Below are 55658 nucleotides of genomic sequence, written 5' to 3' on the forward strand. Positions count from 1 at the left end.
AGTAGCATATTGTGCATTGAGTAAGACCCTGTACCTAAGCAATGTCACTTATATGGCAAATTACCCAGCTAAGAATTTGCTGCATGCTATGTTGGTGAGACCAGTCACCAGTTAAGAATGACAGCAGAAAATCATATACAATTAAATGGAAAATTAAACATTGGCAAATATTAAATTAACTAGTTAAAAACCACCATACATACCCGCTTCAAAAAACTGTTCAAACTTCTTTTATGGAACATTGTGATTGCTTTGGCCTTTCGTTGGGATTGTTTCTGTAACAAATATAAAGTACACATGTATATGGGCTATGTTTTTTGTGCAATAAACACAAATACATGTACATGTACATGTATATAAAAATAATGCGGTTAACTCATGCACATCTTCATGTACAGGTACATGAAGATTACACTGTTAACCAAAACAAGTAAAGGGAAATTATATGCGCTCATTCGTGCTGTTACCTAACGTAAATGAAGTAGTGACCCGTTTTACATAGACATTTCGTGAAGCGCTCTTCATATTGAATGTTTCAACTAAAAACATACAGATATCGTATTATTAGGTTTTGAAGCCTGTACTAGTACCCCAATCCTACACAGTATAGCCATACCATATGCAAGGGTTAGAGGTTTGTACAGGCACCAGATATGAGCCAAGCCCTGCACAGCATAGCCATATTATGTATCGCAAGCATAGCATACCAGCATAGCCATACTACAGATGCAAGAATCAGAGGTTTCTACAGGTAACAGATATGACCCTAATCCTGCACAATATAGCCATACCATAGGCAAGGATTAGAGGTTTGTACATGTAACAGAAGTGACCCTAATCCTGCACAGTATAGCCATACCATATGCAAATATTAAAGGTTTGTATAGGCACCAGATATGATGCTAATCCTACACGGTATAGCCATACCCTATGCAAGGATTAGAAGTTTCCACAGGCACCAGATACGAGCCCAACCCTGCACAGTATAGCCATACTATATGCAAGAATTAGAAGTTTCTACAGGTACTAAATATGACCCTATTCTTGCACAGTATAGCCATGCCATAGGCAAGGATTAGACTAGAGGTTTGTCCAGGTACCAGATATGACCCTAATCCTGCACAGTATAGCCGTGCAATATACTAGGGTTACAGGTTTGTACAGGTACTATATAAAAAGCAATATATTTATCCTTTTTTATAAAACTACTAGTGCTACTAGTAGTAGACTACCACTACTATTAGTTTTATTAATAGTAGTAGTAGTAGTAGTAATAGAAGAATCCAGGGACAGGGTGAACAAAGTACTCTAATGTGGTAAACTCGTGTCCAACTCGTTTAGGTGGGGCAAGCCGATAAACCGACTCAGAGGTGAGCCAATATACAGACTCAAAGTTGAGCCGATAAACGAACTCAGAGTTGAGCTGATAAACGGACTCAGAGGTGAGCCGATAAACAGACTCAGGGGTGAGCCGATAAACAGACTCTGGGTGAGACGATAAACAGACTCAGAGGTGAGCCGATAAACAGACTCAGGAGTGAGCCAATTAACAGACTCAGAGGTAAGCCAATAAACAAGCTCAAAGGTGAGCCGATAAACAGACTCAGAGGTGAGTCGATAAACAGACTCAGAACAAACTATTTATTTATATCTAAGCTGCTTGTTTGCATTTATAATTTCTGCACTTTAAAGGTGAATGTCTTGAGTTACTCCTTACACAGCCTGTCTAAAACTACTCTTGGCATAAATAAATCTTGTCTTCTTGAAATAAACTTTATTATACAATGTAACTGTATACACAAATCCGTAGCGATAACAGTATCCAGACTGCCCTACAACACTTCGCCTTGCTCTTTTTATACAGAGCTACCAAAAACACAACTTGCTATTGGTTAAAAATTATATAGCTCAACCACATCAGCAGAATAACATTTCGAGCACAATAAAGAAGAATTACTTCTGTTTCGAGGTGCTTGTACATAAAAAGAATAATTTTCTACAACTAATTGAACTATGTACGACTTGGTATAATATGCTCCGAAATAAAAGATGAGAATTGATCTTCTAGAACAATCAGTAATTATCTAATTGGTTAATTCAACTATTTACATAAGCTAGCGCTATAGTGATAGTATTAGTGTCTATAATACCGCCGCTTGTCTACAGCCTACCTCACAGAGGCAAATTACTTACTGTTGCTAATAATTTAATTATTTTAACTAGTGAGCGCATTGGTGCCGCCTTCTCCTACCCGGTATGACACAGATCCGGTGGGGCTGCCGGACTTCCCAGCCTCAACAAGACACTAGCACCAGCGATCACCTCGATGACGGCCAAGGTCACCCTCACTCATTTGCAGTCACACAGATTCGCTGGACCTTCCAGTAAAAGCCGAGTTCTGCTGAACTCCATCACAGACCTAACGGCCTCTTTAAGGGCCACCACTTTGTTTAAAAGAGTTGTTCTTGTGCATTAATGACGGGAAGTCTTCCTCGGATGCTATGTAGCCATTTGTTAATAGGGAATTATTAATTTTTATAACACCACTCTCTCCTAAGTCTTGATTCTGTCCCAGAATCGGTCTATCTGTTGGCGAAACACGCTTCATCCTATTTAGCCAATAACCAGAGAGATGTGCAGGCTGTTTGACATTCTAGCCAGAACGAAATGTGGCCAAAGTTGCCCCCTCTTTTACCGTTACTGGAGGGTCATTCTCCTCTGGGAGATGATCCTGGTTGTCTTGCACTGATCCAGACACTGGCTCATTCAAGTCTCCTCAATAAAGCTTAATCCTGCCCTCATGATGAACTTTCAGTTTGCCTCTTTGCTCCATCTGGTAGGGCTGGAATGGGAGTACCTTAGTTATGGAATATGGCCCGACATATTTAGGCTGTAACTTAGCTCCTCGACCCTTTCCTTTAAAATATGACTTGAGCAAGACTCTATCACCAATCACAAACTTAGACTCTTCCTCACTGTCATCAGTTCTAGGGACACGGAATTGTTGCTTTCGTAGTCTCTCATGCACTGTCTGTAGATCATACTGCAGACGAACTGCGTACTCATTTTCAGAGCAGTCTACACCGGTTAGATAGTTGAGGAGTAGATCATGGGGCAGGCGTGTCTCTCTACCAAGCATGAGGTAGTTTGGAGTCTCACCAGTACTCGAATGGGAGATGGCACGCACTGCACGCATAATCTGGGGAACCTGTTGATCCCATTCCAAGTGTTCGATTCAACGAGCATGGCTCTCAGAGAGTTTCCCATTGTTCAGCTTAACCTCTCGACCACAGAGTTTCCTTGAGGGTGGTATGGAGCGGACTGCGTCTTGTCACAATTCCACAGCTTACAAAATTCAGCAAGCAACTCTGATTGAAATTGTGACCCCTGGTCTGTGTGGATGATTTCTGGTATGCCAAAATAGCTAAAGATCCGCTCATCCAACACATGAGCTACTGTGTTGGCCTGTTCATCTGGAATGGGGATGGCATCATAACATCTCGTAAATTGATCAGTCAACACCAAAAATTTCTGTATTCTCTCGTGTAGTCTCCGGTAGTGGACCACACGGGTCTACAGCGATAATCTGCCAGGGTTTTCCTGCCCAGATCCCTAATCTGCCCTTTGCTGGCTTCAGCTTCAGCCCAGCTTCTTGTAGCCTTACAAACACCTCTTTTAGACGCTCCAAATGGCTATCTAAATCCCTGGAAAACACAAAAATGTCATCAAGGTAAATTAATAGTGTCTTCCAATGCAATCCTTTTAACACAGTCTCCATCAGTCTTTCAAAGGTAGACGGAGCTGAGGTCAAACCAAAAGGGAGGACTTGCCACTCCCATAATCCTGATCGTGTGGCGAAGGCAGCCTTTTCCTTTGCATCATCTTCCATTTCGACTTGCCAGTAGCAGCTAGTGAGGTACAGAGTGCTGAAAAGAAAGCAACAAGGGTGTCATCTATTTGGGATAGCAGATAAGCATCCTTGTGAGTGACCTCATTAAGCTTACAGTAGTCAACGCAGAATTGCCAGCTACCGTCCTTTTTTGCACTAACACCACTGTGGAGCTCCAGGCACCATGTCCTTTCCGGATCAGGCACTGCCCTTGCAATTCCTTGATTTGTTTTTCTATCTCGGCTTCCTGAGCTGTCCCATGTCGATAAGGTCTCTGTTTTAAGGGTTTTGCTCCCTTCACTAGTGGAATAGCATGTTTAATCACATTAGTCTTGCCTAAGTCACATTGGGAGCTCTGATGCTCTGTTATCAGTGCCTGAACTTTCTGCTTCTCCTCGGGGCTAAACCCTTGACAACTCTCTTCAGCTAGCATCGTGAGGTGTTCAGGCAGCTGGCCACGGCTGGCTGACTCTGTAGGTGCCGGTCTAGTTAGATTAGCAGCCATACACGTAACCACTATTTTTTCTACTGGAATTCGTATTTCCTGATCTGTGTAGTTAATCAGTCTCAGGTGAACTTGTTGCTCATCAGGATCTTGAACAGTGGTGGCGACAAGCACCCCTGGCACCCTATCGGCTGATTCAATGCAAGCAGGCTCTTGAACCCACTTAGTGCTAAGCCATACCATGCTAAACTTCTCTCTCTGTACAGGGAGGCAACACTGTTTCCTGGCGGACCTGATTATTCACCTTCAATAGGTTTTCCTGGCTGTCACAGCACCTGACCGCTAAATCTCTGATCTTTAACTGAGCATTTTGAAAATCTAAAAGGCACTGATGGTTCTCGAAAAAGTCCAATTCAAGCAGAATAGCATTGTCGATATCCGCTATGACAAACTGGTGACTTATCTTCTGAGTTCCCAACTGAAACTGTTTATAGCTTAAGCCCTGTAGTTGAATATCAGTACCATCTGCCAAAATACCTTGCCCGAGTACCGGTTGGAGTTTGGTGCAGCTCCGAGCCGAAGGTTTCTGGAACTCTTCAAGTGGAAAGGCAGACTGAGTGCACCCGCTGTCCAACAGCATAACGTTCTTTCCCTGATCTATAGTGACAGGCACATAATAAGCGGTTGTCATATGGTCACCATGTAATTGGCATTTTCCCAGGTTTAAAGGTATCTGTCCAGAAAGCCCTGGGCCTATGACCCCTGGACCTTAGAGTTTCCCTCCATTGAAGCCTTGTTGGAGCCTTTAGTAGGACAATTCCGAGCAATATTACCAATCTTCTGACAAGCGTAGCACTTCCTATTATCAGGCTCTGAACGGTTATTAGGGGGCCCACGTTGCTGCTTTTGTTGTACCAACATTTCCAGCATCTGCTTTTGTCCTTCAGCAATTTGCTTCTGTCCTTCTGCAAGTTGCTGCACTAGGGTTTGCATGCTGGCCTGTGTGCCCTGCATCATGGCCATCATTTTGTCAGAAAGGTTTGATGATGACTCAGTCTCATCCAGTTGATTCATCTTTCGCTCAACGCTTGGATTAGCTTCATGAATTCTACGGACAGCCTCTTCCAAACTATGAGGTGGTTGTGCTTTAAACAGCCAAGCTGCTTGAGAGCTTGGAGGTAGCATAGCAATTAACTCCCTCATGGCATGTCGGTCCACCGACTCACGTTCCATTTTGGGGAATGCCTTACGAGCTTACAAAGTTGGTCTGAGAAAAAGAATACATTATCCCCGAACCTTAGCCGCAGCCTTTTAAGCACAGTCATTGCATTTTCCATGCTAATAGAGTGGTTGGCCACTAGTTGTCTCTCAACTCTAGGTAGCTACCACTATGTAAATTTATACCGGCTGAGCCCATGACTGACAGTCGGAGACGGATAGCCATTTCTCCAACAGACCACCCATTATGCATGGCTATGTTCTCAAATAGCTACAGAAAATCTTCCACATCAGTAGAGCCATCAAAAACAGGTGGAGCAATTGCAGGTGCGTGCCTGGTACGCACTAATTTAGTCATGTTTCATGATCTGATCAGGGAAATGGAATCAATGGCTTTCTTAGCTAGAGCTGGAATAAGACCAAGGAATGCAGGGTCGGACCAGACTCAGGGTCAGTAATGAGGGCCAAGATCGGGTCGAACCGGGTCAGCACGTGCGATTTTTTATTCATTTAAGGTTAAGAGATAGTTCTATTACAGCCTAATGTTGTGACACCAATAAACTAAGATAAAACAAATCATTATCACACCAATCATTATATTTTGTGTCTTGGTTTATAGATGCAATTTACAATTTATGGCTAGGCATTGGTGGATCAATGCTATTCAATGGGTGATAGATTAATGGCATGATTTGGCTAGTGTTTTTATTACAGATTTTATTTTCAGCTGCTATTATAATCAACAAGAGATTAGTTGAGAAATACTTTACAAATACAGAAATAGATAACCCAGCATAGTGGAAAGCAAAAATCCATCACTTCTCGAAAACTTCTGGTATTAGTGAAAGAAACTAAAAATAAAATAAGTTTGCTAGATTGAAGGTTCTTAGACACGCTTTTAAGTTCCTCAAAATGCCCTCGTTGTAAATGCCTTAATAGTATTGAGGTGGACCCTTCTTTGTAGCTTAAAGGTTGACTTGCAACAAAATTCACATTACAATTATTTGGTATCAAAAGATTCACCATGTCTTACTCTGTTGTGTTGTAGGTGCCAAATACGTGGAAATGTGATTACAAGCTCTTAAAAGCTCAAAAATGAAAAGCCGCCATAGATTGGAATCTGTTTATTTCTCTGATGTTGTCATTACAGTTTGGTTATCGTTTTGTCACGTGATGTTTTTACGTGAATTGAAAAGCACTAGTTTATGACAAACACTTCGGGTTTTACCGAATACCCCGTATCAAATATAGATGCTCGCTACTTTACAGTTTTGTTTCGGCATTATTCAATTGTCAAGTCGTAATTTTATCATGTGACCCAATACTTCGAAAATAATTTTTGCGGCACTTTTCAATTATCACAGGTGACCAACAAGCTCGTCAAGATTATCAGACAATGATATGTACTCCTTCGAACTAAGATTAAAAAGTTTGACAATTTTTTACGGTAAGTTATAAGATATCAGTGCTAAAAGTGACAGCATTACAATGACGATAAAACAGACGCGTAAAAACAATAGACATAGTTTTATTGAATGCGTGAAGTATATTTGTGAAAATATTTCGACGAATGAGGTTGCATGAAAGTATAAACAGAAACCATTCTGTAACAACTACGTCCCATTTGAGCCGTTTTGGAAAGCGAACCCAAACTACAGCTGTCTCGTGTGGCTGCGATTAACTGTTCGTTATTTAACTTTTAAGAGCTTGTAATCACATTCCCATATCTTTCACACCTACAACGCAACAGAGTAAGACATGGTGAATCTTATGATACCAAATAACTGTAATGTGAATTTTGTTGCAAGTCAACCTTTAACTTGCTTTTGCATATTGTACAAATAACTTGGTATTTTCCTTTCGTGACTGGCTTCTTCATGAACTCTCAGACCACCGACATGTTGATTATTTCTTGCCAAAAAACGTTGTGAAACCTATAGTCCAAAGACTATTGTCGCAGACGTAAAAATATAGTCTGAACTCACCTTGTTTTATTTTGCCTAGTCCTTCCGCGCTAAGACTATATGCGACTCCATTTCAATCGCACTTAAAAAGCGATATACAACCGCTGTTGTTTAGCCATTAACCTACCCTTGTCTTTGTATAGGAAGACCCGAAAGTCGGGTGGCTCGACCCGGACACTTCTGACTCGGTGGGTCAAAACCGGACGAGCTACCCGTGCCAGCTCTATTCTTAGCTTCATAATACGCCCTAATCGAAATATATCTCTTTGCTATCTTACGAGCTAGGCTACTAGCTTGATTACACTTAAACGATGATTATACTTAAACAATAGCATGATGTTGAACCTCAGCAACTTTTCCTTGGAGGCAATTAGTGCTAGCCTGGGAAAATTTTTCACCAATCCAGCACTACTAAGCAACACTCTCGTCGTTTTCTCACTGTGGTTGCAAACCTCAATCACCACAGGCGAAGACAAAGTCAAGCCACCACGATTCTTAACTGTGATTAGGGAGTTCGTTGCTTGGTTTACATCATAGTTGGTAACATCCACGATGCTAGTGATATAATCATTACACTTCAGCTTTAGTGACCTAGCTACCTACACAGCCAGCTGTAAAATAATCATTCTGTCTCATTTTTGACTTAAGACATACTTGCATACTCATCATATTTAGTCATGTTTAGTTCAGCATGATATTAGTCTATTTACCTAACCAGGGTCTGGCTCTTTGAGTGGGTGGGCTATTTGCCCCCCTCTCCTTTTCATCTTCTCTCTTTTCTCCTTCTCACTTCTTCTTTGGAGAAGGGGAAAAGAGAGAATGGGGATAGGAGAGTGTAGCAAATAAAGCCCTGATGGCTCATGATTTGTGTGCAACAAGTCATAGCTTTTATAGTTTTAATCTATGGTGGTTATCAGATATTATCACATAATTACTTTAGTTTACTGGATTATCTATCCAAGAAGGTTTTTATGTGAAAATAAATGTGATTTTGTCACCTTCTCCTCATTAGCTCCATTGTTAACAACAGTGCAGTCAAGCATGAGGTACAATACAATGACGTTACGTCATGCTATTTAAGTCTGACAAGGCAACCGATGGGAATAGCTATTATTGGCCAATCTAGGTTTATATATCTATGAGGCGCACTGAGGCGCACGAATCTGTTCCTGTAGGCGGGTAATGCAGCTAGTAGATATATATATATCTACTATATCAACGGCAATCGTTGTCTGTCTGTCTATCTGTCTGTCCGCCTTATAGAGTACCGTACTTTTCGGACTATTCGCCGCTACTAGGTATCTAGGGCGCATTAACGAGAATCTCCGGTATATATATAGATATATGTATGTATATATATATATATGAAATTTATTAAAAACTACAGGTTAAAATCATTACTACTAATAGTTTCATGCAATCGCTCTGCAATCTTCAGGTAGAATATATATATAAATTAGAAAATTAAATAGTTTACTTTTTTTTCAGATACTGGCAGTTTCTTGCTAGTGCAATCCTCAGACTGTAGACCTCAATTGGAACAAGATGGTGACTTTTCAAACATCCCACTCTTTCAGGTGATTGGTGGATTTTGTCGCGTTCGGATTGACTTGTTACCAAAATTGCAGAGCAGATAACTCTTAGAGTGAGGACAGGATGAGGCAATTTCTGTTTTTTTATCAAGTGTTGACATGTCAGGTTTTTTTAATAATGTAATATTTTCCAGAAATACATAAACTGCACATTTTACTTAAGTTACTGTAGAATTTAGCATGTTTTAGTATAGTCCAGTCAAGTTTGAAGTTAATGTTTTGGTCTTTTAGTGCCCATATATGTTTACTCAGTTCTGTAGCATTTTCTTTCGAGCTATTACTTATACTGCGTTTATGGTTACGATATCTAGTTTTAAAGTTGGTTTCACAAAGTTCGACGTAGGAGATTCTAATCTACGGCAGTTTTGTGATGGCTGCAATTAACTGTTCTTTTTGAGCTTTTAAGAGCTTGTAATCACATTTCCACATGTTTTGCACCTACAATACAGCAGAGTAAGAGATGGTGAACCTTTTGATACCAAATAACTGTAATGTGAATTTTGTTGCAAGTCAACCTTTAAAGGTTTTTAATATTTGAAGGAGAACCTAGCATAAGCAAGTTCACCAGCATAATAGATAGGAGAGAACACACTAAGGCAAACTGGTCCTAGAGCACTAGTTGAGTAAGATGTATATACATTACTGTATATGGTTGGGTGATATGTATATATTACTGTATATTATGGTTGGGTAATAGGTACCCGTATATAATACTGTATGTGTGTGTGTGGTATATATTACTGTAGTACCGGTATATATTACTGTATGTGTGTGTGTGTGGTATATATTACTGTAGTACCGGTATATATTACTGTACGTGTGTGTGTGGTATATATTACTGTAGTACCGGTATATATTACTGTACGTGTGTGTGTGGTATATATTACTGCAGTACCGGTATATATTACTGTATGTGTGTGTGGTATATATTACTGTAGTACCGGCATATATTACTGTATGTGTGTGTGTGTGGTATATATTACTGTAGTACCGATATATATTACTGTACGTGTGTGTGTGTGGTCACTGTGGTGTGTGTTTTATTCCATCAATTAGTAGGAATATAACATTAAGCCAAAATAAAGATATAGTAATAAGATTGATAAGGTTGAACAAAAAATGAAGCTTAGTTCCTATTGTTAAGGTGTGATGAGGCCCACATGCGCAGTAGCACTGCAGCTAGTCGAGGCGCTGGGCTCACAGGAATTGGCAAACTTAAACGGCAGGTCTTCCCTCTAGAAATCTAGGTTTAATAAATGGCTTTTCATATCAACTCTAAAACTAGTACATAAAAGCAAAGGTTTTGCGTAAGTCTATTGGAAGGCTGTTCCATTGTGATGGTACTCTGTATGCGATTGCTTTTTGACCTGGAGCAGTATAAAATAATGGTAAAGGTAGATTAGTTTCTAAAAATCTGGTGTTATAGTGTGAATCTTTCTTGGTTTCGTCATCACTTGAATAAAATTTTGAATGAGCTAACAAGAGAATTTTATCATGATAAAGTATGTCAACAGGCAACACAGACAGTTGAACAAGCAGGGACCGAGATGATGTTAGTGGTGGTTTATTAAATATTATGCGCATTAGACGTTTTGTGATATTAGTATTTTTGTAAATACCACAAAATGGAGCATTTCTCATGACTCAAGACAGTAACTAATTTTTGAGTTAATAAACGCCTTTTATATTAGTTTCATAATACTTCTGGGTAAAAATTTAGAACATCTACTAATCAGGCCTGACATAGATCCTATATGCTTATTTAGTTTATTGATGCGTGTATCCCATATCAGGTGACTGTCCAAACGAATTCCTAAGAGTTTGATTGAAGTTGTCTCTTTCAACTCTGAATCAAATTATTTTATTGATTTTTTTAATTGAATTTTCTTTTGATGATTTTTCATTACAATGTACATTGTTTTGTCCATGTTTACAGTTAATTTATTTGTATTACACCATTGTTCAATTTTTGAAGTTCATTATTGACCATATCAATGTCATTATTCAAATTGTTAGACTCAAAAAATAAATTTGTGTCGTCAGCATATAGTATAGGCTTTAGATGATTAGTACATAACACAAGATCGTTAATATATGTTAGGAATAAGGTTGGACACAGGATAGAACCTTGAGGAACGCCACAATTTAAACTTGAAAAGCTAGATTTATAGTTTTTTATAAAGGTTACTTGTTTTCTATATTCTAAGTAGTTTTTTATCCAGTGTATAGAAGACGATGAAGAGTGAATATATTTTTATTTGTGAATCAGTATATTGTGGTCAATAGTGTCAAAAGCTTTACTAACATCTAGAAATATCCCTAATACGGCTCTGCCATGGTTCATTGCCGATAAAACTTTATTTGTAAGCTCAAATAATGCTTGGCTAGTGTTTCGGTTTTTTTTAAAACCAAATTGTTGTGTCGAAAAAATGCTGTTATTTTCTAAATATTGGCATATTTGCGTATTAGCAACTTTCTCAAAAATTTTACTAAAAACTGGCAATATAGATATTGGTCGATAATTTGATAAAAGCTTTGTTGAACCCTTCTTAAACAAAGGTTTAACTTTTGTTATTTTAAGGCTATCAGGGAATATACCCAGTTGCAAGCTGATATTTATAATATGAGCTAGAGGATAAGCGAAAGCAGGTGCTGCAATTTTCACAAACTATGCTGGAATTGAATCTTATCCTGTAGCTTTATTTGCATTTAGCCCACGCAACAAATCCTCAACATAATCCCCGCCAACACTGCCAAACTGAAACTGCAGGTCTGTTGGTAACAGTTGGCTATCTCTTGTGAGTTCTTAATTTCTGCATCGCTGTGAATAATTGATTTTGGAGCACCGCTACATGTTGTTGATTTCCCTAATTGCTGATTTAAAATTCGCCAGTATGTTTTGGCATTCCCAGCTGACTCAAGTAAATTTTTAAAATACAAGGATTTTGCACTACGTAGTCTTTTGTTTACCAAGTTTTGAAAAATTTTTGAATTTTTGTTTTAATTTTATATTTAAAAGGGAATTTAAAGATTGTTTAAATATGTAGTCTCTCTTTCTCATCATTATTCAAATTTCATCAGTTATCCAAAGTTTTTTATATTTGTGGTGTCTAGAAGACGTTGGATAGTTTTTAAAAGGGGCATATCACAAATTGATTGAAATTTGCTCGAAAATTCAGCATACATAGTATTTACATCAGTATAAGAGCAGACAAGCTCGTAACAATCTGTGTTAAGACATTCTGCTAAAAACTTGTTCTCTTTAAAGTGTTTGAGGTCTCTTAAATATCGAAAATTTTGGAAAAATTGTTCATATATAATATATATTTATATATACGTATATGATGTTATACGTATATGATAGTTGTTCCAGTTTTGCCATTGTGACCAACATTTGCATATAGTCTGGTGGCCACAGCATTTTTGTGTCGTTTTTTGCCAAGGAAGCACGACAATGGGGTATAACGATTTTTAGGTGTAATAGATAGAATAAAGCATCCCATAATTTATTTACTATACCTACCGGAGATATCGTTGTCAAGCAGTGATTATTTGCCATTAAAAGGTGAGTAGAAATACATAAATAAGATCTTCTTTGCGCCGTGCGCAATTAACCAAATCAGCCAATCAGCTCCGTAAACATAAATCTATGCCTTTTTTGATACGAAGCGTATTTGCTGTCCCCGATAACACATAGGTCCTTAGTCTGTTTCCACTATAGCCTTGTCAGAAACTGCCATCAACGTTAGTAGCAGCAGCGAAAATTTAAAATCTCTATTTAAATTGATTACCACAGCTAGCTATTAAGGATTACATAATTCATTATAAACAAGTTCTACATTCTAAGAAGCCAACAAGCCTTACTAACTGAAAAAGCCGATAATCTAAAGTTTTATGAGATGTAGAGCACCATCTAATGAAGTAAATCAGGGCAACCCCCGAACCAGGCCTAGCAGGAGCTGAGGCTTGAATATGGTAGCTTAGGCCCCGTCACTTTACTATATTACCGGCACTACTAGCGTAAAAGCTGTCAATACCGACTCGCTATCACACAGCCGAGAGTAGACTGTGGATATTACAACGCCACCCCTAACAAGAGCCGGTCAATCTGACTCTATATATTACAGCCGATAGCAGACTGTTTATATATCAGCGCAATTCCAACAAGAGCCGATAATACAGACTCTATATAATACAGCCGATAACAGACTGTATATATACCAGCGTAACTCCAACAAGAGCCGATAATACAGACTCTATATACTATAGCCGATAACAGACTATGTATATACCAGCGCACATCCAGAAAAGAGCTGATAATACAGACTCTATACACTATAGCCGATAGCAGACTATGTATATATACCAGCGCAACTCCAACAAGAGCCGATAATACAGACTCTATATACTATAGCCGATAACAGACTATGTGTATACCAGCGCACATCCAGAAAAGAGCCGATAACACAGACTCAATATACTATAGCCGATAGCAGACTATGTATATACCAGCGCCACTATTAAGCTAAACTGTCTAAGATACAAAAGAAGATGTGTTGTACTTGAATAATTTTATTATAATGATGTAGTATGCCACACCAAGCTAGCCAAATCTACACTACTCTTCAAATGCACAAGCAACTGCTTATATAAGCTAGCAGATCCAAACACAGCATATCATTGGTGGATACAGACAGTTGAAATTTCTAGGTTAAAAAGGCAGCAAATTTTTACAAGAACAAATGCTATCTACAAGTAAATATAAGACATAAAAATTTGGCAACATTTTTGTGATGACTTAGTTAATATAGAAAAAGAGTTAGTAATACAACAAACGATCAACAAATTTTCTTTCTCTACTTTTAGGCAATTTCCGGCTTGAGAGTCAAGGAAAGCGGTTGCCTTATAATTCATCTAGCGGGCGTAGTCTAGCCCGTTCTCATCCTAGCGAGCGCCTTGGGTGCTTGGTAACCATTGGCTTACGCCACAATCTAAATTATTCAATTATATATATAAGCCCAGGTTAATCACTGTTAGGCACCATCCAACATGGCACTCAATTGCAAGCACTGCAACTTCTCCACTGACAAGCCACCCGCACTCCTCTGGCCCTTTTCAGGGCCACCACTATCTGATAACGAGTTGTTCTTTCGCTTTAGTGGCGAAAAGTCTTTTTCGTAATTTTCATGCCAATTTATTACATCACCCCCTCCTATTTTTGTATTCTGTCCCAGAATGAACTGGTTCGGTGTCTCTGCCTGTAATTGGTTGAGCCAGTAGCTTCCGAGGTGCGAAGGTTTTTGAGTTCGCCTCTTAGGCCGTCTGGTATGACCTTGAGAGCAAACTCCGTCAACAAAGATTGGCGCTGGGTTCCCCTCATGTGCCAATGGGGAATGGCAGCTGGGGTAATCCTTTTCTATTGAGTTCACATCTAAATCTAACTTTTCAGATTCTTCCAAATACAGTTTGATCCGCCCTTCATGTTGTACTGTCAACTTCCCATTTCGCAGCATTTCATAAGTTTGATAAGGGAGAGATTTTGTGATATGGTACGGACCGACATATTTCGGCTTGAGCTTTGTTCCTTTGCCTCCCGAGTAAAATGATTTGATCCAAACTCGATCCCCCTCCTTAAAGGTTGAAGGTTCATCGCTGATGGTTGTGCGCATCATCCACTGCTGTTGCCGTAGTCGCTGGCCTGCCTCTTGTAGGTTAGTTTGCAGCTGAGTGGCATATTCCGCTTCAGTAAGCATTTCTGATGTTATACCTCCTTGTACCAGTGTTTCAGGCAATGTAGTTTCCCTTCGGAACATCATGTAATTTGCCGTTTCTTTAGTGATGCGATGTGGGGATGCCCGGACTGCCCTCATGATTTGTGGCAGTAACTCGTCCCATTCTCGGTGTTCCGTACCACAGAAGAGCGCTCGTAACAAATTCCCCAACGTACGTTTCAGCCTTTCGACCACAGAATTTCCTTGTGGATGGTATGGGGTGGTTCGAGTTTTTTTGTTTCCCCACAGCTTGCAACATTCGGCAAACACATGCGACTCGAATTGACTTCCTTGATCGCTATGTATGACTTTCGGTACGCTGAAGTAGGAAAACACTCTCTCGTCCAGTGTTTTGGCAACGGTTTCTGCCTTGCCATCTGGAATGGGAATGGCGTCATACCACCTTGTAAAATGATCTGCTAAAACCAATATTTGAGTGTTTCCTCGGGTTGTTTCTGGGAATGGTCCGCACAGGTCGACAGCCACCACCTGCCAAGGTCTTCCTGCATAGAGATGATTTCTCTTTGAGCTGTTTTTATGTGTAATTTGCTTTGCTTGTTGACATTCTTGGCAATGGGCAACAGATCGCCACACATCTCCTGTCATTCCTGGCCAGTACCAAAGTAGTTTCAACTGTTCCAAAGTTTTATTAAAGCCGAAGTGAGCCTGTCGGTGAACAGCTTGAATGGCACTCTTACGCTGCTCATACGGACAAATAGCTAAACGTCTGCGCTGTCCTTTTGTTGGAAGCATGATACACAGTACCCCATTTGAATTCAACTGCAATAGCTTTTGCATATCAGCCAGACGCTTGGTGACCCAGCTGGCTTGTTGTGTTTCTGGTTCGATTCCCTTAACAATCGCATGGTAAACAGGCCCAATGTCTGCATCGGCCTGCTGCTGACTGGCTAAATCAGCTAGTTGGAGCGAGTGGATGTGTTGCTCGACCACATGGGAACTCATGCGGCTGCACTGCTGACAATCTGTGCAGGACTGCCGGCTGAGCCCATCTGCATTATTATGTTTCAAACCTTTCCAGTGATTCAGCTCAAAATCATATTTTGATAAGGCCTTAATCCAACGTGCGAGCTGTCTGACAGGTGTGGGGTTGCGCAGCAGCCAGGTTAAGGAGGCATGATCGGTACGTATCAAGAACTTTTGCCCATACAACTGGGGGCGAAAATGTTTGACAACCTTCACAATGGCTAGCAACTCCTTTCGGGTGACACAGTAGTTCGCCTCCTCAGGCTGGAACATCTTTGAGTAGTACGCAATTACTTGTTCCTTGCCATCTTTTATTTGCGACAAAACCGCACCAGTACCCACTTGACTGGCATCGGTATCTAAGATGAAGGTTTTAGAGTAGTCGGGATATGCCAGTATGGGTGACTGTGTCAAGCGTTCTTTCAATGCATCAAAAGAAGTCTGACAGGCTTCTGTCCAGACAAAGGGTGTGTGCTTCGAGCTTAATTGGCTGAGCGGTCGGGATAACTCTGAATAATTGGCGATAAACTTTCGGTAATACCCGCAGGTCCCTAAGAAAGCTCACACATCTCTCTTGTGTCTGGGGAAAGACCAATCCCTTACACATTGAATTTTGTCATCATCGGTTTCCACCCCTTGATCACTCACTATATGTCCTAGATACTTTACCCTCTGTGCAAAGAGGGTGCACTTGCTTGGCTTAAGCTTTAGTCCTGCTTCTCTCAGACGCGTAAAAACTTCTTCTAAGCGGCTCAAATGAGTCTATGTCTTTTGAGAACACAATGATGTCATCTAGATAGATGAGGAGGGTTGTCCAATGTAACCCCTTTAGGACAGTCTCCATAAGCCGCTCAAAGATAGAAGGAGCTGAAGTCAACCCGAAGGGCAGCACTTCCCACTCCCATAGGCCCGTTCGAGTCACAAAAGCTGACTTTTCTTTAGCTTTTTCATCTAATTCGACTTGCCAGTAGCCACTGGTTAGGTCTAACGTGCTAAAGAGTTTGCTTCCGCCTAGTGCATCCAGACTGTCATCAATGCGGGGTAGAGGGTAAGCATCTTTTATTGTTACGTCGTTTAGTTGGCGATAGTCTATGCAAAATCGCCAGGTGTCATCTTTCTTTTTAACCAGGACTACAGGGGAACTCTAGGCACTATGCCCTTCTCTAATGAGCCCCTGTTCCTTTAGCTCCTGAACTTGTTGTTCGATTTCATCCTCTCGTGCCGGACCATGTTGGTAAGGTCGTAGTTTGATTGGATGTGCATCTTTGATCGTGAGAATCTGATGTCTGGAAACGCTGGTTCGGCCCACGTCAAACTTTCCATCACTAAATACACTTTGATGCTTGATCAACAGAGTTTGTAGTTGTTCCTTTTCGGGGGTGCTTAAATGTTGTCCCCATTTCTCTATGTGCTCTTCTAGATGCTTTGGAAAGTTTTTCTGTATCAAAGAGTGTGGGGTGGCGAGCATGACATCAACTGCTGAGCACTTTCCCAATACTTGACCCGATTTGACGACGATGGGCTTATTAGTTGTATTCATTAGGCGAATCGGAATGTCTTGGCTTTGGGGTGTGTGCAGTGAAGTTGCTACCATTAAGCCTGGTATCTGATTGCATCTTCAACACAAGCAGTCCCTTGCGTCCAAAGCTGATTCAATCTTGCCGTAATAATTTGTTCCGATTTTGGCTGTATAATGTTTTCCCGTTTAGCTTGTACCTTGGCCAAAAGGGGATGTCCATCGGCGGTGCAACACAATATAACTTCCTTGCCACACCGTAATTTCGCATTATGGAAATCTAGGTGACACTGATTAGCTTCCAAGAAATCCAGTCTGAGTAAAACATGGTTATCAAGATCAGCGATCAAAAATTTGTGTTGATACTGACCCTCTCCGAGTTTGAAAGTCAATACTACCGAACCATGCAACTCAATTTTATTTCCATCGGCCAAAATACCCATACCAGCTACCCGGCCCATTGAACTGTGGCAAGTACTTGGTAGTCTGTCATAAATTGCTTTGGGAAGGACTGATTGGGTGCACCCACTATCCAATAGCATCACATATCTTCCCCCACTGATGTGACTACGAACGTAATAGGCATTAGTCAATCGACATATGTTGATATATCGTTGGCCCAATTTGTCAGTTGATCCAGAATGGTTAGGCATTAACCCTCCTGGACAGTCTCGTTTCCCGACTTTTTGGGTTTTTTAAAAAATCGAGAGATGTGTCCAATCCCATTGCAGTTGTAACACCGCACTGTGTTTCGGGACATTTGGACATCTCTACGAGCATCCAGCAACCCAGCCAGAAATTCTTTCTGTGAGGCAGCGAGCCTTTCATGTGTATCAGCCAGCTGTTGACTAAGGCTGGTTTGAAGAGCAGCAAATTGCTGCATCATTTCATTTTGTCTAGTCTGAAATGTTTCACTCTGCTTACTTAGTTGTTGACGCAATTCACTGGCTTCATCGAGCTCTAAACGGCGTATACCCACATCTGTATCCGCTAGAGTATAATATTTGTGTATGATATCCACCGCTTCAGCCAAGGTGCTGGGTGGGTTCAATCGCAATGTCCAAGTTAACTGGGGAGAGGAAGCAACTGCACACACTACTTCCTGTCTAGCTTGCTGGTCCTGCTGCCCAGGAGTCAGATCGGGGTACGCCTTCTGTACTAGTTTCAATACTTTTTTTCCAAATGGGTGTATTTTATCTTTAGTTCGTAGTTTGAGGGTTTTCAATAATGCACTGGCTGTTTCAGCTGTTATGTCATATTGAGAGCGAAGTTTTCTGTAGACATCCGCGCAGGAATCTCCTTGAACCCCACAACTGGCAGCTCCTCAGAGTGAAGTTTGAAAGCGAAGCTTTTTTTCTTCCTCTGGCCACCCATTGTGTTTGGCAATTGCTTCGTAACTCTCTATGAACTGATCCACTTCTCCTGTACCATCAAACACTGGTGCAGGAATGGGCTGATGAGTTACAGTCTTGTTAATCTTTACTACTTGCACTATCCCTTTCGGGTCAGTGCCACTGTCCTCTGAGTCAGAATTGACAAGCAGTTGTGCCTTTGTCAATCTTTTCTTCCACTTAGTCATATTTGTACTGAGTGGCGTTTCGATCTCTTGTGCTTGAAGGCCTTTTTGGCGCCTAGTGTTAGGTTTGCCCATAAGGGTTCGTCAAGATTGCTCTATGAAAAATCCCACCGCTGCCACCACTGAAGTAAATCAGGGCAACCCCCGAACCAGGCCTAGCAGGAGCTGAGGCTTGAATATGGTAGCTTAGGCCCCGTCACTTTACTATATTACCGGCACTACTAGCGTAAAAGCTGTCAATACCGACTCGCTATCACACAGCCGAGAGTAGACTGTGGATATTACAACGCCATCCCTAACAAGAGCCGGTCAATCTGACTCTATATATTACAGCTGATAGCACACTGTTTATATATCAGCGCAATTCCAACAAGAGCCGATAATACAGACTCTATATAGTACAGCCGATAGCAGACTGTATATATACCAGCGTAACTCCAACAAGAGCCAATAATACAGGCTCTATATACTATAGCCGATAACAGACTATGTATATACCAGCGCACATCCAGAAAAGAGCTGATAATACAGACTCTATACACTATAGCCGATAGCAGACTATGTATATATACCAGCGCAACTCCAACAAGAGCCGATAATACAGACTCTATATACTATAGCCGATAACAGACTATGTATATATACCAGCGCACATCCAGAAAAGAGCCGATAATACAGACTCTATATACTATAGCCGATAACAGACTATGTATATACCAGCGCACATCAAGAAAAGAGCCGATAATACAGACTCTATATACTATAGCCGATAACAGACTATGTATATGCCAGCGCACATCCAGAAAAGAGCCGAAAACACAGACTCAATATACTATAGCCGATAGCAGACTATGTATATACCAGCGCCACTATTAAGCTAAACTGTCTAAGATACAAAAGAAGATGTGTTGTACTTGAATAATTTTATTATAACGATGTAGTATGCCACATCAAGCTAGTCAAATCTACACTGCTCTTCAAATGCACAAGCAACTGCTTATATAAGCTAGCAGATCCAAACACAGCATATCATTGGTGGATACAGACAGTTGAAATTTCTAGGTCAAAAAGGCAGCAAATTTTTACAAGAACAAATGCTGTTTACAAGTAAATATAAGACATAAAAATTTGGCAACATTTTTGTGATGACTTAGTTAATATAGAAAAAGAGTTAGTAATACAACAAACGATCAACAAATTTTCTTTCTTTACTTTTAGGCAATTTCCAGCTTGAGAGTCAAGGAAAGCGGTTGCCTTATAATTCATCTAGCGGGCATAGTCTAGCCCGTTCTCATCCTAGCGAGCGCCTTGGGTGCTTGGTAACCATTGGCTTACGCCACAATCTAAATTATTCGATTATATATATAAGCCCAGGTTAATCACTGTTAGGCACCATCCAACATGGCACTCAATTGCAAGCAATGCAACTTCTTTACTAACAAGCCACGCGCACTCCTCTGGTCCTTTTCAGGGCCACCATTATCTGATAACGAGTTGTTCTTTCGCTTTAGTGGCGGAAAGTCTTTTTCGTAATTTTCATGCCAATTTACTACACTACAAACAGTCAAATACGTCCGTAGCAAACCAATTAAAGTCATCGTAGCAATTCGCAGTGTTTGTCTTATGCAAATGCCACACCGAATGCTTTATGAGAATTGCTAGTGAGTCGAAAGAACAAAGAGCTTCTCAAGTTGCAAAAAATCTTAAACCTCTGTAGAAATTAAGGTGAGATGGTAGGAAACTCATTTACTTAATACTTCAATAAATAATCAAACGATTCACCAATCAAAGATTAGGTGCATTGCTTCATTAAAAGAATATATATGATAATTTAGGAGTATATGATAATTTTGTATTTTTGACTTATTGTCTGTAATGGATGTCATTCTTTACTTTGTAGTCAGCCGACAGGGACTCAATATGACAGACATTTCTTGCCATCATCTTAGCCACTGGTCTGCCAGCCAGGCACCCTCTTCATACTTTTACAATGGGATTTGTACAACCACTGATTGACATGCTATACTGTATAGCTCATTAATTACACTGGTTGTGACGCAGACTAACTAAATAATCTGATGTTTAATCTTTTAAGTGAAATTATTATATTGCTGGGCAACACGTGACAAGCATAAAGTATTTATTATGCTTTTTTCAGTACTTTTTGTCAGTACATGTTATTTCTTTTTATTTAACTGGCGGTTATATGCAAAATTTCTTGCTTCGTTTTAGATTTATTGTACTGGTAACGTGTTAAAACAATAATGGTGCAGTATGTTTGATGACAACTAACTTTCTGGATGATTATTGAATATCATAGCACTTTGTATGTGTATCTTGGTATATTGTATGATGATTATATTATATAGCATGTTTACCAAGGTAAACAGTCATGAAACATCGAAAATTTGCAATCGATTCTAAAAAGCATATTGCAAAGTATTTACTAAAACTATTGCATATAATCTTGAAGCTCATCATCACTGTCTGTGTGATTACCATCCTCAATCTCGTCGTTCATTTCATTGCTGCAGTCTACACAATCACACAGACTTGTGCAAACTAAAGATGCAGTTTTGCAAGAGCATCGGCTTTCGCATCTACTTTTTTTGCATGAGCAACTAGTCCATTGGACCAACTGCCTGGGAATAGCTCTGTGTCCATCAGGAAACCAATGCACTGAAATGCCATCATCTTTTTTACTCCGATATGTGGGATCAGGTGGCATGATTAATGGTTGAATTGCCTCCTACCATATTGATGCTTGATAGTTGACCCTCATCAAATGCTGACGGAGAGAAGCCTCTGTTGCTGGAAGCGTTTTTCTCATAAGACACTCTTGATGAGAACAACCTGTATCTCGCATCAGCTATATTTGTGGAATCAGGTTGGCCATAAAGATGCAGTGTTGAGCGTGTCTGTGCGTTGAACAACTCTTCATCCAAGTCCCAAGATTTGCCTAGACCAGGGAATGGCGACCTATATGTTTCATTTGTAAGGAGGAGCTTGAAATGAGTGATCTTGCCTTTGCAAAGGTGTGTGATGGCTCAAAGGAGTCATCAAGTGAAAATGTGTTGTCGGCATCATCATTCTGTTTGTTAAAGCATGCAAGCTGCAAGTTACTTTCATCAACAAGATCTGTTATCTCAGCATCAACAGCACAAACCAAATCGCTGACGTTTGGGATTGATGACGGTAAAAATTTGATAGTATCCTTGAAGTATTTCTGAAGGCAATGCCTCACCATCTGACGCCTAATAAAAACCAAGTCATTATAAAGTATGCTTTGTTTTTTAAATTATCTGCAAAGGTAGCAAATGAGAAGTCTAAAGAGTTTTTAATCTTATAGTAAAACATACGTGTACTTGCTGTCAGGATCACAAAATGAGTTCAATCACTGTACAAGGTCACTGAGTCTATAGGCATCGTGTTGCTCCAGAACCTCCTTAGTCAAAATTTCATGGAAAAACTTCTCCCAAGCATAAGTTTCAGGACCATGTCTAAAACACATCCATCAATGAACTGTTCAAAAAATTTGGAGCATACTTCAGAACAATACATCTAGTGCATTCATCATATGAATATGCTGCACCAATCAAACCTTCACAAATATATGGTAATAGTGTAATAGAGAAAACACATAGAAAAACTATTTGTGACTTAGTAAATCTCTGTGATTGAAGGCTCAAGAGCAAACCACCAGCTGTTAGTAAATAGCAGTTAAGAGTAAACACAAATTGATGGTTAAGCAATTAGGTTAGCGATGTGATATTCTAACCATTGTATCTTCATGCAGCTACAGCTATTCACTACATTTGCAACTTACCCATGAACAGTGATCACAGTGATCTGAATAAAACATGAGCAAAGTAAGCAATGCATTCTATTCTTTGATTGAGGACAAGATCACTGTACTTGCCATACTAAAAAATTTTTTGGAACATTCAATTGGGCTCTATGCAGTTCATCGAATATTGTGAGCTAAACTTACTGATTTTCACTTGTGTTGGAAACTGTTTACGCATACACTATGCGACAATATTCCCTTCTGCTGGAACGATGGTAGCGGACCACTAGCTATACAACTCCCTTGCAGTAGCGTTAGCATGGCTGCATCATTTCTTAGCTTGGCCGCTTCTAGCAACCTACCTGTAGAGATTACATTCCGAAAAGATGCACTTGAACTTTCATATTTGCAATAACCAGTCAAAACAAAAGACAACAAATCATACTATCATGCATAAGAGAACTTTTGAGGCCAAGCAAATTATTAAGCGATGCTCCTGTACAAAGTGATCTATGACACAGGCTCTGATAACTGTTTCAACTTACCTGCATCATCTTTCCGATCAGTCATACATAGAATGTCATAACTCGTTTGTGTGTGACAGTATCTTCTACTAGCTTTGCTTCTGATTTGCATACAACACACATTTTGGGAAGAACAGCCGTGCGTTGTGGGATCAGGCTGGAAGACCGAAGGAACTTGGTAGGTGTTGAGCCTGCGAGCGGAGGTATGCCAGACTCAACAGACATCTGTAGTTGCAAAAATATAGACCATATGGCAATGATATTTAATGAAAAAGAAACAGTAGCATGTTGTGGCTACTTAGATGTAAGATGATCAGTCAGGTGTTTGACAATCACTTATTGTAATCTAATATTCAGAGTTATCACTCATTGTTACAGGTGACACCAACAGATGATAGTCTAACAATGAGCTGCATTGTTTTGAAAAATAAATGATTAAGAAAATGCAGAATGCTTCAATAGAAGAATACATCTACTCCTTGATTGATAATCATTTGATTATTTATTGAAGAACAAAGTAAAATTAGTTTGCTATTTTTGCACCTTAATTTCCTCAGGAGGTTTGAGATTCTTAGCAACTTTAAAAGCTCTCTGATACTTTGATTCGCTGGCAAACCTCATTCAACATCCAGCGTGGTATTTGCATGAGTTAAGCTGTGTGAGCTGTTGGGATGACTTTAGTCTTTTTGCTACGGATCGCTCAGGCTCTTTGTAGATGGTGCTCCACAGCTCGCAAAAACGCTCGATTATTGTTTTTTTTTGTTATTACTAAGACTTATTAGCTCACTCGAATGTGGTATTTGATTATAGTGAATTACGCAATCCATGATAGCTATCTTTGGAAATTAGTATAAATAGGAAATAAGTTTTCGACTGCTACTACCAACGCTGACAAGCCCGGAAACAGACTACAAACCTAATTGCTATCGGCGTCATTTAATACCCCCGTACTACAACATGACGTAAATGTAGGTCTACGGCTCTGATTAGCTGATTCGACTGATTGCACACAGCGTAAGAAAAATTTCATTTTTGTATTACTACTCGCCATTAAATGGCCAATTACTTCTAGCTTATTAACTAAAATAGCGGTAGGAGACTGGGTTAATAATGACTAGATTAGAAATATTCTGAAAGTATTAAGCATCTTTACTCCACTTGGTCAAACATGGTCAAAAACAAAAAAACTTTAGTCATTATTTTTCTTGACTCCCAAAAAGCTTTTGACATGGTTAATCATAATATACTTATTTCAAAATTAGCAAACATAGGAATAGCTGGTAAATTTCTTGACACCATCAGGTCATATTTGAGTGGACGGCTCCAATGCGTGAAAATAAAAAATATCTGCTCAGATGCTCTTTCTATAGCTACTGGCGTTCCACAAGGTTCAAATCTTGCACCCACACTGTTTCAAATTTTTATAAATGATCTACTTAAATTACCACTCCACAGCACACCTCATGCTTATGCTGACGATACCTCATTCTCTATATCCGAAACTGACCCTTCATGCCTGCAATCTAAAATAAATTCAGACCTAAGACTTATCCAACAATGGTGTGTGGCAAATCAGATGCCTCTTAACATTTCAAAATCTCACTATATCTTAGTAAATGCATCATTGAATTTCCCTCTGACAATTTCTATATTCGACAGTACCCTAACAAGACAATCTACTTCTAAACTACTTGGCTTCATCATCAATGACTCTTTATCATGGCTAGACCACATCTCATTCATTTCAAATAAAATATCATCTAACCTACGTTTATTCTATAACATTCGTCATCTTATGAACTTTGATACTGCCAGACTATATTACTATAATTTTATCCATTCCTATCTTAAATATGGCCTGCATGTGTTTTACCCTACGACACCTGTAAAATATACCAACACACTATTTATTTTACAAAAAAAGCTTTACGACTTATATGCAAAGACCTAAACATACCCCATAAAAACCATCACTTACCACCTACCAACTTAATAACAAGCACTACCGGTGTTCTTCCCTTACCTAAGCTATCACATTACTTCACCTGCCTCATTGCTCATTCAATACTCCACGATAACTGCCCTAAATATCTCAGCTATAGCTTTCAAACCGTAAACCATAGTCACAAAACCAGAAACAGATTCAAATTACCTAGTGCCATAAACCACAACAAACTCAACAGTAACGTGCTAAATTCATTTAATAATCTCTGCACTCATTTAAGAACTCTTCCTTTGCAATCTTTTAAAACCAAACTCAAACTACACCTACTATCATCTGACCAATAATACCATTCACCATATAGCCTTACCTATTTTAACCATTTTATATTACACTTTGTTTTCATAACTAGAAAACTGTTGTCATAGATATGTATACTATTTTCACTGAGCTATTATTTGTCCACTTTTTTGTTTAAACAATACTCATATCAATCCTCAAGCTTGCGTTCTACATATTTTATGCATTCAGTTCTAATATTATTATATTAGTTAGACTATTCACTAGTTTTTAGTTAGATGATAGTTTCTTTGCGGTCCTTTTTATTTTTTTGTTGTACACCGCTCTTTAGTTAGTTTACTTGCCGTGGTACCTTGTGGAAAACATATTGTAAAATATGACTATTGACTACCACAATAAAGATTGCTCATATAAGCTACCATAGACCCCATATTCTGCCACCTGTTGACACGAAAACACCCTGTGGCCACCAGACTAATAAGCTATCTTGTCAGCTGACCCATTCTGCGGCACAGAATGAGACCGGGTGATGCAAGACCATGTGATGCCACACCCCTGCTAGCCTAGTAACAATGACTGCAGCAGTCAGATGGGTAACATATTGCGTAATGCTTGAAAAAGTTCTTCACTGTTTCAACTACAGAGGTCACTGACAGCTCCATACAATTGTATAAGCCATGAGACAGTAGGCGCTATTATTGTATACATACTGACAACGAAAAATTTAGAATGCTCTAAAAACCAGTCAAGCAGTAAGTTATTCCATCTACACTAGAATATGTATTTAACAGAATACAATTCACATAGCAAAGAGCAAGTGTGACTATTACAACCTCACAGTAACACCATGTAATAGTTTGCTATATAAAAGCAACAAGTAATCTCAATGAGAAGTTTGGTATCAAGTCCGCATCTTCATGTTTTGAGATGGAAATATTAAAAAAAATGACAATGTTCTCTAACACCAACTGTTACCAACATTTGTTGGTAACAGAGTACACTGTTACCAACAGTGTACTCTGTCACCAACAGTGTACTCGGTTACCAACAAATGTACTATGTCACCAACAATGTACTCTGTCACCAGTCGAGTACTACCTCACCAACAATATGCAACACAATAAAGTTGTTAGTTTAAAAAACCATTTCAAAGATACAATAGTAGGTGAGAAGGCTGAAATGCCCAGAAATGTAAGCGAGTAACTGTAAGAGCACTGAATGATGGCTGGTGAATTATGATCTATGACAAACAGCCAATCTTTTATTTTAAAATGAATACAAAATCATCATATTTCAATTACAGCTCAAGGTTTTTAAATATTTCTAAAGCGGTATCAAGCTACTGACTGCTTGACTTTTTGCAACATCTCATCTAAAGCCGCTATAAAACTCTGCCGATCTGTATCTGACTCTTGGGTTCTAGAGAGTGGCAGATGAGTAGCGACTGGCTGACGGTCTACAACAGATAACAACCGTCAAAACATCTTTCATCGCCTGCCGCATAAGGTAATAGCCCTCCTGAATTGAACACCATTAGCCTTATCAAAGTGGAGTTGAAAGGTAACAAACGATGAGAGTCAAGACTAGACATAGCAATAGCATAGCAAGACTAGAATAGCATTATATAATAACTTTGGTTCAGCTTTTCGATTTAGTCTAACTGCGTCTGATGGGTGCATCGCACGAAACAAATTTGTAGCGCTATTACTAAAAGTTTACTTCATTCTTAATATTTTTTTTCTATTATATATATACATGTATATTATATGTATAACCATTTAGTTACCAAGTATTCTATGTTGTGTTCAAAATAATCATGCGACTAAACATATAATATATAAGATTAAAGTAAACATATATAAGATTAAGGTAAACATATACAAGATTAAAGTAAACATATATAAGATTAAGGTAAACATATATAAGGTTAAGGTAAACATATATAAGATTAAGGTAAACATATATAAGATTAAGGTAAACATATATAAGATTAAAGTAAACATATATAAGATTAAGGTAAACATATATAAGATTAAGGTAAACATATATAAGTTTAAGGTGAAATTCAAAACTAGAAAAGAACTTTACACTAATAGTAACAAGTGGAGTAATTGTTTAGAGCAAAACCTATATGAAACGTTGAATTTTTCTTTTTACACATCTGTTTCGTGGGGTCACTTGTCGAGTGTCTTTGTACGAAAGAAATCACTAAATATTACCGAAATGTTCGGAAATGATTTTTTGAACAAGTAAACCTGACGAGCAACATCAGGAAACAGAGTTGTAGGGAAAAAAATCTAACTTTTCAGATCAGTTTTAGTCTCCTGTCTAATATACATGGCTACCAAGCAAGACATGACCAATAAAAATACACAGTCAAACATTTGCAAGTTTAACCGCCCAAAAACACTTCTTTTTATGTAACCACAGAACCTGCATTGTCTGCAGGTTCCGTTTCTGCGTTGTCTTATTATATTAGGAAATAGAAAGTTTTTTTGTTCAATGAACCCTTTAATTTTTAGCTGAGACCTTTTGAATGAATGTTACAAACACTCAACATTCAAACTTCTCTGAATCTCACAACAAACACACCTAGGAAAAACTTTCCACTCTCAATAGATCTAACTGCGGGAGAAAGAGCCAACCAGATGACCGTATCAGCACCTTCCTCAGGACTCCTCAGCTTGTTCTTCATCTTCTCATAAAATGAAGGCATGGCATCGCGTACAGCTGCAAGTATGATAGCTAGATGTGTCATATACCATACATGGCATCACGTACAGCTGCAAGTATGATAGCTAGATGTGTCATATACCATATATGGTGTCACGTACAGCTGCAAGTATGATAGCTAGATGTGTCATATACCATACATGGTGGCATGTACAGCTGCAAGTATGATAGCTAGATGTGTCATATACCATACATGGCATCACGTACAGCTGCAAGTATGATAGCTAGATGTGTCATATACTATACATGGCATCACATACAGCTGCAAGTATGATAACTAGATGTGTCATAAACCATACATGGCATCACGTACAGCTGCAAGTATGATAGCTAGATGTGTCATATACCATACATGGCATCACGTACAGCTTCAGGTATGATAGCTAGATGTGTCATATACCATACATGGCATCACGTACAGCTTCAGGTATGATAGCTAGATGTGTCATATACCATACATGGCATCACGTACAGCTGCAAGTATGATAGCTAGATGTGTCATATACCATACATGGTGTCACGCACAGCTGCAAGTATGATAGCTAGATGTGTCATATACCATATATGGTGTCACGTACAGCTGCAAGTATGATAGCTAGATGTGTCATATACCATACATGGTATCACGTACAGCTGCAAGTATGATAGCTAGATGTGTCATATACCATACGTGGCATCAAGTACAGCTGCAAGTATGATAGCTAGATGTGTCATATACCATGCATGGCATCACGTACAGTTGCAAGTATGATAGCTAGATGTGTCATATACTGTACATGGTGTCATGCACAGCTGCAAGTATGAAGGCTAGATGTGTTATATACTATACATGGTGTCATGCACAGCAGCAAGTATGATGTCTAAATGTGTCATATACCACACATGGTGTCACGTACAGCTGTAAGTATGATAGCCAGATGTGTCATATACCATACATGTAAAACTCCAAGAGTAAAATTTGAAGAGAGCCAGTGGTGGGTTAGTTGAGTGTTGAACTTATCATATAGGAGTGAATGTGACAGGACTGACAACATCTGCAAAAGTTTAGGCCATGAATCTTTTGACTCGAGCTTGTAATCTTATGACTAAGATAAAGGTAATCTTATGACTAGGATAAAGGTAATCTTATGACTAGGATAAAGGTAATCTTATGACTAGGATAAAGGTAATCTTATGACTAGGATAAAGGTAATCTTATGACTAGGATAAAGGTAATCTTATGACTAGGATAAAGGTAATGTGTATGAAATCACCTAAAGACAACATGTTTAAAGCCTCCTCCAGACATATTCAAATCTAAATACAACCTGCCTTTTTAAGATCTTATATTGTAACGGTGTACAGTGTGAACAAGCAGCGGATAAAATGAAGGTGTGTCACCAGTAGCGGTGCTCGTATACCAAGCAAAGCGTTTTCTACTCAACAATGACTGGTTTTATAAAAAAGTTTGAAAAGATATATTCTATACTTTCCTAAGGTATTTTTAACGTATACGGTGTAATATTCTATCCTAAGGTATATGTTAATGTATATGGTGTAATATTCTATCCTAAGGCATATGTTAACATATATATGGTGTAATATTCTATCCTAAGGTATATGTTAAAGTGTATGTTCTATCATTCAAATGAATCAAACAGCAGATGATGATCAAAGACCTGTTAAGGCAATGATGATATGTACAGAGTAAAATTTACAATTGATTTCTAGAACGTATTCATGAATGACTCTGTTCCCTTCCTCAACATATAGCAAAATAAATATTTAAACTATTTGTAACGAATAAGATGATGAAAAAATGGTAAAGATATTTTACCTTTCACTTAAAACATTTTTTGTTTGATCATACGGTAGCCATATCTTAAATTACCGATTAAATACACTGCAATGCAAAGAAAGCCCTTTTCAAGGCAATTGGCACACACAGCGTGATTAAAGATTTTTGTTTTTTTCTTTCCTTCTGTAAATATTAAATACCGTAAAATCTCTAATCGAACACCATAGTGCTCTATTTTTCAACCCTTCCTCTCTAGTGGCGATCAATTGGAGGCGGCGTTCAACTAGAGGCTGGCGTTGTATTTTTTAAATGGCTCATCAGAACTTTGGGAAAATAAATTTAACCCTTTTTCGGGCGAGGCGAATGTCGCCTATATTTTGCACTCTTTTTTCGGTAGAGCGATATTAAATCTTTTGGATGCAATAAATTTGCTAACTTACCTCCAACTTGTCAAAGATCTTCAAATAAAATATGCATTGGGAAGCCGAGAAATATTTCTACCAGTTATCTATTGCCTGCAATTAATCTGCGATGATATTATAGCCTGTGCATTGCTTTGCAATTTAATAAAGCTTTCAATTTTTTATTTTATTCTAAATTTGAAAGCATATCTTTATTTGATATCTATACATAATTAACAATGCTGAATAAAAGCTCATTGCACTCATTAAAATGTTTGCTACAGTTTGCAGCCACAACTAGCATTTTATGTGCAATAGAAGAGGAGTTATGAGCGTCGATCCATTGTAAGCCGTGTTAAGATAACCGCAAAGATGCTATTAAATAATATGCTATAAATCTGCAAATTTATAAGTTATACAATGACTAGATAAATGTCCAGCGTTGCTTGGGTATTAAAAATCAGCTTTTAAACAATGAGAGGTAATAAGAGTTGCCTGCCACTTGCTATTAGCATGGCACATTGCCAATGGATAATTTGAGTAAGCTTACTAGCAAGAGCTACCACTTCTCATGACGTTACGCCATCACTTTGCGTTGTGACTGAAAGCGATAGCGTATTTGCTCTCATATAGTGACACATATTGCCTAGCGAATCTATCAAGCTCGTTTGGCTTAATTTGTACGGTGTCGGACTGGTGAATGGAAGGTTCCGAAATCAAATCTTCAGTGATACGGATTCTTTATTCTAAGATTTTAATAGTTATAGCTGGACAATCAGAATGACGAACGAATACACACGCGATCAACTTTGAGAAACATATATATAGATAATCGATCAAATGCTACAAATGTATATATTCATGAACAAGTGACTTAAACGAACCATACTTATATTGCATGTAGAAACCAAAATTAACATTTTAACACAAATATATTTGCATTGTTTGCTTGGATAGCTGCGTTTTGATTGTTGCTTTCGGTGGAACGAAATTCTTTTGGTTGTCCAATACTTTTCTCAACGTCTTCTGACCTCAACTCTTTTTCTGCGCTGCTGAACTAGTCGATATTAGCGTCCAAACAATTTTGTAACAGAGCGAACTTTTATGCTTTGCATTTAGCACAAATGCAATGCGTAAAAGTTTTGCTTGCTAAGTGCAACCTTGACCCTAAAACTAGTCATTCATTTACCATCGCAAATGTAAACCATTTTTATATACCTGTATATTGACATGTTAAGACCGCATTAAACAAGGAACTAGTATTAGCCTGAGACAGATATTAATTATTTATATGGCGTTGTTTTTAAAGGTTTAACGAAAAAACAAAAAGCTTTGGAACTGGACAGCGAGAGAATTAATTGTTATTGATGTAAACGAGTCATTATTAATATGATTTTATGGTCACTTTTCTACTGATCAATTGATATTATGGGTTCATAAAGATCAAAGAATGTCTAAGTGGCGGTCAAATGGAGTTGGTGTTCAAATAGAGAGTGGCACTCTATCTTCCAATCCTTCTCTCAGGGTGGCGGTCAAATAGAGGTGGTGTTCAAATAGAGGTTTTACGGTAGTTAATTATTTGGAACACTCTTTCGATGAACCGATTTAACCTTATGTAACAACTATAACTACAGTACTCTGGCAGTCTCGTGCCCCCTTGCAAAGATTTGCAGACTACCTACCTGGTGTGTCAGCCCACCCAGGATGCATGGTACTGAAGTGAACGCCAGGATGTCTAACAGCGTACAATTCTGACAAGACAACCTGCTGTCTTTTCTGTTGGGCATAAGACGATGTTCCATCATGGCTCCCTTTCAAACTTTGAATATCGACAGCATTCAATTTCTGAGTCAGCATTCCACCGGATGAAACAGTAATCTTACAAAAGATCAAGAATCGTAAGGAAGCAAGCAGAGGCTGTAAAGCTTTTAATAAACGAACCAAATGAATGAGTTTGTTTCACAAGACATGTTACCAAGACATGTTACTAGAACATGCTACTAAGACATGTTACCAAGACATGTTACCAAGACATGGTAACATCAGATGAAGAATAACTAAGTTCTACTTTAAAAATCTTGGCATTTTACAAATGATTCTTATCAGCTTTTTACATTTTATTGGTCAGTTATATAAATTCCTAACATTTCATTGGCCAGCTTTTTTCTGCAGGTTTAACATACACCCAAATCGCTCTCTATCTGCTTCTACATAAAATATGTTATGCACCCACCACCCTTGGATCACTGGACTTTCTGATCAATGGCAGCAATGTTTCTGTGAGCAGGTGGACTGCTAAAGTGTTTGTAGCAAAGTTGGTTTCAAAGCCGAGGTCATCTAGATTTCTCTGGTGAACCATACAGCCAGCATTATTTACCTGTGAGTTTAAGATATTACGCTGAACAAGCTCTACATAGTGTATAATTACATTAAAGATGACATATACATCAGCCTATGACATCAGCAGTGACTAGGAAGGCATTGAAAGTTGCTATACCTACTGTTCACCTACCAATACATCCAGCCCTTCTCCCTTCTCTGCAAAGTCATGAGCAAACTTGTAGACGTCTCGTGGTTTAGCGAGATCTACCACGTGAAGGAACACAGACTACAAACAAGGAAACCTTCAATAAAGTATTTACATGTATCACATGCTGGATGACCAGAGTAATACTATTGACTGGCATTAGTAGCACTCAGCTATTTAATGTGACAAACTACACATGTATGGTTGTAGACCATGCTGCAAAGACGGGCAGTAGAATATACTGGAAAAAAAGGAGACTCGGTCAAGTCTAAAAAAGAGAGTCCAGTAGAACATTTTGGAAAAAAGAAGGCTCAGTAAAATTCTAGGACAGAGTACTAAGTTTAACATTCTAGAAGGAAAGAAAAATTAGAAGGAAATTCTGGAAAAAGGTGACTCACATTATTCTTAGACTCTTCTTTAATCTCATTGAGAGCGGCTTCACCTCTTTCTGGATTTCTGCAGACAAGATGTACTGTACCACCAGCCTTAGCTAGCTCTGTAGCCACTACCTTGCCTATACCTTCATTTAAGTAAAACATATACAAAGATAGACGACTACACACCTTGCCTACACCTTATACATAGGTGGCTAAAATCATTACCTATACACACTTCAATACAGCGTAACATCAGCACAAAAATTCAAATGACTTACCGCTGTTTGAACCAGTGATCATGTAACTTCTGCCATTAATGCTAATATTTTCCAAATCAGCGGCATTGAAGTTTTTCGAAGCTTTCTCAAAGCCATTCCTGAAATTTCAAATACAAATTGTAAATTACAAACAAACCTCTACATATTATCACTTCTGAATATAAATTTTACAGTTTTATAAATTTTAAATTACTGGCAATCAGGTTTGGTGATAAAAAACGGATATGCTACCACACCAGTTCAGAAGCAGGCATATCAGATTGTCCTGGTTGTTTAGAACATATGAGCATGATATAGGCAGCAATCAAAGCTGTGGAGAAGTTAAAGGTAGTCTAGCTAGATCTTGCAAAGGCTCAGTGCCTTGAGGCATGATTGACCTTGCTATGGCCAAATTTCTGGATTCCAGAGGGTGGGTTCTAGATGGTTAGAAAGTATTAAAGCTAAAATTGCTATAACAATACTCTGATACCGGTACCGACACGGAGGACAAGTATCTGAACCGGCATCGACCTATCTCTCCTTAAACAAGTCTGTAGCTTTCTACAGAAGAACTATTGAGCATAGAACAATATTCCAACTTGACACTTTAACAAATATCTCAAACTGGAAGCTTCTATCACTCACCTAATGAACTCTGGGCCTACCACATTATTTATTTCATGCCCATTGCCTGACCAACATCCATATAGCTGAGGAATTATTATTTTTAGTCAGGATGTAAATAATATGAGTAGCATTTAACAGTTACAGTGATGAAATTTATTAGAGATTCAAGCATAAAGGATGTAAGAATGCAGTGTAATACGTACTTATATTTACTAGCATTATGAAACTAACATGAGCACACAATCCATAAAATTAGCTCCTCTCCTGAGGATAGCTTGTTCCCTTTAATCGTGATGTGAAGCTAATTGGTCTCCTATTTTGTTTCTTTCCTGATATATTTACAAATTAAATTTTAAAAAATATATATGTAAACTAGAAATTCCCCTGTCATACAGCCCACGACCTGATAATCAAATAAGTGATAATGGAAAAAAGAAATAGCAGTGCTGGTTGTTGAAAAAGTAGTTGTCAGCAGGAATTGGCAGAGTATAGTGTAAATGAGAGTTGTTCGAGATGACATAAAATAAATTTGAGGGAGCACGACTTCAAAAAGGTGCAACTAACAATTTCAACAAATATAGATAAGTTCAGCGTTCTGTTAAAGGTCGCGCAATCTAGTCTCCTCTCTTTTACGTTGTAGGATTTGGTCATTGATAGCTAATCGAGTGATGCGCTTCCTAGCGAAGTTGTTAACAAGTAAGTCATTAATGTTTCGAACTAGAGAGAGAGAGCAACAAACGATATTCCAGCGGTCATTCCGTGGTGGCCTATATCAATGACAGCCTTAGCCATGGCAAGACCTTGACCCTTGTGTATTGTCAAACCCCATGTTAGAGCGAGAGGAATGCCTGTGCGATTAAGAGTGGCATGGCTAGCAGTCCAAGTACTTTTGACAGGTATAACTGGAAAACTGTTAGGGTGTTCGGGAAAAAACGTTGGACCAGTATAATCTGGCAATATACAGACAACGAAAGCAGGTAATGCAGGTGGACCTTGATTTGCACGGTATATAATACGCAAGGCAGTACCAATTGAACCATTGACTAATCCCTTCTCAATCCAAAGATTTGCTCTAAGCATAACTCGCGAACCGACTGATAGAAATCCAGTGTGTTGAAGACCGCATGCAATATTAGAAGATCACATCTAATCTACTACTATCTCAAACCTATGTTTTACAACAATAAAATAAATATTAATTAAAGCTGTAGTAGGCCTAACCTACTGTAATGTATGTAATCTAACAACAGCAATAAGGAAATATGTTAATTATAACTCTGAAATGCAATATTAGAAGTAAAATGGCAAGCTGCTGTGTACTATACACAGTTTGAAAGTTGGTTGTGTTGAATGTAGAATGGTTTTGATAGCGATCTTTAACAGAAAGCAAGTACGAGCGTTCACACGTCTGGAAGTTGTCTGCAAACTGGAGCAAAATAAAAAAATGATCTCATCATAAAGGGCATTGTAGTTCGGCCCTAGCTTGTACATAAGATGTAAAGAATTTCGGCTAACGTTTTAAATAGTTTAATGAAACCTTTGGTAAGTGGACAAAAAACAAGGCTGATAAACTGTGAACTACAATTTCATACCTGTAAATCGGTCTACGCCTCAAACAGTCTACGTTTATTACAGAAACCTTCGGATAAATTCGATTAATTATTCTTATAATTAAATCTAACAATAATTTTATAAAATCAAATAATTATTCTTATAATTAATTATTTTCGCAAGCTATTAAAAACAGAAAAATATTAGAAACCTTAGCAATTAAACAATGCCATAGACTGGTGAAATGAGCACATTTTCTCTTGAAATGCGCACTGCTAAATAGTTCTACTATCTGTCGCACGGCTTTATTGGCGTATCGTAGGCTGGTCTTAATTATGATTAGAACAAGCTTTGCAAGTGTTTTGTGGCGATTTTTGGCTGAATTAATCTGTCTATTTATCTATAATCCGATCAGATGGGTAAGGTTTAGGATATAGTCTACACTTTTCAAAGACTTGGTAACATATTTAAATAGGTTTATATGTGTTTTGTATCGTTATTATACTTAAACGACTCCATTGAAAAATGGCTAAATTTGTTGATGAGATTTCGGTATACAAGGGTTTGCGATGGCCGTTGATGAATAACTTTCGTGAGTTGTGTGCACATATGCATTTATCATAAATCTCCTGAACAATTGCTCCGCTCGTGTTTGGTCGTGGGACAATCATGATCTTTTCAAGTTTCTTTAGAAGGGCTATCCATGGTGTTAAGGGAATTTAAAGATCTAATTATTTAGAATTGTCCACCTGTAAATGGGAGGTCGGAGATGCCCTTTTAGAGTATGTAGATATCAGAGAAATAGCTGAGGCAATGTTTGGAACGGCCAAAGCATATGTGATTTTCACAAGGTACCCAAGGACAAAGAAAGCATTGTTGATACGTGGATGAGGTTTGATGTGGTGAAGAAAACGGACAACAGGTGCAGGCTGCCTCGCATCTAAATTGTCGCTGGACAGCATAGGAAGGGGTAGAAAAGTGAGCTATCAAGTGGTCGGTCAATTGGAGTATTGAATTTATCGGGTTAAGTTTTTTGTTAAATGGAGTGTATGACCAGCTTCTAAGCCTTGCAAACCTTGTTAGAAAAATAGTTGCTTTAAATGATAGAAGCCATTAGTACAGTAAAACCATGTGCTCGTTAAAGAATATTTTCACATGTGCGAGAAGCCTATCGATATTGACACGGCATCACAATCAAGTGCATCATGGACTGTCAAGTCTTCGCTCAGAGTAGGTCCTTGATGTGGAAGAACGCAAGTTCTATGAACTAAAAATGTTTGATCAAAAAGAGATTAGTCAAAAGCTGGGAAAAAAGTAGATTGTGCAAGCCAAATTTGACAGAGCAGCTATCAGACCAACAGTGTGTGGCTATAACTGGACAACGACCACTGCTAGTCTTTTATGCAGAGACATACAATAAAGCTATTAAGGTAACTAACCATTCCATATAAAACAAGCAGTGGGACATGAGAGTAAAATAGAAAGAATTGAAGATTTGCGGTCTGATTATGAAATAAAAAGGTCGCATTGTGAGGTTTTTGCAGTAGTGGATAGTTGCGGAAATTTTCTTGGCCAATCCGCTGTGAAGCTTTAAGAAAGGATTGGTACAACCAGGGAAAAGTTGTGAAAGGCTTGTAGAAGTTTGGGCAGCACCAGTGTAGATTTGGCAACAACATTGTGTTAGAATTGAAAATGAGCTTGGTGAATGAGTGTAGTGTCGCTGTTGGTGAGTCATCTGCCAGCTTAATGATTAACTGGTCGTACCTCCATATTGACTGATCAAGAAGTGACTAGGGAGTTGATCAGGATGTGGTATGCAGTACATTTGAAATTATACATGAGTTTTAAAAGCCAATTTTGGTCCTGGTCCACTTAGATCATGACGATCTGCCTGCTCGTCATGTGCTGGCTAGGTTTATATGATGGAGCGATGCAGTATAATGAACATCTAGCAAGTAGACTCTGAATGCTGTTGCATGAGGTGGATTCTCCCGCTGAGGCCGGTCATAGGGAGGCTGCACTAGAGCAGACCCAAAAACTACACTTGACCCATGGTTTTGAGCAGTAGACCACTGGAATGAGCAGTGGTCTTTGATTGCTATGTTGTATCTATACTTGCTGCACGAATGCCTAGAATAGTTTACATATCGTAAAACCTCTATAATTGAACGCCATGGCGCTCATTTTTCAACCGTTCTTCTATAGTGGTTGTCAAATAGAAGTGGCGTTCAAATGGTGGCTAGCATGGTATTTTTTAAATGGCTCATCAGAATTTTGGGATGATAAATTTAGCCCTTTTATGGACAAAGCGAATTTCGCCTAAATATTACCCTCTAATTCCTCTGGCGCGACATTAACCCTTTAGGATGCTATAAATCTGCTAACTTACCTTCAACTTACCTCACACTTGTCAGAGATAGCTTAATAAATATGCTAACTTACCTCGCACTTGTCAGAGATAGCTTAATAAATATGCTAACTTACCTCGCACTTGTCAGAGATAGCTTAATAAATCTGCTAACTTACCTCGCACTTGTCAGAGATAGCTTAATAAATATGCTAACTTACCTCGCACTTGTCAGAGATAGCTTAATAAATATGCTAACTTACCTCGCACTTGTCAGAGATAGCTTAATAAATATGCTAACTTACCTCGCACTTGTCAGAGATAGCTTAATAAATATGCTAACTTACCTCGCACTTGTCAGAGATAGCTTAATAAATATGCTAACTTACCTCGCACTTGTCAGAGATAGCTTAATAAATCTGCTAACTTACCTCGCACTTGTCAGAGATAGCTTAATAAATATGCTAACTTACCTTGCACTTGTCAGAGATAGCTTAATAAATATGCTAACTTACCTCGCACTTGTCAGAGATAGCTTAATAAATCTGCTAACTTACCTCGCACTTGTCAGAGATAGCTTAATAAATATGCTAACTTACCTTGCACTTGTCAGAGATAGCTTAATAAATCTGCTAACTTACCTCGCACTTGTCAGAGATAGCTTAATAAATCTGCTAACTTACCTTGCACTTGTCAGAAATAGCTTAATAAATCTGCTAACTTACCTCGCACTTGTCAGAGATAGCTTAGTAAATCTGCTAACTTACCTCGCACTTGTCAGAGATAGCTTAATAAATATGCATTAAAAGCCAAGAAATATCTCTAGCAGTTGATATATATTGCTTGCAATTAACCTGTGATGATATTATAGCCTGTGTCCTGCTCTGCAATTTGTTTGAGCTTTCAATTTTTATTTCGTTCTAAACTTGTAAACATATTTTCATTTTATATTTATATTTACCATTGTTGCATAAAAACTCATTGTACTCATTGATATGCTTGCTACAGTTTGCAGCCAAAACTAGCTTTACGTGACTAATAGAAAGAGTTATGAGCGTCGATCCATTGTAAGATCAGATTACCACAATGATGCTCTCAAATAATATGCTATAAGTCGGCAAATTTAGAAGTTATGTTCCACTAATCTATCAAATGCTACAATTATGTACATATTAAATGCTACAAATATATATTCATGAACAAGTGACATAAACAAATCATACTTACATGTATAATGCATGTAGAAACACAAATTAACATTTTTAAAACAAAAATACTTGCATCATTTGCTCGACCAGTTGTGTTCTGATTGTTGCTTTCGATGTAACTAACATCTTCTGGTTGTTCAATACCTTCCAAAATGTTTTCTGACCTCAACTCTTCTTCTGAGCTGCTGAACTAGTCGAGATTAGCAACAAAACAACTTTTTAGCAGAGCAAAATTTTTACATGTTGCATTTCACACAAATATATGTAATTATAAACTTTTAGCTGCAAGCCCGTTAAGCACAATTTGTACCATAGTCTAAAACTAGTCATTCGTGTACCACCATATATGTAAAACGTTTTTCTATATATTTCGAAGTATGAACACCGCGTTAAACAAAGAGCTACTATTAGCTTCACCCAGGTATTAATTATTTGTATTAATGAATATCTGGGTTTTCAAAGTTATACAGAAAAAAAAACAAAAAACTGGAGTAGGATAATGAGAGAATTGTTTTTGATGTAAATGATTCACTGTTAAGACAATTTTGTGGACACCTTTCTACTGACCACTTGCTATTATGCATTCGTAAAGATCAAAGAATGTCAAAGTGGTGGTCAAATAGAGGCGACGCTCAATTAGAGGATGGTATCCTTTTTTCAACCCTTCTTCCATAGTGGTGGTCAAATAGAGGTGACGTTCAATTAAAAGTTTTACGGCATGTACCTATTCAAACTACCCTATAACCAAACCCACAAAAACCAAACATTGCTATAATCTACATACAGGTTAACATATTTATAGAACTCCTTTAGATATTATATGTACACTGACCTCAACTTACACATGCACCTATATTAACTTAAACATATGTATATTTCACCTATATGCACCGCAACCGATCTACATAACTATTCGACATAAGCATGTAACTATCGAGCATATATACAATGCATGTAAGTACATTTACTCCAATGAGTATTAAACAGCATATGTTACCTAATGACTACTCCCAGAATTAACTCTAAGGTTTGTTCATCCATAATTGGGACAGCTTACACTTCCTATTAAATCATTTTGCTGACACAACCTATTGTGAACTAAAGAGGCTTTAGTTCAGTGGGTGCTTCACAAGTCTTTACTTAGCAAGAGACAAAATATGTACGTCTTTACTGACCCAGCTTCAAGCCGTATGAGAGAGAATTGAAGATCTCATTTCACGGTGTCACATTTCCCCCCCTCCTTTCCGATAAAGGGTAAAGTTATGGTGAGCTGATAATATTACAGCTATGAGAGACTCGACCCCACACACGCGTATCCCAAAAATATGGTTGGTCGTTAAAAAAACTTTCAAACTTTTTCTTTTTCTATATGCGCATCCTGTCTGCCATTCTGCCGACAGTGCCCGTGGTTTAGGAGGTTGGTGTGCTGTGATAATATGTGACAGATCATCATATCATTTTCAACACAGATGAGGTCGGATCACAAAATGGTTTTTTAGCTTTGTTGTATGGAACTACTGCGAAAACAACATACCAATAGGGAATGCAGCCAAACCACAGGGTAAGCATATAATACGTAAAAGCAGCAAGACGCCCCAAGTCATCAAAAGATCCAATAATTAGAAAATGTAAAAAGTAAATTAGAAACTTCAAAAATTGGCGGAATCAATCATAGAAAGTGGGTTAACACCTGAAGTAGAACATGCCAAAGGGAAGTCTAAGCAATTAAACCAGTGGTTCTTAACCAAGGGGAACCAGATCTAAAACTGTGGAAAAGGTAAGGATTGCTACACTACACGCATATACATACCTGCAATATTAATTGTTCAGTTACCGATTTGGTTTGCATAAATGTATGACATTTTGACAATTTGCTCTGTAGCCTAACATATGTATGATGTTTTGCTCATGCGGATATTGAACGTATTCAAATATTTTGATTGCATATCCCATATTGTAGATGTTTTTGAAATGTCAAAGACAAAAAGACGAACATATGATGATTCTTACCTTAACTATGGATTCACTTGTATGATTAAAAGCGGCATTGAAGTACCCCAATGTGTTTTATGCATGAAAGTGCTCGCTAACGACTCTATGAAACCACATCAACTTAAGCAATACTTAAGAAATAAACATGCAGAACACATGGATAAATCAAAGCCGTTCTTTGAAGCTAAAGAGAGAGAACTCAAGCGGGCAAAACTGGATTTCACTGGCAGCTTTCATATCCAGGCACAGGCCATTACCGAGGCATCCTATGCTCTGTCTTACCATATCGCCAGAGATAAGAAGCCACACACCATTGGTGAAACATTAGTTAAACCTTGTCTGCTGGAATGTACTAAGATTATTCTCAGAGACACAGCCGCTCAAAAGATAGCTGATTTATCTCTCTCAGACAGCACAGTGAAATCGAGGATCGATGATATGTCTGCAGACATAAAGAGACAAGTAATTGAAAAGATCAAGTCATCTCCCATGTTCGCCATTTAACTCGATGAGTTTACTGATGTTGCTAGCATTTCACAGCTGATGGTGTTTGCACGCTATGTACACAAAGAGACAATTGAGGAAGAATTTTTGTTCTGCAGTCCTCTAACAGAGACCACCACAGCTGCTGATGTTATGAACCTGGTTTCCGACTTCTTCAGCAAAGAACATCTGGACTGGGGTAAACTAATTGGAGTCTGCACTGATGGTGCTCCAGCCATGCTTGGATGCCGTGCTGGATTTGCACAGTTGATGAAAGAAAAGAATCCTTTAGTGGTGAGTACCCATTGCTTCGTTCACAGACAATCGCTAGCAGCAAAAACTCTTCCCAAAGGATTGCAGGATCACCTTTCTTCAGTGATTAAAGTAGTAAACTTTATCAAAGGCTCTGCCTTGCAAACACGTCTCTTCCACAAGTTATGCGAAGATATGAATGCTGTGCACTCATCACTATTGTTCCACACCGAAGTTCGATGGTTATCAAAGGGTAACATGCTTCTGCGTTTCCTCAATCTACGAGCAGAGGCCAATGAGTTCTTGAAAACTCATAAAAAACCCAAACTACTGGCTTCAATGCAGGTGGAAGGCTTCCATCAGTGTCTTGCTTATCTGGTTGACATATTTGGTTCAATCAATGAAGTGAACACAAAGATGCAAGGTAGAGACAGAAATGTGTTGAATGTAACTGATAGTATCAATGCATTCAAGGACAAGCTCAAACTCTGGGTGGAAAGACTGGCTACTGGGAATGTAAGAGTTTCATTTCCAATTCTGCATTCATTAGTTGACAAGAAAGCTCCTTCCGCTTCTTTGCTAACCGACATAAAGCATCACTTGAACAGTTTGATAGCAGAGTTTGAGAGATATTTTCTAAAGTTAGATCCTAGGACAGAGCAATTGATGAGCCTGACCCGAGACCCTTTCAAGCGCAATGTCTACGCGATTCCGGAACAGCTTCAGGAGGAGTTTTTGGAGCTGACAAACAACTCTGTATTAAGAGATGACTTCAAGGAGCTATCAATAAAGCACTTTTGGGTTTAGGCCCAAAGATTGTATCCCAACATAAGCCTGGCCACTTTCAAGATGCTCATACCATTTGCTTCCACATATCTTTGCGAGTCAGAATTTTCAGCAATGCTAACCATAAAGAGCAAATCTAGAAACCGTCTGGAAGTAGAAGCTGACCTACGGTGTGCCCCATCTACAACAACTCCTAACATCAAAACTCTGGTCAGCTCCAAACAAACACAGAAATCGCACTAGTCTGCTGAATGTCTTACAATGATAGATATATTGAGTTTCATTATACATTCATTTTTAATATTCCATGTAAATATGACTAATAAATGCATATATACATGTATATATATATGTATATAAGTTATATATGTAAATCAAGTTCTCTATTTAGTTGCAGTGCATTATTTGAAGGAGTTGGGAAGGGGGGAATTTCTGTCTTTAGGTTTGGAAAAAGAGCAAAAAAGGTTAAGAACCACTGAATTAAACCTACTAAGCACCGTCACCAGAAAAACATTAGAGACTAATCAAATGAGTACACATATATGGGTCTGCCAGCCCTGTCAAACAATACCTAGATACCAGGAGTAAGTCACGAGCTCCACCCTACATGTCTACAACACGTACACCAGCTGAAGACTAACGCAAACAAGATATCTTTACACGCCTGACGTAAAGCATTGACCCTTAACACTCAACCTACTGCCACAGGCAAACCATCCCACATGCCAGACATCTATAAAAGAGAACAGCTCTCTCTCTCTCTTCCCGAGGGCCTCCTTGGATGCTCCCCTTCTGTCTGCTGAGGAGCCTTTTTCCCCATTTGTGGAGCCTCATTCTCCTTCATCAGCTGAGCCTCTTCAACGCCACTATTTCAACTGCCGCAACTATCTACCTATGGACTGTCACGAATCACATTTGACTGTCGAGACTCACTGCTGTACGGGACTGATCAAACAAGCATGGACAACCGTTCGAGTAAGGATGTAACTATCATTAGCTATTCTAATTTTTTGTCATTAATATTATAGTTTTAGAAATTTATTAGTTATGTAGCCTATTTCTTTGTTTGACATAGAATAAAGAAGTAACTTTTACTGGTAAATATCAGTATTGCTTACAATAGCTTAACACCTTCACTAATATCTGAACCAGTAATAATAAAATTAGTTTCCTTAAGCTAAGCAAAAGTGCACAAACTAAACATAGTCAAAATATAATAAAATGACAAAGCAATTTCAACACTGATGTTGTGTGTGGATTCGGATTAGTTATGCATTACATACTTACTCCACATCCACCTACAACATTTCTGGTGAAGATGCCTTTTCGATCTCAAACTTTCGCATTCCAATCTTAAATCTACCTTCACTAGTGAATTCCCTTTTCATTCCAGCTCTTAATAGCATCTACTAGTAGATCTAACATCTATATCTGTATTCATATCTAGTTGCTTAGCTATCTAAAATATTGATTTAGTCACTATATTCTACTGGGCAAGTAGATAATTAATGTATCTATTGTAAAACCCATCAGTCTATGTTAGCTGAGATGTTACTGAATAATCTATATCAATTAGCCAAAGCATGTTCATTTAGCTGAGTGGGTATTCTCCATCGCTTTATCTTTCGTAACATTTCTGCAACGCCTACCTTTGGATTGATCACCCACCACATAACTGTAGGCTTACGGATCCTGATTTATTTAAAGGAAAATTGAGGTCACATTTACACTTGCATAGAAGAAAGCTTGAGTTCATTCACCTTTTCTGACTGCTCCACTTGCAGGGAAAGCATAAATCCATTTATATAGTTGAGCTCCAATACATTAAATTTGCAAAACCGGTCTACCAACCTCTGACTATTTCGCTTGCAGAGAAAGTATTGATCCACATTTCACATTGATTTACCAACCTTTCCAACTGTTTCGCTTGCAGGGAAAGTATAAATCCATTGACATGTTGGCAACATTCCATGTGTGCACAACTCTGCAGATTTACTCAGCCACATGCTCACACTACATATCTTTCTGACTGTTTTGTTCACAAGGAAAAACCCACGTGATAAGTTTTGGAATTCCAACCAACTACACAAAGAAAACTAATTCATGGTGATTATAGATATATTGAGGTCAAGGTTTTAACATCTAACCTAAACATGTAGCCTAAGACCATAAAAACCAATCTACTTTATGTTGAAGCATATCATAGCAACATGTATGATCAAAAACTACGAAATAGAAGTAATTTACCCTAGGCGTAATAGCTAAGAGTCAGTTATTCGTTTACTGGATGGATAGGAATATGTGCACAATGTTCTTATTATGAGATAGCTATATTGTATATATAGCAATTAGCTGAAGTGAAATACAGAATCACCATTTTATTAAAACAATAAAACCAAGTTAATTCTGAGGTAAACGTAATTAACTTTGCTCAATATAATAAGTTTTGGCAGCGTTCTTATTTCTGCAGCTTGCATTTCTTAAAGAAAATAATTATGTTTCATCTGCTGAGAGCTTGCGGCTATAAAAGAGAGCTTAATCACGAATAAATGACAGATTAATGCATGAAGAACTACTACTTCTTATTGTCTTGACTACGTGTTGTGCTATGTGAGGATAGATTAACTGTGCAGGTGCTAGGCAATTTTAACGACTTGAAAAACCTTTTTCCTTCCATTACAGCGCTTATGCTTATGCTTAAAGCTCTCATAATTGAAATGATTTTAATACTCGCTTTCCATGCTTTACTCTCCTACATAGCGTACACAGCGTTAGACAAATTAAACTTTTATTTTTGGTAACTAAAACTTAAAGTTAAATGTATTAACTTGCATGTTAGCTGAGAAACAACCTTTTGATTGCCTTGATTGATTTGATTGCATACTTATAGAAGCTTGAAATAACTATGCTACTAGCAAATATTAATGCTATCCATTGATAGCATTATTATATGATAGTCATTACTTAAACTGAACAAAGCGTAAGTAATATTAAGACTTGTCTTCGCAATTTGTTTAAACAAGAATGAGTGAAAACTCCGAAAAAAAGATGAAACTTCTGAATAGTGTACATGTAGCTTATTTGAGAAGCAGTGACTCCAACTTATGACATTTTTCAGGTCTTGAAAAAAGAACAGATTAATTGTATTTGATGTACTTATGACTTTCGCTTAATAACTAACTGGTGGCTATGGCTTACAACTAACATACTTCAACAAGACATGAAAGAACACCATAGAATTTCTGCATGTGCTTCTCTAACCAGTTACCAACCTAACATTACCTATGACCGGTGACAACTAACTTTATCACTGATGTGACTTCACATGCTTGACATTTATTTGCTAGACTTTCTAATTTAACACTGGTTATGATCAGCTCTGACTCGAATTCCCATACATATCTATGTTAATTAAATGGTTCCACACACTCACCTGACCCTGAAAATACCTCGCTATTGAGCTGAATCTTTGTTAGTCACTTTTCACTTCCAATTAACTCAAGTCATTTGCACAGATTATTATTCAAAGCCGCAACTGATGTATGTTTCGGGTTATTATTTTGGAAGTGTCTAATTGATTGTAACTGAAAATTTCACTCTTGATAAATGGCCTCTGAAAAAATATACTTTGCCACACTAAATTTAGCGGCACGCCTCACAACAATGTTATAAAAATTCAGTTTCCAAGTTTTTAGAATAGATTTTGTTGTAAGTAGATCAGCACATAGCAAAATAATATGATCACTCTATTATAATCTTTCCGCTTTGAATTTTTAGCAACTTTCCATTTTTTTAGGATAAAACAGGCAAGCCAAAAACATGCATGTGTGTGTTTTAAATAAACCTTCAAGTAGCACAAAAAAAAACAAACTTGCGGAATAAATCTTTCATTTAATGACTACTGTTATGTTTTTTTCATTTTTTTTGAGGTACACCGATTTGTCTTTGGATTGCATGAAGTTTCCGTTTTATGTATCATCTTCATTTCCTCTACAACTGTTACCCGAACGACCACTGCAATGCTTTCAGCCCCCCGCACATACCGATATACGGAGGGACCCGTTTTCTTTACTAAGTGTGGTACAACACAAATGGCAGGATAGTAACACTCGACTCTGAAATGAAAATAGACCAAATCGCTTGACAAACTACCAACCATATTCATACATGAAATTTCTCCTCGGCCTTAATGTTTGAAAATTATTCACTATTACGATTTTGGTTTTTATCAATCATGTTTAATTTTATTATTGATGGTGCAAGGTTTTACAAAATTTGCTATCATTTTAGTCTTACTTTCATTCAATAGCTAGATGATTTTTTCATTTTGCTATGTATATTCTTTCACCTTTATATCCCTACACCAGTGTCAACCCCACCATGGAACGCCGACACCGACATGAGGACATATCGTTCTTTCATAACAGGAGAAATGTTGTATGGAAATACTGCGAAAACAAAATACCAACAGGGAATGCAGCCAGACCACAGAATAAGCAGATAATACGTAAAAGCAGCAAGATGCTCAAGGTCATCAAAAGATCCAATAATTAGAAAATTTCAAAAGCAAATTACAAACTTCAAAATTGGAGGAATCAATCATAGAAATTGCGTCAGCACCAGATGGAGAGCATTTCAAAGGAAGCTTGAAGCAATTAAACCTACCAACCAGCATCATCAGAAAACCACCAGAGAAACATTAGAGACGAATCAAATGAGTACAAAATGGATCTACTACTCCTGACAAATATGACCTAGATACCATGAGTAAGTCACACGCTCCACGCTGCATGTCTACATCACACGCACCAGCTGAAGACTTATGCAAACAAGATATCTTCACACTCCTGACATAAAGCATTGACCCTTAATACTCAGCCTACTGCCACAGGCTAGCCATCCCACATGCCAAACATCTATAAAAGAACAGCTCCAATGAACCAGTCATCTATCTCTCTCTCTTTTCCTGAGGGCCTCATTGGACGCTCTCTCCCCTCCGCCTGCTGAGAAGCCTCTCTCTCCCCGCCTATGGAGCCTCATTCTCCTTCATCAGCTGAGCCTCTTTTACGCCACTATCTCAACTGCCGAAACTATCTACCTATGGACTGTCACAACTCTTGTTTGCCTGTCAAGACTTACTGCCGTACGGGACTGATCAAACAGGCGTGGACGACCGTTCGAGTAAGGATGTAACTTTCATTAGCTATTGTAATTGCTTTTATTAATATTATTGTTTAGAATTTTGTCCGTTGTGTATTTCATTGTTTGACTTATGTAATAAAGAAGTAACTTTTACTGGTAAATATCAGTATTGCTTACAATAGCTTAAGACTTTCACTAATACTTGAACCCTTGATAATCAAATTAGTTCCCACAAGCAAAGCAAAAGTGCGAAAACTAAACATAGTCAAAATAGAATAAAATAATAATAGAGAATAATAATTTCTCCACATCCACCTATAACAGCCTTATGTAATAGAAAAAATTCTCATTTTATGAAAGCTGTTTTCAGAATTCAAATCAAAGCAATTTAACCTGAGATACAGTTTTTATTGACGGTGGTGTTACTCAATATGATCAACATAACAAGCTGAAAAATTTGTCTTTTATGATGGTGGATTGGATTTTAAACAGTATTATTTGCTGTCGTTTAGGAAGGTCATAGCAGCTCAACGCTACAAACATTACATTTTCATGCATGTTGGAAATGACTTGGCTTCACAAAAGTACAAGTCACATCGACAAGTTTCAACTTGGGATCCCATTGTGAACCATAGAAAATGCCTTATTTGTGTTGAAAATGATACGAACTGTTACATATGATTAAAAGTAGTCGTGAAATGAACTTTACATTCCACCCTACTCCAGTAATTATTATGTCTCTTGTAGACTTATTAATTTGCTTTAAAACTAGAGAAAAACATGACATTAATTTCTAACCAAGGTCATAACGGCTGCAGTAAGCATTTGATGCACAAATCGGTCTTACTGCGATGTAAGAAGCGTATAAACTGTACCTGGTGAATTCTTGTAAACCTTTAACGATAAAAACTGAATTCCTAATAAAATTCATTTTGGCTCAAAAGAAGTCCTTCCTTAAAAAGACAGGTAATCTCAATGTTTAGTTTCTATACATCGATGTCAGCAATACATGTAGGTAGTTACATAATATCTCGAGCGTAGTTTTAGTTTGTTTTGCCAATGATTGATTGGCGAATTATCGACGTTCTTGTTTACGATTGGTCAATCTAAACAACTGAGAGATTAAGCAGTAAGAACTAGCCTGTGTTACAGTTGACAACATTTTGAAAGAAAATATGGTCTCGTAAAATTTTCTTTCTAAGCATGAAGGTCTGCGCTTAAAAATAGTTTTCAACGAACGATTGTCCAGTTGGCATTAGTAAAATATTAAAGACCGGTGCGCCATTTGCGATTTGCCAGTATAATAGTTATACATACCACATACACTATTTAATTTTTTTCTGAAGTGCCTAATCATTCATTTCTTTCGAATTATTTCTTAGACATTCTCATCAATCTGAATCAACTCAAATTTCTATCATTCTTTTACTCACTATTACTTTGAAATATACTTACATCTGTCCATAAACACAGGACATAGACACAGGAGTTAATAGTGGATTATGGTGATGATGAATTCGAGGGCGTTTATGGACAGATGTAAGTATATTTCAGAGTAATAGCGAGTAAGAGAATGATAGAAATTTAGGTCAATATTGAATGATTGATGAGAATGTCTAGAAAAGAATTAGAAATAAATGAATAAACACTTCAGAATTAAAATAGAGACTATAACTTTAGTACTGGCAAATCGCAAATGGTTCACTGTACTATTGGGGAGAGATCTAGTAAGATGTTTAGCTTCATTATCTGTTCGTCGTATTTTTGTTGTGTAGAGCAAAATGAACCGAACGCCAATAAACGAGAGAAGCCAACTCTAGCAAAAAGTGAATGCATATTTTAGTGATGAAGGAATAGAGCAGATAAGCTTGCCGTTGTTCTATGGGAATACTGGCCAATACTGCGAAAACAATATACCAATAGGGAATGCAGCCAACCACCGGATAAGCATATAATACGTACAAGCAGCAAGACGCCCAAAGACATCAAAAGATCCAATAATTAGAAAAATGTCAAAAGTAAATTAGAAACTCCAAACTTGGAGGAATAAATCATAGAATCTGTGGCAACACCAGATGGCGAACATGCCAAAGGGAAGTCGATGCAATTAAACCTACGGTTACCTACCAACCACCATCACCAAGAAACCACTATAGAAACATTAGAAATGAATCAAATGGGTAACATACAGATCTGCCACTCCTGTCAAACATGACCTAGATACCATGAGTAAGTCATGAGCTCCACCCGACATGTCAACATCACGTGCACCAGCTGAAGACTTACGCAAACAAGATATCTTCACACTCTTGACAAGAAGCATTAAGCCTTAACACTTAACCTGCACCCACAGGCTAGCCATCCCACATAACAGACATCTATAAAAGAAAATAGCTTCATTAACTCGGCATCTCTATCTCCATCCTTTCTCTCTTCCCGAGAGCCTCATTGGATGCTCTTTCTTCTGCCTGCTGAGGAACCTCTCCGAACTCCTTCAGGAGCCTCCTTCTCTCTCTTCCCTTTGCCTCTGGAGCCTCTAACCTTTCCCTACCTACGAAGCCTCCTTCGCCATCATCAGCTGATCCTCTCCTACATCCCTATATTACCTACCAAGTCTCTACATATAAGAACTGCCATGACTCTCATTTGACTATCGAAACTCACAGCCGTATGGACCGAGCAAGCAAACATGGAGGACCGTTCGAGTCAGTGTGTAACTTTTATTAGCCATTTGAACCTGTTGTCATTAATATTATTGTTTAGAATTTTGTTAGTTGTGTATTTCAATTGTCATGTTGGACTTATAGAATAAATAATTAACTTTTACTGGTAAATATCAGTAATTCTTACGACAACTTAACACCTTCACTTGTACCTGAACCAGTAATAATTAAATTAGTTCCGACAAGCTAAGCAAAAGTGCACAAACTAACCATAGTCAAAATATAGTAATATGACAAGCAATTTCAACACTGATGTTGTGCATGGATTCGGATTAGTTATGCACAACATAGTTTATCCACATCCACCTATAACAAAGTACTTATTTACGTACCAGTATATATACTCACGCTACATATGTTCCTATATATACAAGTATATAGGAGCATATGCAGCTGTATATATGTTTCTGCGTGTATATATTTTCTGTGTGTGTATGTATGTACATATACATATATACAGCACCTGCGCATAAAGTTTGGCTTGCCTAGATACCGGCTGCCATCCACTCAGTGAGTTGTAGAAAGGTGCGCTAGTGGGAACAGGTAAGATCTTGAGGCCATAAATAACCAATATGGGTAGTAATTTTTGCTCAAACTCCCAGGTTTTTGGTAGGAGACCCAAGTTAGACTCGCCTCAAGATCTTAGCTGTTCCCAGTAGCACCCTTTTCTGCAACTCACTTGAGTTGACGGCAGCCGGTATCTGGGCAAGTCAAATTTTATGCGCAAGTGTTATTGCTCACAGTGCCCCAATGATTACTGGAATTACAGTTGTTCTTACATCTCAGCATTTTTCAATCTCTTCACCAAGAAGGAGATATTTCTCCACCTTTTTAGTTTTCTTTGCTGGCTATATTGTAGTCATTGGGTACTGCTATATCTATTATAGTAGCTCTTTTGTTCTCCTTGTCCACCACCACTATATCTGGTTGGTTTGCTAGGACATACTTGTCAATCCGGATGTAGAAGTCCCAGAGGATCTTAGCGCGATCATTCTCATTGACCTTACCAGGAGCTTCCCACTAGTGTTGTGGTTTATTAAAGCTATACTAATCACATAGACTTCTGTACATAACACCTACAACATGATTATGCCGCTCAGTGTATGCGTTTCCGGCTAGCTACTTGCATCCCCTGATGATGTGTTGTATGGCCTCAGGTGCATCTTGGCAGAGTCTGTATCTAGGATCATTTTTAGTGTGATATATATATTTATTATATATATATAATAAACATATATATATTATTATATTACATATATTATATTATATATATTATAAATATATATATTTATATATATATATATTATTTATATATATATATATAAATTGTTTCCTCACCCTGGATACCCCGTATGGGTGGTAAATTCTGCTCTAACTCGGGTCTCCTACCAGAGACCTGGGAGTTTGAGCACTCGCCTCAAGATCTTAGCTGTTCCCAATAGCACCCTTTTCTGCAACTCACTTGAGTTGACGGCAGCCGGTATCTGGGCAAGTCAAATTTTATGCGCAAGTGTTATTGCACCCAGTGCCCCAATGACTACTGGGATAACCGTTGTTCTTACATCCCAGCATTTTTCAATCTCTTCTCCAAAAGGGAGATATTTCTCTACCTTTTCTTTTTTTTTGCTGGCTATATTGTAGTCATTGGGTACTGCTATATCTATTATAGTAGCCCTCTTGTTCTTCTTGTCTACCACCACTATATCTGGCTGATTTGCTAGGACATGCTTGTAAGTTCGGATGTAGAAGTCTCAGAGGATCTTAGCGCGGTCCTTTTCATTGACCTTACCAGGAGCTTCCCACCAGTGTTGTGGTTTATTAAGGCCATACTCATCATATAGACTTCTATACACAACACCTGCAATATGATTATGCCGCTCAGTGTATGCGTTTCCTACTAGCTGCTTGCATCCACTGATGATGTGTTGGATGGTCTCAGGTGTATCTTTGCACAGTCTGCATCTAGGATCATCTCTAGTGTGATAGATTTTTAATTGGAGTTGCCTTGTTGGGAGCACTTGCTCCTGGGCTGCCATGATTAGCGATTCTGTATTGGCCATTAGGTTTCCTTTGTTCAGCCACATATATGTCTGGTGAAGATCGCCAATCTTAGATATTTGTTGGTGGTAAGCACCATGAAGAGGTTTCGTGTGCCAGTCAATTTCCTCATCATCAGGGCGTAGGTCCATTGTCAGAGCAGCCGATTGAAATTCAGCTAGCAACTTATCTGAAATGGCCATGGAGGCTGCATATGCTTTGATGCTTTGCTCCTCCTCTTTCACTGTCTGCTGTACACTTTTGAGCCCCCTACCGCCATCTTTCTTATCAAGATACAATCTAGTAGTATCAGATTTTGGGTGGAGTGCTCCATGCATGGTCAGCAGTTTACGAGTTGCTATATCTGTTTCTTTGATGGCTTCCTCAGTCCACTTTATTATGCCTGCTGGATATCTTATTACTGGCAGTGCGTAGGTATTTATTGCCATGACTTGGTTTTTGGTATTGAGCTGGCTCCGTAAGACCTGCCGTAGGCGTTTCTTGTATTCGGTAATGGCTTTGTGATGTACCTCAGCTTCGTGGTTGATGTTGCTTTGCATAATCCCCAAGTACTTGTACCCTTCTTCTATATCTTTGATGGTACCATTTGGCATTCTTAGGCTATCTGGCCTAAGAGGCCATCAGGCCATATATATATATATATACATGTATATATATCGATATATATATACACATGTATATATATATATATATATATATATATATATATATATATATATATATATATAGAGGATCTATTCTTCAGACCTGAACCCTTGTATATAGTACATATCAATCAATTTATCTTTGTATAAGTTATCCTGCATTACTTATATATATATATATATATATATATATATATATATATATATAGTGGTGGTAGACAGCCACCACTATATATATATATATCTATAGTGGTGTATCTATAGTGGTATATCTCCTTGTCTACCACCACCAGATATAGTGGTGGTGGACAAGGAGAACAAGAGAGCTACTATAATAGATATAGCAGTACCCAATGACTACAATATAGCCAGCAAAGAAAAAGGAAAAGTAGAGAAATATCTCCCTCTTGGAGAAGAGATTGAAAAATGCTGGAATGTAAGAACAACTGTAATCCCAGTAGTCATTGGGGCACTGGGCGCAATAACACCGGCGCATAAAATGTGGCTTGCCCAAATACCAACAACAATCAACTCAGGTGAGTTGCAGAAAAGTGCGCTATTGGGAACAGCGCACTGGCGAGGCGAGTGCTCAAACTCCCAGGTCTCTGGTAAAAGACCCGAGTTAGAGCAGAATTTACCATCCATACGAAGTATCCGGGGTGAGGAAACAATTTTATTATATATATATAATAATTATATTAAGAACTGAAAACTTTTAAAACTGTTTACTACTTAAAGTTTCATGGTTGTTACCATTCATCAGGTAAAACAAAAATGATCTGGAGCTCATGTAACTGTATGCAATAACACATCAAGTAGCCTAAAGATGTTAGTTAGTAATCTTTTATTTTGCTGATAACAAATTAACAAAAAGCCTCTATTTGCAGGCATATTATCCAATAAAACGGAAACTGTAGAAGAATCCTGAATGCAAGATAGTAGTGAACAATTCATATTTAGTTTGAGATTATTTGTGTAGAAGTTAAAAGAAAATTTACCTGAGAGGATGACTTCAAATAAGTAATGCAGGATAACTTATACAAAGATAAATTGATTGATATGTACTATATACAAGGGTTCAGGTCTGAAGAATAGATCCTCTATGAGTATTGATTGTGGCAAGATTGATTGTTATTAATAATTGAATGACTATAATATGGTCTGTACCATCTGTCTGTACCATTGATGTTTACTTCTATGGTTTATCTGCAGTGGGTTAATTATGCTTTCAATTAAATCGGCGCTTTCATGTACAAATTCTAGCAGGTGTTGATAGTTGTCAGTGTTAGGGAATATTTTCTTTCTTAGGTTAGTGTAATTGCTATATCTGTATAGGTAATGGTCTACTGTTTCGTCCTCATCCAGGCATGTGCATGTTAGTGTATATGTTAAATTGAGTTTGTATAAGTGATATTGTAAGGTTGTGTGGCCTGTGAAAAGCCCAGTTAAAATTGATATTTGTCTCTTTGGTAATATAAGTGGAGTAGGGTTTTTCTCCAGATGATCTGATTCTAGGTCCTTTAATAAACCAGTGGAACATCGTCCTGTTATGAGATGAGTTTTCCATCGGCGTTGTCGATCATTAATTAGTTGCTTTTGAATAGTGGATCTTTTAAAATGACTTGCTGACATGTCGGCTATAGTTGTGTTTCTACCATTTAAACTTACAATGTGGGAATGTATTTTTTTCTGAAGTTTGCTTTTTGTAGATAACAAAGTTTTTGCGAAATATCTTTGTCCTATTGCCATTCTACAGTATGTGTATATGTCTCTGGAGCTTAAAGACTCAGCTGTAGGTATGTAGCCTAAAGATTAAAGCCAGCTATATATAACTAGCTGGCTTTTAATAGTACAACTGTATTTTTAACATTTTTACTAGAAATGGCAAGTTTTCAGTTTTCAAGAGCTTTAGTTTAGTTAATTTATGCTACATTATTAATTTTGAAGTAACCAAAAAAACTTCTGCTGGCCGTTTTCTGCTATTTTACAATTCAGCATCACAGGCACCGGACTAATAGGCTGATAAACTGTGTACCACATTTTCGTACCTGTAAATCGGTCTACGCCTCAAATGGTCTACGACTCTTAGTTAATTAAAGAAACCTTCGGCAATTAGACAATGCAATCATTATATACTTCGATGTTGTAAATTCTAATGATTATTCTTATAATTAGATATTGTAACAATTTTTTTTATAAAATAAAATAATTAATTCGAATAATAAACTCGGTCAAAAAGAAACAATCACTTTTCAGTTTTTAAGT

General features: G+C 38.0%; 2 protein-coding genes across 2 annotated transcripts; both read right to left on the reverse strand.

The window, feature by feature from the left end:
• Nucleotides 1-2776: 2776 nt before the first annotated feature.
• LOC137406975 (uncharacterized) lies at nt 2777-3196 on the reverse strand. The gene has a single exon (XM_068093573.1). It carries the CDS (start codon nt 3194-3196, stop codon nt 2777-2779), a length of 420 nt encoding a protein of 139 aa, XP_067949674.1.
• A 23069-nt stretch (nt 3197-26265) lies between these two features.
• Nucleotides 26266-49016, reverse strand: LOC137405756 (dehydrogenase/reductase SDR family member 12-like). The gene is made up of 8 exons (XM_068092140.1): nt 48844-49016; nt 33602-33699; nt 33345-33466; nt 32932-33027; nt 32653-32796; nt 32102-32297; nt 28101-28238; nt 26266-26964 (listed from the first exon to the last, which is right to left on the reverse strand). The coding sequence occupies exons 1-8, from the start codon at nt 48897-48899 to the stop codon at nt 26843-26845; spliced, it is 972 nt and encodes a 323-aa protein (XP_067948241.1). The 5' UTR covers nt 48900-49016; the 3' UTR covers nt 26266-26842.
• Nucleotides 49017-55658: the final 6642 nt, after the last annotated feature.

The sequence above is a fragment of the Watersipora subatra genome, chromosome 10, assembly GCF_963576615.1.
Source record: "Watersipora subatra chromosome 10, tzWatSuba1.1, whole genome shotgun sequence".
Lineage (NCBI taxonomy): Eukaryota > Metazoa > Bryozoa > Gymnolaemata > Cheilostomatida > Watersiporidae > Watersipora > Watersipora subatra.

Bases quoted from the DNA above. Each gene is read 5' to 3' on its own strand.
- LOC137405756 (XM_068092140.1), bottom strand. From the start codon at position 48,899: ATGAATTTTATTAGGAATTCAGTTTTTATCGTTAAAGGTTTACAAGAA. The intron at 33,028-33,344 runs GTGAGTCACCTT...CCTTGTTTGTAG, and splicing joins AAGAAGAGTCTAAGAATAAT to TCTGTGTTCCTTCACGTGGT. The intron at 26,965-28,100 runs GTGTGTTTGTTG...TATCTGTTGTAG, and splicing joins GAGTGGAAAGTTTTTCCTAG to ACCGTCAGCCAGTCGCTACT.
- LOC137406975 (XM_068093573.1), bottom strand. From the start codon at position 3,196: ATGCGTGCAGTGCGTGCCATCTCCCATTCGAGTACTGGTGAGACTCCA.